Source organism: Salmo trutta, chromosome 26 (assembly GCF_901001165.1).
Source record: "Salmo trutta chromosome 26, fSalTru1.1, whole genome shotgun sequence".
Lineage (NCBI taxonomy): Eukaryota > Metazoa > Chordata > Actinopteri > Salmoniformes > Salmonidae > Salmo > Salmo trutta.
The window spans coordinates 31,743,674-31,815,279 of NC_042982.1; the positions used below are offsets into that span (position 1 = coordinate 31,743,674).

Below are 71,606 nucleotides of genomic sequence, written 5' to 3' on the forward strand. Positions count from 1 at the left end.
ATTGTGTTTTGTTTATTTCATCTCTGCTGTAGGCTACATATTTGCCTCTCGGCTAAGGTGGTCATTATAAATGATAAACCAGTTTGTCTTCCTTTATTTCTCTATCATCATCCCCTCAGTCTGTCCACTGTGGAGGTCAGCCTGCTTTTAGGGTATGTTTCTGACACCTTCCACAGCTGCCACACTCTGGTACTGCAGCGCGTGCCTGACCTGGCCCCCAGCCTGCCCACCACCACCTCTGTCCTCCGCACACAGCCCAAGAATCGCCGGGTGGACAAGGCTGGGGGGCTGCTCTGAGGGAGCTGGGCCTGGGGGAGAGCGACACCAAGGCCCTCTGTGCCATCTTTGTCACCCAGGGGTACCAGTGTGACTACCAGAGGACAGGGAAGAGGGACGTGTAGGCTGTGATACGGAGGTGTGTCCAGAACCAGGTGCTGAGGGTCATGGCAAGGCGGGACCCATCGAGACGAGAGGAGGAGCTTGACATACTGACCAGACCTCCCGTGTTGCGTGCGTGAGCGTTACAAAATAAATGTACACATACATGTTATTCAATCATTTCATCAAAACTGCTCGCCCGCGTCAATAGGCGTCTGCGTAGCCAGATGCTAAAATAGAACTTGGTTCTATTTTAGAAGCTTGATGTGCTGCAAGTCCTGCCTCTCCCATCTACTCATTGGTTTTTACAAGCATATACCCACGAAGGTGACGAGTTCCACACTCCAGTCTAGTTGGTGGCACTAATGAAGAAGAAAAATGAACGAGAGATTAATCAAAGAAAAATAAGTAAAAAACAGTGGTTTGTATTCATGGATGTAAGAGAAGCCAGGCTTCCCCAAAAAAACTATTTTACTTGTATTTTTCATTCGGTACATAGGAATTCAACCGCAAAAATATTTTTTATATGCACCACATCATCACACACAGCCTTGTATCTGCAACAAGCCAAATTGATGGAAACATATCTGGTGGGGAAATGCGCATATTGTTTTTATGCTGATTTTAGAATAGTCGCATGAAAATCTATTACCATTTGGATGAAAACCTAGTGTCCGTTCCTTATCTATTTGGATTATGGCTATATACTCTGCCTGGCAATCCTCCTTCACGGCCGGTTAGCTCAGTTGGTTAGAGCGTCGTGCTAATAACGCGAAGGTCGCGGGTTCGATACCCGTACTGGCCAATCCTTTTACAACAGATTATATTTCTACCATAGCCAGAGTGCATTTATTGAATTACCCATATATGCTTTTTGAAGACAACATAAAGAGGGATAGGCTAACTGCGTCTGTTTTAACCAAATCATAATATGATTTCACGATCTGTCATATCAATACATAATTCAGTGAGTGTACTAGACAGATATCCCAAATGGATATACTACTGCTGTAATTTTTGCCGACATGCACATTTTGTGACATGCAAAATATGTATCAAACGATCTTGACCTAAAAAGAGGGCTCGTCCGGGATTTGAACCCGGGACCTCTCGCACCCAAAGCGAGAATCATACCCCTAGACCAACGAGCCATCTCATTTCTATTAAAACAATCTAGGTTTTGAATTAATACCGTTTCATATTGAACAAAATGGCCACTACAACACAAAACGTAGCCAGGCATTGTATCGCTGCTAGATAGAAACAACAGAAATGCAACTATCGCCTGGTGGCACGTAGCGATCTGGCCGCAAGCTCAAGATGCATGATATTCAATGTAACCACACAATAGTTTCACAGTTCACCATCAGTTCACCCAAATAACAAAATGTTTGTGTCCTTACCTTGAAAGCAGTCTGTGGACAAGGAAATTGCAATCTATGATTTGGTTACCCTTTGCCATCAACCATTTACATTTAAAAAAAATCCCGTGCAGAACCTTGGTGTATTGGTAACTCCCTGTCATGTGCAGCATATAACTTTCTACCGAAGAACTGGGATCTATTCCTGTTCACCACTGTGTCTAGCGTTTACCTGTCTCATTTCATGACTGTCTAAATGAACTATCAAACCACCTAAAAAATATTAGCTTGCTTTAAATTTCACCCCCCAAAACTCTCAATATCAAGTCGTTGAATTTGCAGTGTTCATTTAGTGTTCACAGCATCCTGAATACACCTGACCTGTGGTTTTTATTTTCCACCGGGTCATAGGCATTTAAAATGTAAACTTCAATCTGGGGAAGGGACGTCCCAAGGACAATGGACATAGCTTTTCTTTTGCAAAATGCAAAAGGATGTTTTGCAACAATTGTCATATAATTTAGGTCTTGCCATGTCATATCAATTTACTAATCCTTTAGTATTACGATCAGTCACATGGCTGTATATAGTTAAGTAGAGATGTTGCGTTTAACTGTACTATGGACCTCGTGGCGCAACGGTAGCGCGTCTGACTCCAGATCAGAAGGTTGCGTGTTCAAATCACGTCGGGGTCACAACTTTTCTTAGTGTATTTAATGTTTTGTTTTTGCACAAGCTACGGCTGGACTCTCTAAACTGCTGTTATCACTAGGTTGTTGTTGGTTAACTCAAATATAAGAATACGCTAGGTGGCCATCCATTTTGTAAAATTAAAAACAAAAACACACAACAGCGGTAGACTGTGTTGCATCGTATTGGTCTTTCCTATTGGTTAAAATTGTAGTTGTAGATAGCCTGCCTTTAAACTACTAAATAAAATTTACTATTCTTTACAAAAGGAGGGCTCGTCCGGGATTTGAACCCGGGACCTCTCGCACCCTAAGCGAGAATCATACCCCTAGACCAACGAGCCACAAGTTAACGATGAAACAATTAGCTTTATACATCAAATCTAAATTTGCTGGTAGTCAACTGTCTACAATAAATTAACGACACGAGTAATGCATTGACCAATGTCGAGAGAGCATATTGTGGCATCGGTTCGTCTCTGCTCACTAATCCAGTCCAGACCAGTGAGTCCGCACCAGACCGTAAATCCGCACACTCTCTCGCACATTAATGTATCAATTTTCTAACAACGTTGCAGTTTACACTGTCTTGTTCCTGTCAAGCAACGGGCGTTCTATAAATGAGAAGGGTGCAACTGCAACCCGTAATGTGGGCATTGCTGCATTTGCAGCACAGAACATGGAAGCAGATGATGACCTTTCTTCATTTAGCTAGATTTAGCTAGATTAGAAGTCTTTATTGGCAGGCTGAGGTTTAACTTCAAGTTTAGCCGGTCCTCGCAGTTAATGTGGCTACTGTTTTGTTTGGCACGCCAGCCCACACTTGTTTGACTGACACTAAATCTCGGAAATGTCAGTAACGGGATCCGTGCTATTTGATTAATATAACATATAAACATTCAGCTCCAAAATCAGATCAGCTGACTGAAGTGCGCTTGTGAACTTGCCAAAGGTTCGTTATTTTATCGGCGAGCGTTGGTGGTATAGTGGTGAGCATAGCTGCCTTCCAAGCAGTTGACCCGGGTTCGATTCCCGGCCAACGCAGTTATTTTTGCCTCTGTAGTTTCTTTATGATTGAGCCTGCATTGTGGCACCTGCGTCACAGCTATACTAAATAGGGGTCGACAATAAGGATTACCAAGTAAACATACAAAGAATTTCCCTCAAATACTAGCTAAAATTAGAAACATTCTCAATCAAGCAATTAATTGAACAACAGCTTGTCTGCTCGTGTTGCACCTTTATTTGCCCCGTTTTATGCTCATTGTATGCTCCCATTTGCTTGGGCTCGCCTGTGGTTGGTTTTAGATGTAATATAGCTCAAATGATGTTTTGATGCTGATGCTCCGTTGTGCTCCGCCCCCTCGAAACTGTCCTGGGTGATGAAAGGAACTCTCTGAGCCAAGAGCTGACAGACACAGCTGACTTCCATCCTGAGTACCAGGCACACGCTTCCATTGCATCAAGTCAAAAAGTATCCTACGCACCATGGCATCGGACGAATTGGCGAGGAAACTGCAGCCCGGGCTGGCCGCGGAGCCGGCTCCCCTATTCAACCCGTTTACCCCAGAGGAGACCCCGGTGAAAGCGAGCGACCCTGTCCCTGGTCCGCAGAAAAAAGCGGGGGTGGTCATTGTCAATGATGACACATCGGAACTCACCGCGAAACTCACCCGGAGACTGTGCATCAACAATGGGAACGCGGCGCCCAAGCAGGCCAAGGTGTTCAATCCCTACACGGAATTCAAAGAGTTCTCCCGCAAACAGATCAAAGACATGGAGAACATTTTCAAACGGTAGGCTAAGACTTTATTTTTATTTGAATATCATTCAAATCTGAATAATGTGGCTATGGTTATTTGATGTGACTTGTCTTGATAAAGAGGGAATGTCCCTTAGTTATGTCTGTAGGGGAGACCGGGGAACAAAGTAACACCTGGTCAGTTGTAACAGCTTAGTAACTCAAATTAGAAACATGTTATAAAATGTCCTAATACTTGCTTAGTGTCTACATGCCTAATAAGTTTAGTTTAAATCCATCAATTATTTTTCGTTTTATTGACAAAAATGGGTAAATATACTCTTTTTTTGATAATAGGCTTGTGGAGCCATTCTCCCTGTGTCTAAACATATACACTTTTTATCAGTAAGATAGGGTCTTTTGATTGGTATAGTTGATGACAATAATTGTTGTATTTTGTGGGGGTTTCGTTGTAATGCAGTACCTAAAATCGTATATAATATTTAGACACTTCTTTACATCAAGTTTAGCAGTACAACTAAGATAATACTTTAGAAGAATTACAAAAAAAGTCAAATTTAGACTTAAATTCTAAAAATATCTTGTATAAAATATATTCATTTTGGCTACTCCGTTTTTGGTCAATATGATATGCCTAAAATATCAAATTGAAATATTTGGTCTCAATTTAGTGTATTTTCATCCAAATATCAGTTTCAAATCATAATCATCATTTTTTAAATCGCCCTTCATTTTTACCATTAAAGACAGTGTTATATTTACCTTCTCAGCCTGTTACATTTCATCCCGTCTGCTGAGTCAATTGTAACATTTTACTCCTGCCGCTTTCAGTATATCCTACAAATGTAGTTACAGTGTGTAAATAATGGTAGTTGATGTATGTTGTTTGTATAAACATAATATAACATAGATGGCCTTTTCATGATAAGCAAAAGCCTAAAAGTGTTATTTGGCTCCCTGGACTCCACTGTGCATAGTATAGGCTAGTCACAACCAGGTAAGGAATTGAGTGGGTATGAGGAATTGATTCAGATCACTGTGATAAAGAGATGAAGCCTATATATTATGAGGGAGACAACTACCTGACCACACAATTAACAAGGTGAATTGATATTGCTGAGTGACCTCTGTCTTCTGCTTTTGGAGTTAAATTGTTGTGGAACATCACAGACTGAATAGTCTTCATCTAGCCTACAACACTATCTGTTTTCTGCCACAATATATATTAATAATACATCTCCCTAAATAGCTTACATGACAATAGTATTATTATTGTGTAGGGAGAACCCCCCCTATTTTGTTCTCTACCTCTCAGTTAATCCTCTCATAGACTACGTAGTGTACTAACCTGGTGTGTGTGTGTGTGTGTGTGTGTGTGTGTGTGTGTGTGTGTGTGTGTGTGTGTGTGTGTGTGTGTGTGTGTGTGTGTGTGTGGCTAGAGCCTGCTTTGTCACTCCGGTCTCTGCCGCACCAACCTTTTAGGAAATTCATGGAGCCAGTGGGGTGGATGTGTGGCTATACTGGGCTTTATTGATATCCTCTGTACCAGGCCAGAATAATGTTTTCTCCTGGGCCAATGGAACTGTACAGTCATTTTGCTACTGTCATTTTTCACTGGAGGCACAAGGGCCACTCTTCTCAAACACTTTGTCCCCAGTGACACCCCCTCTCCTGTGTGACAATTGTGTGTGTGTGTGTGTGTGTGTGTGTGTGTGTGTGTGTGTGTGTGTGTGTGTGTGTGTGTGTGTGTGTGTGAGTGTGAGTGTGAGTGTGTGTGTGTGTGTGAGAGGAGGGACCACTGACGAGAGGAGACCCTACTGTATACAGAGACTGGACAGCCTCTGTGTGTGAGACTAGTAGTGTCCATGTATTTGCTCAGAGCTGTAGGGGAGACTACTTGCATTTCTGTTGACAACATGTAATACTGTTGTCCCAGTTCATCTGTTCATCTAAAGCTTTGTAGCTACAGGTGCATGTGAACACAGCGTAGAGAAGGATATTGATTCGTGGGTAGACGCAGTGACACTGCAGTTTTTCCAGGACTATGTATTTAAACTTGAGTTTTACATTTGAGTTTGGCCTAGTTTCGCTCTCAGCACAGTTGGAAAGGAAGAGCCAGTATGTAGAGGAGCAAATGGGTCACAGAGAGAGGGAGAAAGTAGGGGGGCCTGGTATCACCCTCTTTCCTGAGGATTTACTTGAACACGCCTCTCATTGACAAACTGCACTTAGATGCACTCATGAAGAAAGATTTAGTAAACATGCCTCTCTCTCTCTCTCTCTCTCACTCACTCACTCACTCACTCACTCACTCACTCACTCACTCACTCACTCACTCACTCACTCACTCACTCACTCACTCACTCACTCACTCACACTGCCCCAGATTCTCTATTCTGTTCGGGTGTTGGTTGAATGTGTCCTCTGTCTCCATAGTCCCATCTTCTCCCTCTATGACTCTGAAGCTGTTTTGCCCGGGGCAGGTTTTATCCATCTCCCCTATAGCCATCACTGGAGCACTTCCTAGACATACAATGCATTCTGAAAGTATTCAGACCCCTTGACTTTTTCCACATTTTGTTACGTTACAGCCATATTCTAAAATTGATTAAAATGTTTTTTTCCCTCATCAATCTACACACAATACCCCATAATGACAAAGCCAAAACAGGTTTGTAGACATTTTTGCTGATTTGTTTCAAATAAAAAACTAAAATATCAAATTTACATAAGTATTCAGACCCTTTCCCCAGTACTTTGTTGAAGCACCTTTGGCAGTGATTACATCCTCGAGTCTTCTTGGGTATGACGCTACAAGCTTGGCACACCTGTATATGGGGAGTCTCTCTCATTCTTCTCTGCAGATCCTCTCAAGCTCTGTCGTGTTGGATGGGGAGTGTTGCTGTACAGCTATTTTCAGGTCTCTCCAGAGATGTTCGATCGGGTTCAAGTTCGCGCTCTGGCTGGGCCAATCAAGGACATTTGGTGGATTGTCCCGAAGCCACTCCTGCGTTGTCTTGGCTATGTGCTTAGGGTTGTTGTCCTGTTGGAAGGTGAACCTTCGCCCAAGTCTGAGGTCCTGAGCGCTCTGGAGCAGGTTTTCATCAAGGATCTCTGTACTTTGCTCTGTTCTTCTTTGCCTTGATCCTGACTAGTCTCCCAGTCCCTGCCGCTGAAAGACATCCCCACAGCATGATGCTGCCACCACCATGCTTCATCGTAGGGAATGTTGCCATGTTTTCTCTCGACGTGACGCTTGGCATTCAGGCCAAAGAGTTCAATCTTTGTTTCATCAGACCAGAGAATATTGTTTCTCATGGTCTGAGAGTCCTTTCTGTGCTTTTTGGCAAACTCCAAGCGGTCTGTCATGTGCCTTTTACTGAGGAGTGGCTTCCGTCTAGCCACTCTACTATAAAGGCCTGATTGGTGGAGTGCTGTAGAGATGGTTGTCCTTCTGGAATGTTCTCCCATCTACACAGAGGAACTCTGGAGCTCTGTCAGAGTGAACATCGGGTTCTTGATCACCTCCCCAATTGTTCAGTTTGGCTGGGCGGCCAGCTCTAGGAAGAGTCTTGGTGGTTCCAAACTTCTTCCATTTGAGAATGATGGAGGCCACTGTGTTCTTGGGGACCTTCAATTCTGCAGACATTTTTTGGTAACCTTCCCCAGATCTGTGTCTTGACATGATCCTGTGTCTTGGACACGATCCAAATCATGTCCAATCAATTGAATTTACCACAGGTGGAGTCCAATGAAGTTGTAGAAACATATCAAGGATGATCAATGGAAACAGGATGCACCAGGAAGCTCATAGCAAAGGGTCTGAATACTTATTGTAGCTCTCTTCACGACAACAGACACAGGTTGGTTCCTTGAAACGGGCGTTTATTGCATTGCAGGTCTTTTTCTCCGATGCATCCACGTCACGCCGTGAGAACTATATGTTTGAATGAACACAGTAACGTTGATAAATTATACAGTACTGAAACAAAGAAATACAAATGGCGCTCGGCGCAACAATACAAATGGCGCTTGGCGCGACAATACAAATGGAACTTGGCGCGACTATGAACAAAGTTCTATAGGTAGAACAAAATACCTCGTTGGCTGCTTGTCCTGAAAAGAGGTTCTTGAATCCTTAAAGTCCCTTGAAAGTCCCTTTACTGTCTTTCTTAGCCTCTGCCATCAACAATTATGACTCAGACTAAGATCTGCTTAAGTTAGATTGCACACAGTCAATTAACAAATTCCGTAGCAGTAACACAACAGAGAACATTAGTTCCGGGATGGAACATAAAAACACAGACAATGGCCTAACGTTAATTTACATGTTACATCACATTTAAATTCTTATCTATACATCAATAAATCATTTATTTATTTACTACATCGAATAAACCTTGAATTATGTATTAATCATGCATCGTGAACACAGTATCTATGTAACAACACTTACACTTATGTAAATTAGGTATTTCTGTTTTTTATTTTTAATATATTTGAAAAAAATTCTAAACCTGTTTTAGCATTGTAATTATGTAGTATTGTGTGTACATTAATAACACTTTTTTTTTATTTAATCCATTTGAGAATAAGACTGTAACGTAACAAAATGTGGAAAAAGTCAAGGATCTGAATACTTTTAGAATGCACTGTATGTCCACCCTGTGATAGACACGTGTCACCCGTGATAAAACACGTGTTGCAGCATTACCCACCCGTGATAAAACACGTGTTGCAGCATTACCCACCCGTGATAAAACACGTGTTGCAGCATTACCCACCCGTGATAAGACACGTGTTGCAGCATTACCCACCCGTGATAAGACACGTGTTGCAGCATTACCCACCCATGATAAGACACGTGTTGCAGCATTACCCACCCGTGATAAAATACGTGTTGCAGCATTACCCACCCGTGATAAAACACGTGTTGCAGCATTACCCACCCGTGATAAGACACGTGTTGCAGCATTACCCACCCGTGATAAAACACGTGTTGCAGCATTACCCACCCGTGATAAAACACGTGTTGCAGCATTACCCACCCGTGATAAAACACGTGTTGCAGCATTACCCACCCGTGATAAGACACGTGTTGCAGCATTACCCACCCGTGATAAAACACGTGTTGCAGCATTACCCACCCGTGTCGTAAGTGTCATGAGTATAGACAGTCAAGGCTTTAGAGTTTGGTTTCAGTGCAAAGTTCACACCTTGATGATTAATTAGATCACAGTGAGTGAAGTGCTGTAAAACCTCCAGTGCTGTAAAACCTCCAGTGCTGTAAAACCTCCATGTCCTTAGTTTATCCTATCATCTCTCTGTAGGCTTTTCATTGGCTGAAGCGGAGAGGTCAGGTGTGCTGTCTTTGCCTTAATCAATATTTTCTGAGTTGAGACTCCTTTATCTACCCAACCCGTCTTTCATCTCCCCTGCTCTCCTTAGTTTTGCATGCAGGGTACTTGACCTCTGACCTAGCCACTGGCGGGTAACCTAGTTGTGGGTGAAGCACATGCTCAGCGGGGGCACACTGATTAGACAGTGGCCAGTCTGTCTGTGTCCTAAAGTTTGCTTGGATGCGGTCATGGTGACAGAGCCTAGCTTGGGTGAGGGCCAGGGAGGGGGCACTTTGGAATGTTCCAAGCGGGAGTAGACTAGATTGAGGGCAGGGCCGGGCCATTCCATCCTAAATTCTGCCCCTTCTCTCACCCCTTTACATTCTGCCTCATCCCATCATATATTGGTCTGCTCCTCCTCACCACCTTAATTCTCACCCCTTCTCACCCTCTCTCTCTTTCCTGATGCTGCACTTGCCCCACTCATTCACCCACTTTCTCTGCATTCCAGAGGCCTTAACCCTTCCCTGCCTTTTAACCCTGCATAACTCATACTCATCATCAACACCACATTCTTAGAAAAAAAGTTGCTATGTACTGTAGAACCTAAAAGGGTTCTTCGACTGTCCCCATAGGAGAATCCTTGAAGAACCATTTTTGGTTCCAGGTAGAACCCTTTTGAGTTTCATGTTGAACCCTTTACACAGAGGGTTCTACCAGGAACCCAAAATAGTTCTACTTGAAACCAAAAACAGTTATCCTATGGGGACAACAGAATAACCCTTTTGGAACCCTTTTTTCTAAGTGTAGTCACAATTCTGACTTTTGATTGAGTCAATGCTCTAAAATCAGCCTATGGTGGTAATGTGTTAGTCACTGTGATTTCTGAGGGATGGCTTTTTCACTAATTTCTCTGTTTTCTCCCCACAAATATTCCTGTCTCCGGGGTGAAAATGCACAGACACGTGCCTAGCCTGACGCTAGTCTAAAACAGGCTGCATTAGAGATGAGGATGTGGCCCTATCAGTCGGCCCTTACCTGCTCCATCTTCACTCTGACACTATACGCCTTATAGCAGCAGGAGTGACCTAAATACACTCCTGCTGAGAGAGAAAGAGAGGGGATAGAGAGCGGGGGGGGGGTAGAGAGAGAGAGAAAGGGGTGAGGGGGAGAGAGAGAGGGGGGAGAGGAAAGGAGGGGGAGAGGCAGGGAGAGAGAAAGGGGTGATGGATAGAAAGGGAGAGAGAGAGGGGTAGGGAAGGGAGGGAGGGAGAGAGAGAGAGAGAGAGAGAGAGATGAGGGAAAAAGGGGGAGAGACAGAGGGAGAGAGCGAGAGGGGGAGGGAAGGGAAGGATATATAGAGAAGGAAAGAGAGAGAGATACAGAGGAAGGAGAGGGAAAGAGAGAGAAGGGGAGAGACAGAGGGAGAGAGAGGGAATGAGAGAGAGAGGGGGAGAGAGAAAGAGAGAGGGGAGAGGAAAAGAGACAGGGAGGGAGAGGGAGAGGGAGGGAGTGAGAGGGAAATGGAGAGAGAATGAGATCCCAAAAATACAGTGTCCATGCCAAAAGCCTTGGTATCTATAATTACCATACTGCAGGAAGTTAGCTGTGGGACAGTAAGGCCTGACCATGGACAGTAGCTGTGGCTGTGGCAGTGTCACTAGTTACAATGGAAGACATTCCACAACAATGTTTTCTTGCAACGTTTCACTTTTGAGTTTTTGATAGCCAAACAGCCTTTCTATTTTTCTTAGGTCAAAGCTTTCAGCAGACTTTCAGTCTGTAGATTGTGGTAGAAAGCTGGGGCTGTAATAGTAGCCTAGAGTAGTATTTTAATGATCATAGTGATCAAGTGCTTCTGACTAGACAGCTTTTCTGTTCTTTCAGCATAACATGTTGTTATTGTGAGATACTGACTGACCCAGCTGAGGATCTGGACTAGGACCTGTCACTAAGCTGTGGAGTGAGTCCTGTATGTACAGGTGACAGTTGCTAAGCTGCTCTGGGGTCATCCATTGCTGTGAACAGTTGTCATGCTGGTCAGCTGTGGAGGGCCAAAATGAACCAGCTGTTTTAGAACACAGATGGCAGGAAATGTGTTGTGTGAGGGGAATGAGTAGTGTTACAGTATTGGGTGAGTTACAGTATTGGGTGAGTTACAGTATTGGGTGGGTTACAGTATTGGGTGAGTTACAGTATTGGGTGAGTTACAGTATTGGGTAAGTTAGAGTATTGGGTGAGTTACAGTATTGGGTAAGTTACAGTATTGGGTGGGTTACAGTATTGGGTGAGTTACAGTATTGGGTGAGTTACAGTATTGGGTGGGTTACAGTATTGGGTGAGTTACAGTATTGGGTGGGTTACAGTATTGGGTAAGTTAGAGTATTGGGTGAGTTACAGTATTGGGTGGGTTACAGTATTGGGTGGGTTACAATATTGGGTGAGTTACAGTATTGGGTGGGTTACAGTATTGGGTGAGTTACAGTATTGGGTGAGTTACAGTATTGGGTGGGTTACAGTATTGGGTAAGTTAGAGTATTGGGTGAGTTACAGTATTGGGTAAGTTACAGTATTGGGTGGGTTACAGTATTGGGTGGGTTACAGTATTGGGTGGATGTATTAGTAACAATGATTTATTTTGGGATGGGTGTTTAGCATTAGTAAAGGAAGGTTTGCCTTTAAAGTGATGGGGTGGGGTTCAAATCAATGGTCCTTTGTGCTACTGAGATGATATCTTTAGGCTGATTGTTAAGAAGTTAATAGTCCTAAACAGGTTGTTTTGAAGGGAGGGGGTTTAGTTCCTATGGCCTTTGAAGAGTTGGACTGAAATAACTCTTTGGTTTCTGGTCTGACCAGATTACACTCCTACCATTCAGGCGTCGGCAAGAAAGGAGCACACGTGTGTGTTTCTTTGTGTGTGTGAGAGAGAGTGTGTGTGTTTCCTCACTCACACCCAGATCCAGTGCCTCTCAAACAGCTGTGTGAACGGATCTGAAAACACTTGTTGTGTCAGATAGAGAGGGGGCCCTTGCAGGCCCCCTCTCAAACACACACACACACACACACACACACACGCATTTCACACACACACACGCATTTCACACACACACACACACACACACACACACACACACACACACACACACACACACACACACACACACACACACACACACACACACACACACGCGTGTGTGTGTGTGTGTGTGTGTGTGTGTGTGTTTAATGTAATTGGTAGGCTTAGGGCCTGTATCTGTATGTCTAGATGTGGCCGTCTGTTCAGACTCATGGTATAGATGCCTTTCACCACATTGTGCCTGTCAGCCAGTCTAGGCTGAACTTGGCACATATCTTACTAGAGCCATGAGGTTTTGCTGAGCATTTGAGCTGACCATGAGAAACACCTCTGGGCTGTAGTTGTTGACTATATAACTATCTATGACCCATAGTTTCTGTCCTTTATGACAAACAGACATTACATGTTTTCTCTCCTGGTAATTTAATGTGAGGTAGTGTAATGTCTGTGTACCTTCCTCTCTCCCTGGCTGTATGTAGACACACCTGTACACTACATGACCAAGTATGTGGACACCTGCTCATCGAACATTTCATACCAGAATCATGGGCACTCTTCTGGGAAGGCTTTCCAGTAGATGTTGGAACATTGCTGCGGGGACTTGCTTCCATTCAGCCACAAGAGCAATAGTGAGATCGGGCACTGATGTTGGGCGATTAGGCCTGGTTCGCAGTCTGTGTTCCAATTCATCCCAAAGGTATTCAATGGGGTTGAGGTCAGGGCACTGTGCATGCCAGACAAGTTCTTCCACACCAATCTTGACAAACCATTTCTGTATGGACCTCGCTTTGTACACGGGGCCTTGTCATGCTGAAACAGGAAAGGGCCTTCCCCAAACTGTTGCCACAAAGTTGGAAGCACAGAATCGTCTAAATCAAATCAAATCAAATTGTATTGGTCACATACACGTGTCTAGCAGATGTTATTGCAGGTGTAGCGAAATGCTTGTGTCTAGAATGTCAATAAATGCTTTAGCGATAGGATTTCCCTACACTGGAACTAAGGGGCCTAACCTGAACCATAAAAAAACAGCCCCAGACCATAATTCCTCCTCCACCAAACTTCACAGTTGGCACTATGCATTTGGGCAGGCAGTATTCTCCTGGCATCTGCCAAACCCAGATTTGTCCGTCGGACTGCCAGATGGTGAAGCTGATTCATCAGCTTCTACTGCCAATGTTTCTCTATGGAGATTGCATGGCTGTGTGCTCTATTTTATACACCTGTCAGCAACGGGTGTGGCTTAAATAGCTGAATCCATTAATTTGAAGGGGTATCCACATAATTGTGTATATACAGTGAGGGAAAAAGTATTTGATCCCCTGCTGATTTTGTACGTTTGCCCACTGACAAAGAAATGATCAGTCTATAATTTTAATGGTAGGTTTATTTGAACAGTGAGAGACAGAATAACAACAAAGAAATCCAGAAAAACGCATGTCAAAAATGTTATATATTGATTTGCATTTTAATGAGGGAAATAAGTATTTGACCCCTCTGCAAAACATGACTTAGTACTTGGTGGCAAAACCCTTGTTGGCAATCACAGAGGTCAGACGTTTCTTGTAGTTGGCCACCAGGTTTGCACACATCTCAGGAGGGATTTTGTCCCACTCCTCTTTGCAGATCTTCTCCAAGTCATTAAGGTTTCGAGGCTGACGTTTGGCAACTCAAACCTTCAGCTCCCTCCACAGATTTTCTATGGGATTAAGATCTGGAGACTGGCTAGGCCACTCCAGGACCTTAATGTGCTTCTTCTTGAGCCACTCCTTTGTTGCCTTGGCCGTGAGTTTTGGGTCATTGTCATGCTGGAATACCCATCCACGATCCATTGTCAATGCCCTGGCTGAGGGAAGGAGGTTCTCACCCAAGATTTGACGGTACATGGCCCCGTCCATCGCCCCTTTGATGCGGTGAAGTTGTCCTGTCCCCTTAGCAGAAAAACACCCCCAAAGCATAATGTTTCCACCTCCATGTTTGATGGTGGGGATGGTGTTCTTGGGGTCATAGGCAGCATTCCTCCTCCTCCAAACACGGCGAGTTGAGTTGATGCCAAAGAGCTCCATTTTGGTCTCATCTGACCACAACACTTTCACCCAGACGGGCATGTATATGTGCTTTCTTGAGCAGGGGGACCTTGCGGGCGCTGCAGGATTTCAGTCCTTCACGGCGTAGTGTGTTACCAATTGTTTTCTCGGTGACTATGGTCCCAGCTGCCTTGAGATCATTGACAAGATCTTCCCGTGTAGTTCTGGGCTGATTCCTCACCGTTCTCATGATCATTGCAACTCCACGAGGTGAGATCTTGCATGGAGCCCCAGGCCGAGGGAGACTGACAGTTATTTTGTGTTTCTTCCATTTGCGAATAATCGCACCAACTGTTGTCACCTTCTCACCAAGCTGCTTGGCGATGGTCTTGTACCCCATTCCAGCCATGTGTAGGTCTACAATCTTGTCCCTGACATCCTTGGAGAGCTCTTTGGTCTTGGCCATGGTGGAGAGTTTGGAATCTGATTGATTGCTTCTGTGGACAGGTGTCTTTTATACAGGTAACAAACAGAGATTAGGAGCACTCCCTTTAAGAGTGTGCTCCTAATCTCAGCTCGTCACCTGTATAAAAGACACCTGGGAGCCAGAAATCTTTCTGATTGAGAGGGAGTCAAAAACGTATTTCCCTCATTAAAATGCAAATCAATATATAACATTTCTGCCTCTCACTGTTCAAATAAACCTACCATTAAAATGATAGACTGATCATTTCTTTATCAGTGGGCAAACGTACAAAATCAGCAGGGGATCAAATACTTTTTTCCCTCACTGTATAGTGTATGTAGGTTTGACAGTGGTAAGGAGGGCTTCATAGAGTTGTGCTGTTATAATGTAAGTTCATGGATCAACCCTCTTCTCTCTGGAGGTTTGACAGTGGTAAGGACGGCTTCATAGACCTGATGGAGCTGAAGCTGATGATGGAGAAGCTGGGAGCTCCTCAGACCCACCTGGGCCTCAAGAACATGATCAAAGAGGTGGATGAGGACTTCGACGGCAAGCTGAGCTACAGAGAGGTATGTGTACTGTATTGTCTTGTTCCATGTCAATTTCCCTGAGTGTGTGTGTGTGTGTGTGTGTGTGTGTGTGTGTGTGTGTGTGTGTGTGTGTGTGTGTGTGTGTGTGTGTGTGTGTATGCATCATAGAGGCCTGTTAATTACAGTGTGTATTTTTTACTGCAGTAAAACATACAGTGCCTTCAGAAAGTATTCACACTTGACCTTTTCCACATTTTGCTGTGTTACAACCGGAATCTAAAATGGATTCAATTGATATTTTTGTTGTCATTGGCCTACACACAATACCCCATAATGTCAAAGTGGAATTATGTTATTTTATTTTTACTAATTAATTAAAAAGGAAAAGCTGAAATGTCTTGAGTCAATAAGTATTCAACCCCTTTGTTATGGCTAGTCTAAATAAGATCAGGAGTAAAACTGTGCTTAACAAGTCACATAATAAGTTGCATGGACTCACTCTGTGTGCAATACTAATGTTAAACATTATTTTTTAATGTCTACCACATCTCTGTACCCCAAACATTATCTGTAAGGTCCCTCAGTCGAACAGTGAATTTCAAACTCACATTCAAACACTAAGACCAGGGAGGTTTTCTAATGCCTCACGAAGAAGTGCCCATATTGGTAGATGAGTAAAAATAAAAAAACAGACATTGAATATCCCTTTGAACATGGTGACATTTTTTATTACACTTTGGATGGTGTATCGAATACACCCAGTCACTACAAAAATACAGGTGTCCTTCCAAACTCAGTAGCCGGAAAGGAAGGAAACCTCTCAGAGGTTTCACCATGAGGCCAATGGGGACTTTAAAACAGTTACAGAGTTAATAGGAGAAAGGAGAAAACTGAGAATGGATCAACAACATTGTAGTTACTCCACAATACTAACCTAATTGACAGAATGAAAAGAAGGAAGCCTGTACAGAATACAAATATTCCAATACATGCATTCTCTTTGAAACAAGGTACTAAAGTAATACTGCAAAACATGTGGCAAAGCAATTCACATTTTGTCCTGAATATGAAGTGTTATGTTTATGGCAAATCCAATACAACACATTACTGAGTACCACTCTCCATATTTACAAGCATAGTGGTGGCTGGGTCATGTTATGGGTATGCTTGTAATCTTTAAGGACTGGGGAGTTTTTCAGGATAAAACATTTACGGAATGGAGCTAAGCACAGGCAAAATCCTAGAGGAAACCTGGTTGAGTCTGTTTTCCACCAGACACTGGGAGAGGAATTCACCTTTCAGCAGGACAATAACCTAAAACAAATCTACACTGGAGTTGCTTACCAAGAAGACCATGAATGTTCCTGTGTGGCCAAGTTACAGTTTTTACTTAAATCTATTGGGAATTCTATGGCAAGACAGTGGTGTGAATACTTATGTAAATGAGATATTTCAGAATTTCATTTTTAATAAATGTGCAAACATAAAAAAAATGTTTTAATTACTTTGTCATTATGGGGTATTGTGTGTAGATGAGTGACATATTTTTTTTTAAGCAATTTTGAATTCAGGCTGTAGCAACAAAATGTGTAATAAGTCAAGAGGTATGAATACTTTCTGAAGGCAATGCACTCCTCTCAGGACAGTCTACAGACTGTGCATTGAGTGCATTGCCTTCAGAAAGTATTCTGTGTCTCAATATCACTCTGTGAGTGTATGGGGGGGGGGTCTCTTAATAGCAAGGCTGTGCTCACTGAGTGTGTACATAGTCAAAACCTTCCTTAATTGTGGGTTTGAGTTTTGAGTTTATTTTATTTTTACAGGGACAGTGCACATGAATCAACGTTTCAGTAAAAGTGCCGGTTTTAGCCAGCCGGCTAATTTTCAACCGCAGTCCCTGGGCAGGTTATTAAAAACAATTACAATACAGACAATCAATGAGCAGTGAGCACACGCAGAGCAACATAGGACAAGCAAGACATAGCATACAGACAGAGCAACATAGGACAAGCAAGATATAGCATACAGACAGAGAAACATAGAACAAAAAGCAACAAGACAAAATCCATAAAAGCAACAAAGTGTTTCCACACCTCACAAGCTACAGACAACAGACAACATGGAAAGCGGCAATACACAGCTAGGGATTATGTTCACAAATCTGATTGACCTTTAGCCATGTCTTCATGCATTTTGTGAAAGTGGGATATGTGGTGCAGTTATGTGTGTCTGATGGCAGTGTATTCCAGACATGGGAAGGTCTCACAGAGAAAGCGGATTTACTAAAGGTGCCTTTCCTTAATTAAGGGAACTATACAGTCACCTCTCATGGCAGACCTTGTGGATCTGCTGCCATATGTTTGAATTACCTTTTTCACATGCTTTTTAAAAGAGAGGTTGGAATCAAGTATGATGCCAAAGTACTTAAAATTAGATACCACCTGGAGCTTCTCCCCTGACACATAGACATCTGGCTCAGTAGCATCTGTTGCCCTCTTTGTGAAGAACATGCAAACTGTCACGCCCTGACCTGAGAGAGACGTTTTGTTTCTCTATTTTGGTTAGGTCAGGGTGTGATTTGGGTGGGCATTCGAGATTTGTGGTTCTTTGTTGTATTCTATGTTTTCTATTTCTATGTTGTTAGGTTCTAGTTTTGTATTTCTATGTTGGTTTGTTTGGGATGATCTCCAATTAGAGGCAGCTGGTCCTCGTTGTCTCTAATTGGAGATCATACTTAAGTAGGGTTTTTTTTCACCTGGGTTGGTGGGAGATTATCTTTGAGTCAGTGTATGTTTCACCTCTGCGTCATGGTTTGTTGTTTTTTTGTTATTCAAGTCTATTTATATGTATTGCATATTTTCACAGTGTAAATAAAATGTGGAACGGCACACACGCTGCACTTTGGTCCGCTCCTCCTTACGACAGCCGTGACAGAATCTCCCACCACCAAAGGACCAAGCAGCGTGGTATGGACCAGTGGACTATTGAGGAGATAAGGAGGAGTATATCCAGGGCTTTGGAGGATTTAGGGGCAGGAGAAAAGCGCCTCCCATGGGAACAGGTGGAGGCAGCGAGAGCACGGCAACAAGGGAAGCACGAGAGGCAGCCCCCAATTTTTCTTGGGGGGGGCACACGGAGAGATTGGCAGAGTCAGGTTGGAGACCTGAGCCAACTCCTCGTGCTTACCGTGAGGTGCGTGTCTCCAGTCTGGCGCCACCTGTGCCAGCCCCACGCATCAGGTCTCTAGTGCGCCTGCCCAGTCCGGTGTGTCCTGTTCCTGCTCCTCGCACTCGCCCTGAGGTGCGTGTTACCAGTCTGGCGCCACCTGTGCCAGCCCCACGCATTAGGCCTCCAGTGTGTCTTCCCAGTCCAGAGCTTCCGGCGACGTCCCCCAGTACGGAGCCTCCAGCAACATTCCCCAGTCCGTTGAGACCTGTTCCGGCTTCACGTAAGAAGCCTCCAGTGATGATCCATGGTCCGAAGCCTCCAGTGATGATCCATGGCACGAAGCCTGTAGGGATGATCCATGGCCCGGAGCCTGTAGGGATAATCCATGGCAAGAAGCCTGTAGGGATGATCCATGGCGCGAAGCCTGTAGGGATGATCCATTGCCCGGAGCCTGTAGGGATGATCCATGGCACAAAGCCTCCAGTGGTGATCCATGGCGCGGAGCCTGCAGTGATGATCCATGGCATGGAGCCTGCAGCGATGGTCCCCAGTCCGGAACCTCCTGAGACGGTCCCCAGTCCGGAACCTCCTGAGACGGTCCCCAGCCCGGAGCCTCCAGCAGCGGCCCGCAGCCCGGAGCCTCCGGCGATGATCTACGGTTCAGAGCTTCCGGCGACGATCCACGGTCTGGTTCCTCCGGCGACACAAAAGCAGAGGGATCAGCGGGCAGAGCAGGGGCTACGCCCCGAACCAGAGCTGCCACCATAGGTAGATACCCACCCGGACCCTCCCCTATAGGTTCAGGTTTGCGGCCGGGAGTCCGCACCTTTGGGGGGGGGGGGGGTACTGTCATACCCTGACCTGAGAGAGACGTTTTGTTTCTCTATTTTGGTTAGGTCAGGGTGTGATTTGGGTGGGCATTCGAGATTTGTAGTTCTTTGTTGTGTTCTAGGTTTTCTATATCTATGTTGTTAGGTGCTAGTTTTGTGTTTCTATGTTGGTTTGTTTGGGATGATCTCCAATTAGAGGCAGCTGGTCCTTGTTGTCTCTAATTGGAGATCATACTTAAGTAGGGTTTTTTCCACCTGGGTTAGTGGGAGATTATCTTTGAGTCAGTGTATGTTTCACCTCTGCGTCACGGTTTGTTGTTTTTTGTTATCAAAGTTTATTTATATGTATTGCATAGTTTCACAGTGTAAATAAAATGTGGAACGACACACACGCTGCACTTTGGTCCGCTCCTCCTTACGACAGCAGTTTTTTTCACATTGAGATGCAATGTCATTGAGCCACTTTGTAACCTGGACCATTACAGTAGGTAGTTCTTGTGCAGCTTGTTGTTTGCTCTTTGCATGCACATATATCACTGTATCATCTGCATACATTTGAACTCCAGACCCAGTACAGACAGAGGGCAGATCATTAATGTACAGGCTGAACAGAAGGGGCCCCAGTATTGACCCTTGGGGCACGCCCACATCATAGCGAAGAGTGGGCGACAGCTCATTGCTCACTCTGACACACTGAGTTCTGCCTACAAGGTATGATTTCATCCATCTCAAGGCATCGGGGGAAAAGTTGAGCTTGGACAATTTTGTGATGAGAATCTCATGGTTAACAGTATCAAAAGCCTTCCTTAGGTCCAGAAACACAGCCCCAACAACGCCCCCTTTGTCCATCTTGGACTTCACATTTTCCAGAAGAAAGCAGTTGGCCGTTTCTGTGGAGTGTTTTGCTCTGAAGCCAAACTGCATGGAGTGTAATGTGAAGGGGCTGTTGTTGAGGTGGGCAATCAGTTGTTCTGCTACACACTTTTCAACAACCGTCGACACCACAGTGTTACAGTACTCACGTCAGCAGGGTCGCCCGATTTAAAGATGTCCGTTATTATGGCTGACTTCCATACCCTTGGAAACACCCCAAGACCAATAGATGTGTTGGTGACCTTAGTAATGGGGCGAATGAATGACTCTTTCTAGTTTTTAAGAAAGGTAGAGTCCAGTCCAAACACATCTTTGGATTTAGAGTTCTTTAGTGAGCTAATCACCTTGTTCACCTTTGACTCAGAAATCTCCCTTATGATGAAGACAGGTTGAGCGTCGTTCACTAGCACTGAGCCCAAGAAACCAGTGGAGGGGTTCTGTGTCAGTACCCTGACAGGGGTCAATAAAGTAGGAATTGAAGGCTATTGCTATTTCGACTGTATCCTGTGTTAGATTGTTATTCACCGTGATGTCTAGTCTTTTTGCAGTGTTACTATGGTCTTTCCCTGTTTTTTAGATTCTCCCAGATCAATTTAGAATTTCCCTTTGCCTCACCAATTATGTTAATAAAAAAGTTTGCCTTGGCCTGTCTGATTTTTTTCATCACCTTATTTCTCAACATGGTAAACCTACGTCTGTCATGCTCTAATTTTGATTTTAGGGCTGTTTTTAGAGCATAATCTCGTTCTTTCATCAATTTCCAGATTTCTCTATTTAGCCAAGGAAGAGTACTCTTTTGGCCAGGTTTGGATTTGATTTCCTTTAGGAAACCATTTATTGTAGTCTGGATTGTGGATAGAAAAACCTGACTATCAGCTTCCACGTCTGTATAGGACAAGAGATCATTCCAGTTAATTCCATTAATTGCGTTTTCAAAATAGTTTAATTCACTCTTAGGTATTCTTAGTTGATCCGGCTTTCTAACAGTAGAGAGGGTAAACGTGCTCTTAGAAAGCTTTCTGGCTCTTAGTGTCAGATTATGATCAGACAGCCCAGTAACCATATTGAATGATTTAGTCACTCTCTCTGGTTTATTACTGAACACCAAATCAATCTGTGTTTTAGAGCAACAAGTCATCCTGGTTGGCCCTTTAACTAGCTGTGTAAGGTCAAAGGTATTAGTGATCTGTTTGAGGGTTTTCCTACAAGACTAGTCTTCATAATTAATATTAAAATCTCCCATTAAGATGACCTCCTTCCCAAAATCACATTCCTTAAGCATGTTATTAAACTGGTCAAAAAACACACTTTTGGTGGAAGGTGGTCTATACATTCCAATAAGGGTAAAAGACATTTGGGGAGACAGTGTAACGTTCAGGCCAATACATTCTAGTTCATTATCACATGACCACTCCATTTGTTTACATTGGAATACCTGACCAGTCACAGTGGTCAGGTATTCTGCCACTGTGTACCCTCTGTTTAGGGCCTATAGCATTCCAGTTTGCTCTGTTGTTTGGTAAATTCTTTCCAATGTTTCAAGTAATTATCTTTTTGTTTTCTCATGATTTTGTTGGATCTAATTGTGTTGCTTTTGCTATCCTTGGGCTCTCCTTCTCTTTTGTACCCCATCCCACTCCCTTCTCCCTTCTCCCACCCACTCCCCCGTCACCCTCCTTCTCTTTCATACCCCCTCCCTCTCCCTTCTCCCACCCACTCCCCCGTCACCCTCCTTCTCTTTCATACCCCCTCCTTCTCCCTTCTCCCACCCACTCCCCCGTCACCCTCCTTCTCTTTCATACCCCCTCCCTCTCACTTCTCCCTCCCTCTCTCTCCTTATCTTTCCTACCCCCTTTATATCCCCTTCTCCCCCCTCTCTCTCCCTCTCTCTCACACACTCATTTACATTTTAGTCATTTAGCAGACACTATTATCCAGAGCAACTTACAGTTAGTGTGTTCACTCACAGGGTTAAACAGGTGATAGGGGCAGCTGAACAGAGATATACAAAGACTCTGTTGTGTTTCAGCTCTGGGGCATTGACTCTCTCTGCCTCTCATTCTCCTGATTGGAGTAGCAGAGTTCCACACAGACATATCCCATAACACAGCACAGTTCCCCTAGGACCACTGGTGGTCAGGCTAGATGGAGAATTCTATCACCCCTCAGAGCCTGGTTCATCTCTAGAGTTTTTCCTAGCCACTCTGCTTCTGCACCAGCATTGCTTGCTCTTTGTGGTTTTAGGCTTGGTATCAGTATGGCACTTTGTGACAACTGCTGATGTAAAAACGACTTTAGAAAATACATTTGATTGATTGATTGATTGATTGATTGATTGATTGTTATCAGGTTGCTACACCAAGGTCACACACAGAAAGCACTTTTCATAGGAGGACAGTTCGGACACTAAACCCACAGACATGAACAGTTGTTATAATGTCTATATGATTTTATGACACAGATATTAGAAGGAACAGTTATCACTCCTACATGATGCTATGATATTAGAAGGAACAGTTATCACTTCTAAATTATGTTATGATATTAGAAGGAACAGTTATCACTTCTAAATTATGTTATGATATTAGAAGGAACAGTTATCACTTCTAAATGATGTTATGATATTAGAAGGAACAGTTATCACTTCTAAATTATGTTATGATATTAGAAGGAACAGTTATCACTTCTAAATGATGTTAGGATATTAGAAGGAACAGTTATCACTCCTACATGATGTTATGATATTAGAAGGAACAGTTATCACTCTTACATGATGTTATGATATTAGAAGGAACAGTTGTCACTCCTACATGATGTTATGATATTAGAAGGAACAGTTATCACTTCTAAATGATGTTATGATATTAGAAGGAACAGTTATCACTTCTAAATGATGTTATGATATTAGAAGTAACAGTTATCACTTCTAAATGATGTTATGATATTAGAAGGAACAGTTATCACTCCTACATGATGTTATGATATTAGAAGGAACAGTTATCACTCCTACATGATGTTATGATATTAGAAGGAACAGTTATCACTTCTAAATGATGTTATGATATTAGAAGGAACAGTTATCACTTCTATCTTATGTTATGATATTAGAAGGAACAGTTATCACTCCTACATGATGTTATGATATTAGAAGGAACAGTTATCACTTCTATATGATGTTATGATATTAGATATTAGATACTTATTGATGTTTCATACAACGGGTGGGTCTAATCCTGAATGCTGATTGGTTAACCGCATTCCAGCCGGTGTCTATTTAAGCACTTGGATCATCGCGCTCTAGCGACTCCTTGTGGCGAGCCGGACACCTGCAGGCTGACCTCCTCGTCAGTTGAACGTGTTTCCTCTGACACATTGGTGCGGCTGGCTTCCGGATTAAGCGGGCGGGTGTTAAGAAGCGCGGTTACGTGGGTCATGTTTCGGAGGACGCATGACTCGACCTTCGCTTCCCAAGCCCATTGGGGAGTTGCAGAAATGAGACAAGATCGAAATTGGGGAGAAAATAAATAATAATAAAAGGTAAAACGAAACGAAGTGCAGCTAGTTTGCAGTCTTTCCAGCTTCAGTTTGAAGTGATTGTGTTAGCTGTGTTGTTGGCTAGCTCTCGAACAACAGTGTACTGACGAGTGAGCACATTTTCTATGCCAGGCGAAATCGTGCCTCATCTCATTGTTACGGATATTTCCAAATAAATGTCTCTAGAAAGTAGCTTAAACAAATGCAAATGCAGCTACTTTGCTGTTATTCTGGCTGCACATTTTGAAGTGACTGTAAGTTATCCGTAGTTGGCTAGCTAGCAAGTAAGGGATAAGAACATTGCCAGCCAGTATTGCAATGTTACATTTAGAACAAACGACTGGGTCGCTCGCATCCATGGATACAGAACAAAAAGACTGAACGTCTGGGTCGCGTCTCTAGCAACCGGACCAATAGAACGAACGACCACCCGGCTTGGGTAGCAACCCTAGATTTGTCTCGGGACTATATCTTGTGGAAGGATGAAATAGTATGAATAAATTCATAAAAATAACTTTTTAATGAAAATATGTCAATCATTATTTGAATATGTTGGTTACCCGTTGTACAAAAGTGATAATGCCCTTAATGGCTGGTGTTTGGAGGATATTTTGGCACGGTTTACCGGACGAACACCCGTGCCAATATATCTTCCAAACACGGGCTTCTTGGACATGAGCACTTAAGTGAAGCTTTGTAGGGATGGCAAGTTATGAAACACAATTGTTGTGGCAGTACATTAAATGTAGGATCCTATATTTGACAAAAAGTCATTTCATAGCCATTTTAGAGGAAAAAAAATCAACTATGACCTACAATAACATATTCTGTTTATTTCACAATGTGCAGTGCACTGTAATAAAACTCTATCTATGTATATATTCTAAAATCTACTGACCTAAAATGTATAGATATGTATAGTTCTGTCTGAGCCTCTCTCACCCACCTTGATGTTTTCCTTTCTCCTCCAGTTCCTGCTGATCTTCAGGCGAGCAGCTGCAGGCGAGCTGCAGGAGGAGAGTGGTCTGATGGCTCTGGCCAGACTGTCTGAGATAGACGTCTCCACAGAGGGAGTCATGGGGGCACGGGACTATTTTGAGGCTAAGGTAGGACTAGGACGGAGGAAGAGGAGAGAAAGTGTGTGTGTGTGTGTGTGTGTGTGTGTGTGTGTGTGTGTGTGTGTGTGTGTGTGTGAGTGAGTGAGTGAGTGAGTGAGTGAGTGAGTGAGTGAGTGAGTGAGTGAGTGAGTATATACACTGCTCAAAAAAATAAAGGGAACACTTAAACAACACAATGTAACTCCAAGTCAATCACACTTCTGTGAAATCAAACTGTCCCCTTAGGAAGCAACACTGATTGACAATAAATTTCACATGCTGTTGTGCAAATGGAATAAACAACAGGTGGAAATTATAGGCAATTAGCAAGACACCGCCAATAAAGGAGTGGTTCTGCAGGTGGGGACCACAGACCACTTCTCAGTTCCTATGCTTCCTGGCTGATGTTTTGGTCACTTTTGAATGCTGGCGGTGCTTTCACTCTAGTGGTAGCATGAGACGGAGTCTACAACCCACACAAGTGGCTCAGGTAGTGCAGCTCATCCAGGATGGCACATCAATGCGAGCTGTGGCAAGAAGGTTTGCTGTGTCTGTCAGCGTAGTGTCCAGAGCAAGGAGGCGCTACCAGGAGACAGGCCAGTACATCAGGAGACGTGGAGGAGGCCGTAGGAGGGCAACAACCCAGCAGCAGGACCGCTACCTCCGCCTTTGTGCAAGGAGGAGCAGGAGAAGCACTGCCAGAGCCCTGCAAAATGACCTCCAGCATGCCACAAATGTGCATGTGTCTGCTCAAACGGTCAGAAACAGACTCCATGAGGGTGGTATGAGGGCTCGACGTCCACAGGTGGGGGTTGTGCTTACAGCCCAACACCGTGCAGGATGTTTGGCATTTGCCAGAGAACACCAAGATTGGCAAATTCGCCACTGGCGCCCTGTGCTCTTCACAGATGAAAGCAGGTTCACACTGAGCACGTGACAGACGTGACAGAGTCTGGAGACGCCGTGGAGAACCTTCTGCTGCCTGCAACATCCTCCAGCTTGAACGGTTTGGCGGTGGCTCAGTCATGGTGTGGGGTGGCATTTCTTTGGGGGGCCGCACAGCCCTCCATGTGCTCGCCAGAGGTAGCCTGACTGCCATTAAGTACCGAGATGAGATCCTCAGACCCCTTGTGAGACCATATGCTGGTGCGGTTGGCCCTGGGTTCCTCCTAATGCAAGACAATGCTAGACCTCATGTGGCTGGAGTGTGTCAGCAGTTCCTGCAAGAGGAAGGCATTGATGCTATGGACTGGCCCGCCCGTTCCCCAGACCTGAATCCAATTGAGCACATCTGGGACATCATGTCTCGCTCCATCCACCAACGCCACGTTGCACCACAGACTGTCCAGGAGTTGGCGGATGCTTTAGTCCAGGTCTGGGAGGAGATCCCTCAGGAGACCATCCGCCACCTCATCAGGAGCATGCCCAGGCGTTGTAGGGAGGTCATACAGGCACGTGGAGGCCACACACACTACTGAGCCTCATTTTGACTTGTTTTAAGGACATTACATCAAAGTTGGATCAGCCTGTAGTGTGGTTTTCCACTTTCATTTTGAGTGTGACTCCAAATCCAGACCTCAATGGGTTGATAAATTGGATTTCCATTGATTATTTTTGTGTGATTTTGTTGTCAGCACATTCAACTATGTCAAGAAAAAAGTATTTGATAAGATTATTTATTTCATTCAGATCTAGGATGTGTTGTTTAAGTGTTCCCTTTATTTTTTTGAGCAGTATATATATATATATATGCATGTATATACAGTACCAGTCAAAAGTTTGGACACCTACTCATTTAAGAGTTTTTCTTTATTTGTACTATTAGTGAAGACTAATAGTGAAGACTTCAAAACTATGAAATAACACATATGGAATAATTTAGTAACCAAAAAAGTCTTAAACCAAAAAATATATTTTTTATATTTGAGATTCTTCAATGTAGCCACCCGTTGCCTTGATGACAGTTTTGCACACTCTTAGCATTCTCTCAACCAGCTTCATGAGGAATGCTTTTCCAACACTCTTGAAGGAGTTCCCACATATGCAGAGGATTTGTTGGCTGCTTTTCCTTCATTCTGCGGTCCAACTCATCCCAAACAATCTCAATTGGGTTGAGGTAAGGTGATTGTGGAGGCCAGGTCATCTGATACAGCAGTCCATCACTCTTCTTCTTGGTCAAATAACCCTTACACAGCCTGGAGGTGTGTTGGGTCATTGTCTTGTTGAAAAACAAATGATAGCGCAAACCAGATGGGATGGTGTATCGCTGCAGAATGCTGTGGTAGCCATGCTGGTTAAGTGTGCCTTGAATTCTAAATACATCACAGACAGTGTCACCAGCAAAGCACCCCCACACCGTCACACCTCTTCCATGCTTCATGGTGGGAATCACACATGCAGAGATCATCTGTTCATCTACTCTGCGTCTCACAAAGACAAGGTGGTTGGAAGCAGAAATCTCAAATTTGGACTCATCAGGCCAAAGGACAGATTTCCAAGCAAGTCTCTTCTTCTTATTTGTGTCCTTTAGTAGTGGCTTCTTTTCAGCAATTTGACCATGAAGGCCTGATTCTCCACTGAACAGTTGATGTTGAGATGTGTCTGTTACTTGAACTCTGTGAAGCATTTATTTGGGCTGCAATTTCTGAGGCTGGTAACTCTAATGAACTTTTCCTCTGCAGCAGAGGTACAGTGGGGGAAAAAAGTATTTGGTCCCCTGCTGATTTTGTACATTTGCCCATTGACAAAGAAAGGATCAGTCTATAATTTTAATGGTAGGTTTATTTGAACAGTGAGAGACTGAAGAACAACAAAAATATCCAGAAAAACGCATGTTATAAATGTTATAAATTGATTTGCATTTTAATGAGGGAAATAAGTATTTGACCCCCTCTCAATCAGAAAGATTTCTGGCTACCAGGTGTCTTTTATACAGGTAACGAGCTGAGATTAGGAGCACACTCTTAAAGGGAGTGCTCCTAACCGCAGCTTGTTACCTGTAAAACACGGTGGAGATGGTGTTCCTGGGGTCATAGACAGCATTCCTCCTCCTCCAAACACGGCGAGTTGAGTTGATGTCAAAGAGCTCCATTTTGGTCTCATCTGACCACAAATGGAGCTCTTTGACATCAACTCAACTCGCCGTGCTTGGAGGAGGAGGAATGCTGTCTATGACCCCAGGAACACCATCTCCACCGTGAAACATGGAGGTGGAAACATTATGCTTTGGGGGTGTTTTTCTGCTAAGGGGACAGGACAACTTCACCGCATCAAAGGGATGATGGACGAGGCCATGTACCGTCAAATCTTGGGTGAGAACCTCCTTCCCTCAGCCAGGGCATTGAAAATGGGTCGTGGATGGGTATTCCAGCATGACAATGACCCAAAATACATGGCCAAGACAACAAAGGAGTGGCTCAAGAAGAAGCACATTAAGGTCCTGGAGTGGCCTAGCCAGTCTCCAGACCTTAATCTCATAGAAAATCTGTGGCGGGAGCTGAAGGTTCGAGTTGCCAAACGTCAGCCTCGAAACCTTAATGACTTGGAGAAGATCTGCAAAGAGGAGTGGGACAAAATCCCTCCTGAGATGTGCGCAAACCTGGTGGCCAACTACAAGAAACGTCTGACCTCTGTGATTGCCAACAAGGGTTTTGCCACCAAGTTCTAAGTCATGTTTTTCAGAAGGGTCAAATACTTATTTCCCTCATTAAAATGCAAATCATTTTATAACATTTTTGACATGCGTTTTTCTGGATTTCTTTGTTGTTATTCTGTCTCTCACTGTTCAAATAAACCTACTATTAAAATTATAGACTGATCATTTCTTTGTAAGTGGGAAAACATACAAAATCAGCAGGGGATCAAATACTTTTTTCCCCCACTGTAACTCTTGGTCTTCCTTTCATGTGGCGGTCCTCATGAGAGCAAGTTTCATCATAGCGCTTGATGGTATTTGCAACTGCACTTGAAGAAACTTTCAAAGTACTTGACATTTTCAGATTTGACTGACCTTCATGTCTTAAAGTAATGATGGACAGTCATTTCTCTTTGCTTTTTTGAGCTGTTCTTGCCAAAATATGGACTTGGTCTTTTACCAAATAGGGTTATCTTCTGTATACTACACATACCTTGTCACAACACAACTGATTGGCTCAAATGCATTAGAAGGAAATATTCCACAAATTAACTTTTAACAAGGCACACCTTTTAATTGAAATGCGTTCCAGGTGACTACCTCATTAATCTGGTTGAGAGAATTCCAAGAGTTTGCAAAGCTGTCATCAAGGCAAAGGGTGGCTACTTTGAAGAATCTCAAATATAAAATATATTTTGTTGAACACTTTTTTGGTTACTACATGATTCCATATGTGTTATTTCACAGTTTTGATGTCTTCACTATTTTTCTACAATGTAGAAAATAGCAAAAATAAAGAAAACCCTTAAATGAGTAGGTGTGTCCAACCTTTTGACTGGTACTGAATATGTATATATGTACGTTCCAGGTGACTACCTCATTAATCTGGTTGAGAGAATTCCAAGAGTTTATATGTACACTACCGTTCAAATGTTCAAAAGTTTGGGGTCACTTAGAAATGTCCTTGTTTTTGAAAGAAAAGCTATTTTTTTTGTCCATTAAAATAACATAAAATTGATCAGAAATACAGTGTAGACATTGTTAATGTTGTACATGACTTTTGTAGCTGGATACGCCTGATTTTTAATGGGTTATTTACATAGGCGCACAGAGACCAATTATCAGTAACTACCACTCCTGTGTTCCAATGGCACGTTGTGTTAGCTAATCCAAGTTCATCATTTTAAAAGGATAATTGATCATTAGAAAACCCTTTTGCGATTATGTTAGCACAGCTGAAAACTGTTGTCCTGATTAAAGAAGCAATACAACTGGCCTTCTTTAGACTAGTTGAGTATCTGGAGCATCAGCATTTGTGGGTTTGATTGCAGGCTCAAAATGGCCAGAAACTAAGACCTGTCTTCTGAAACTAATCAGTCTATTCTTGTTCTGAGAAATGAAGGCTATTCAATGCGAGAATTTGCCAAGAAACTGAAGATCTGGTACTACGCTGTGTACTACTCCCTTCACAGAACAGCGCAAACTGGCTCTAGCCAGAATAGAAGAGGAGTGGGAGGCCCCAGTGTACAACTGAGCAAGGACATTAGAGTGTCTAGTTTGAGAAACAGACACATCACAAGTCCTCAACTGGCAGCTTCATTAAATCGTACCCGCAAACACCAACTCTGGCCTTCTAGGCAGAGTTGCAAAGAGCCATATCTCAGACTGGCCAATAAAAATAAAGATTAAGATTGGCAAAAGAACACAGACACTGGACAGAGGAAGATTGGAAAAAACAGTTATGGACAGACTAATCTAAATTTGAGGTGTTCTGCTCACAAAGAAGAACATTCGTTAGATGCAGAAAAAATTTAAAGATGCTGGAGGAGTGCTTGACGTCATCTGTCAAGCATGGTGGAGGCAATGTGATGGTCTGGGGGTGCTTTGGTGGTGATACATTTTGAGATTTGTACAGGGTAAAAGGGATCTTGAAGAAGGAAGGCTGTCACTCCATTTTGCAATGCCATGCCATACCCTGTGGATGGCGCTTAATTGGAGCCAATATCCTCCTACAACAGGACAATGACCCAAAGCACAGCTCCAAACTATGCAAGAACTATTTAGGGAAGAAGCAGTCAGCTGGTATTCTGTCTATAATGGAGTGGCCAGCACAGTCACCGGACCTCAACCCTATTGAGCTGTTGTGGGAGCAGCTTGACTGTATGGGACATAAGAAGTGCCCATCAAGCCAATCCAACTTGTGGGAGGTGCTTCAGGAAGCATGGGGTGAAATCTCTTCAGATTACCTCAACAAATTGACAACTGGAATACCAAAGATCTGCAAGGCTGTAATTACTGCAAATGGAGGATTCTTTGAGGGAAGCAAGGTTTGAAGGACGCAATTATTATTTCAATTAAAAATCATAATTTATAACCTTGTCAACGTCTTGACTATTCATTTTGCAACTCATTTCATGTATGTTTTCATGGAAAACAAGGACATTTAAGTATCCCAAACTTTTAAACGATAGTGTATGTATGTGTGAGAAAATGTTGGTTATGTGTCAATGTTATAGAATCAATGCCCATGATGAACCAAGTTGATTGGACAAGGGGAGGTTGTGGGACATGTGTCCCAGATGTATAGTTGTGAAGACTTGAGGAAATGCAGGTCACAGTATACGGGTCACAAGCACTCAGCTATTTTAAGAACTGACGTGCATTAGCTGGCCTGATTTATTCCTCATCTTTCCCATCATAACAGGATTCTACTCCAGCATGTCTTACGCCACATCCAGCCTCTAGTGGATAGAAAGAGAAATACAGTGACAGTGTGTGTGTTCTGGGCTGTTTTTGAGTCTGTTACATCATCCAATGTTTCAGGTACAGATTTAGAGTGGTGTTATATAATCCTTGCTGGATTGTAGATCTAATTGTGTTGTATGGTGCAGGTGCAGGCTCTGAAGGTGGGCAGTAAGTTTGAGGCTGAGATCCGAGAGGAGCAGGAGGAACGGAAGAGACAGGAGCTAGATAGGAAACAGAGACAGGCTGCTTTCAAAGAGCTGCAGTCTGCCTTCTGCTCTTAACACAGTAGACACACTAAAACACACACACACACACACACACACACACACACACACAAACACTAAAACATCCATGATCACACGCAGACTTACATGCACAGAAAGGGAGGTTTTAAAGTAGTTCCACAGCTTCCCTGGATACACAAGTAAGAATATTTTATTGAATAATGCAAGAGATTGCTAATACTGTTATTGTTATGATATGGCTATTATGATTAGTTGATATTATTGTTCTAATTAACATGATTATATTAGCTATTATACACAATATTCTCACATATTTTAAAACAGTGAGGTCATGCCTATTTTAAGGAAATAGATTTTTCTATTTTCCATCAATAATTTAATTGTTTGATGTACATTACTGAAAAGGTTTTGTGGAGCAATGTAATGACCAATTTATGCGTAGAAGGTAAAGGAATGTTACAATACCTGTGTCAAAAACAGTTTCTCGACATTTTGTTCTGTTGAAACATTTTCAAAATCACTCTGTGAATCAACATTTTTACTTTTGGCAGATTGTACTATTATATTGAATATTGACCTGTAGTCCATTTTTGTTTAATTTCTAGAAACATGCCATCATGTAACACTGTAGCAATATGTTGTCTTATGTGTTCTGAAATTAAAAGGAAATGTATGTATTGTATTTTTCCATAAATAAAACAATGGTAATCACATTCTGTGTGCTTTCTCAATAATGTGTGTATTCTAATGATGTCATATAGTTTGCTGGTCTGATAAGTTTCAAACGGCTGTTGCACAGTACCGGTGAGGAAAGACAGGGGGCAGCATGGTAGCGAGGCTGACTTGATATAGTAACGTACACACCCAGCTGTAATACCCTCATTGCCATACAAGATTACATTTTTTCGCCAATTGTCATCCACATTCAACATGTATAGAATATTATGTTATTTAGTAAAACATTGGGTATTGTGAGAGATTCTGTGAAATGAAGTATAGAGAAAGTATAAACAAGTATTGTTTCTCCATTTGAATTGTTCAGAAAATATTATTTTATTACATGTAATGTACACTGTACAAGCCATTGGAACATGTATTATGATACAATAAGATTTCATCTCTCTTTCTTTCCATAACATTATTTCCATTTACTCTTTAATCTTTGTGTTTTGCTGTTGACTCAAAATGCATACATGCATGATGTGATAGTGATTTTTGTCTTTACATAAATTCAAAGGGAAAATATAAAGATGATCTACTTATATCTTTCTCCAAATGTTTAGCCTATCACTAAAGTGCTCAATCTTAAGCCATAGCATTTTACATATTGAACATGTGTAATCAATGTATAACATAGTATTACATTTCATCTTTGGCTAATATTTGGCGTAAATAGACACACGGATTTCAGTGAAGATTTCTCAAACATTTAAGGCAGTAATGTAATAAATTTGCAGTTAAATGTACTGATATCTTCTAACGCATGATACCTCAGCTTAAAATTATTGAAGACATTGAGTTGTCACCTTTCAAAGTGGGATCATCTACATTACAGAGACTGCGTTTACACAGACAGCCGAATTCAATTATTTTTAAAATATTACCACGAAAATCTCTTTTGCAAATAATTGGACAGAAGATCAGATTTTAGCTGCCTGTGTAAATGTAGCCAGAGTGTATTCCATAGCAGCGTAGTGTTATTGATTGTGGAATATCATCCTTCATGGCAGTGAATGTAACTGTTGGTTCTAGAGTTCTCAGGTAGCTAGAACATGTTCTACAATCTAGTGTTCTTTATTCCACTAGACCAGGTATTCCCAAACTGGGGTACGTGCAATGCCGTCGGGGGTACGCCAAATAAAAATGTGATTCCCAGTACATTTATATTTTCCAACGGGGCTATACATTTGGGTGAATTCTTTTTCTCGCCTGAGTAGCCTCGTTTCACTGCCAAACATCTAATTAAACCATCTAATGTTCAGCGAAATAACAACACAACGTCAAATACAGGTAGCCTAGTAAAATAATTAACATCCAATCACATTAACCGTTACTCTCTCACGAGAAACCTTCACTCTTGCACAGGCATTTAGAAACGGAACATGACCATTTGAAAAATAAGCCACGGGAGTTTTTGGAGCGAGAATAAAGACGACTTTCGAGTAGTAAGACGTATAAAAGCAACAGATACCATTAATAAGAAGGGGCTAGAAGCGTCTTATATGGTGAGCTACTGAATGGCTAGGACAGGCAAGCCCCATACTATTGTGGAAGACTTAATTCTTCCTGCTGCCGCGGATATGGCTGGGACAATGCTGGGGAAAAGGCCAACAAAAACTATACAGACAATGCCTTCATCAACCAACACTGTTTCACGACGTATCAGTGACATTGCAGGAGATGGTTTGAAACAATTACTGCTTCGCATACAAGCCACTGAATTATATGCGTTACAGCTGGATGAGTCAACAGATGTGGCAGGCCTGGCACAGCTCCTGGTATATGTCCGTTACGTTTATGGGGAGTCAATTAAGGAAGACATCCTCTTCTGCAAACCACTGGAAACCAGGACAACATGAGAGGATATTTTTAAAGTACTGGACAGCTTTGTGACATCAAATGGACTTTGGTGGTCAAGATCTGTTGGTATCTGTACTGACGGCACAAAAGCCATGACAGGGAGACATACAGTGAGGGAAAAAAGTATTTGATCCCCTGCTGATTTTGTACGTTTGCCCACTGACAAAGAAATGATCAGTCTATAATTTTAATTGTAGGTTTATTTGAACAGTGAGAGACAGAAAAACAACAAAAAAATCCAGAAAAACGCATGTCAAAAATGTTATAAATTGATTTGCATTTTAATTAGGGAAATAAGTATTTGCCCCTTCTCAATCAGAAAGATTTCTGGCTCCCAGGTGTCTTTTATACAGGTAACGAGCTGAGATTAGGAGCACACTCTTAAAGGGAGTGCTCCTAATCTCAGCTCATTACCTGTATAAAAAAGACACCTGTCCACAGAAGCAATCAATCAATCAGATTCCAAACTCTCCACCATGGCCAAGACCAAAGAGCTCTCCAAGGATGTCAGGGACAAGATTGTAGACCTACACACGGCTGGAATGGGCTACAAGACCATCGCCAAGCAGCTTGGTGAGAAGGTGACAACAGTTGGTGCGATTATTCGCAAATGGAAGAAACATAAAAGAACTGTCAATCTCCCTCGGCCTGGGGCTTCATGCAAGATCTCACCTCGTGAGGTTGCAATGATCATGAGAACGGTGAGGAATCAGCCCAGAACTACACGGGAGGATCTTGTCAATGATCTCAAGGCAGCTGGGACCATAGTCACCAAGAAAACAATTGGTAACACACTACGCCGTGAAGGACTGAAATCCTGCAGCGCCCGCAAGGTCCCCCTGCTCAAGAAAGCACATATACATGCCCGTCTGGGTGAAAGTGTTGTGGTCAGATGAGACCAAAATGGAGCTCTTTGGCATCAACTCAACTCGCCGTGTTTGGAGGAGGAGGAATGCTGCCTATGACCCCAAGAACACCATCCCCACCATCAAACATGGAGGTGGAAACATTATGCTTTGGGGGTGTTTTTCTGCTAAGGGGACAGGACAACTTCACCGCATCAAAGGGACGATGGACGGGGCCATGTACCGTCAAATCTTGGGTGAGAACCTCCTTCCCTCAGCCAGGGCATTGAAAATGGGTCGTGGATGGGTATTCCTGCATGACAATGACCCAAAACACACGGCCAAGGCAACAAAGGAGTGGCTCAAGAAGAAGCACATTAAGGTCCTGGAGTGGCCTAGCCAGTCTCCAGACCTTAATCCCATAGAAAATCTGTTGAGGGAGCTGAAAGTTCGAATTGCCAAACGTCAGCCTCGAAACCTTAATGACTTGGAGAAGACCTGCACGGAGGAGTGGGACAAAATCCCTCCTGAGATGTGTGCAAACCTGGTGGCCAACTACAAGAAACGTCTGACCTCTGTGATTGCCAACAAGGGTTTTACCACCAAGTACTAAGTCATGGTTTGCAGAAGGGTCAAATACTTATTTCCCTAATTAAAATGCAAATCAATTTATAACATTTTTGACATGCGTTTTTCTGGATTTTTTGTTGTTATTCTGTCTCTCACTGTTCAAATAAACCTACTATTACAATTATAGACTGATCATTTCTTTGTCAGTGGGCAAACGTACAAAATCAGCAGGGGATCAAATACTTTTTTCCCTCACTGTAGTTGAGTGATAACGCGTGTGCAAGTAGTTACTCCCGACGCCACTTGGGTACACTGCAAAGACCGAATATAAACAATAAAATTAAATAAGAGAGGCTTTTGCTGCCAAGGGAATGCCTGATAGCTTGAAAGACGTTAAAGACACTACAGTGAAAACTTTGTTAAAGCAAGGCCTCTGAACTCTCGTGTATTTTCTGCATTATGCAATGATATGGGCAGCGACCATGTAACGCTTTTACAACATACAGAAGTGTGCTGGTTATCAAGGGGCAAAGTATTGAGAAATTTTTTAAATTGAGAGACAAGCTTAAAGTTTTCTTTACTGACCATAATTTTCACTTGTCTGACCGCTTGCATGATGATGAGTTTCTCACACATCTGGCCTATCTGGGTGATGTTTTTTCTTGCCTGAATGATCTGAATCTAGGATTACAGGGACTCTCCACAACTATATTCAATGTGCGGGACAAAATTAAGAAGTTGGAGCTGTTTTCTGTCTGCATTAACAAGGACAACACACAGGTCTTTCCATCATTGTATGATTTTTTTGTGTGCAAATTAACTCAAGCTTACGGACAATGTCAAAAGTGATATAGCGAAGCACCTGAGTGCGCTGGGTGCGCAATTACGCAGGTACTTTCCCAAAACGGATGACACAAACAACTGGATTCGTTATCCCTTTCATGCCCTGCCTCCAGTCCACTTACCGATATCTGAACAAGAGAGCCTCATCGAAATTGCAACAAGCGGTTCTGTGAAAATTGAATTTAATCAGAAGCCACTGCCAGATTTCTGGATTGGGCTGCGCTCAGAGTTTCTTGCCTTGGCAAATCGCGCTGTTAAGACACTGATGCCCTTTGCAACCACGTACCTATGTGAGACTGGATTCTCAGCCCTCACTAGCATGAAAACTAAATACAGGCACAGACTGTGTGCAGGAAATTATTTAAAACTGAGACTCTCTCCAAAACAACCCAACATTGAAGAGTTATGTGCATCCTTTCAAGCACACCCTTCTCATTAACCTGTGGTGAGTTATTCACAATTTTTTATGAACAAATAAGGTTTTATATGTAAGCAAAAGCTAAATTATTGATTATTATTATATTATTATTTGTGCCCTGGTCCTATAAGAGCTCTTTGTCAATTCCCATGAGCCGGATTGTGACAAAAACACACTCATTCTTATGTTTAATACATGTATCGTATGTGGCAGGCTTACAATGATGGCAAAAAACAACATTTGAGAGTGCGATGACCTTGGTGCTAGAGGGGGTACGCAGCTGGAGGTTGAATGTTTGAAGGGGTACGGGACTATAAAAAGTAGGTAGCCGATACCAGGTAGCAGAGCCATAGAAACCTGTCCCTCCCATAATGCCCCTAACTCTCCCTTTCTGCCCCTATCTCTATCCCTATGTTGCTACCCTCCCTCACACACGCACGCACACACACACACACACACACACACGCACACACACACACACACACACACACACACACACACACACACACACACACACACACACACACACACACACACACACACACACACACACATTGTAAACCCTGGAACCCATCCATCCCACGTTGTCTCTGTCCTTTACTCCTCTCAGCTATTACCCTCTTCCCCTTCTTTCCCTTCCCACACTTTCTTCTCCCCATCCTCTGCCTCCTCCCATGCTTCTTTCTCTCCCTTCTCCTGCCCCTCTTTCCCTTCTACCCTCCTCCTTTCCCTCCCTTACTCCATCCTGTCACTCCCGTCCCCGTTGATCTGCACCACACACTCCTTGTCCAGCGACTCCTTGCAGTGGGCCATGCCAAAGTGCTGACTGCTCACCTGGTACCTGCCATGCTTGTCCAGCCCCATGGCGGGCACGAAGCGCCGCTCAAACTGGATCTCCTGGCGCAGGTAGGACGTTCTTTTCTGGCAGGCGTCGCCCGTGCCCTCCTGTGAGGCGGAGAGAAACACCACTAGCTCAAAGTGGCTGGCGCTGCCCTCACGCAGGGCTGGGTAAAGGGGGCTGTGGCGGTCCAGGATGTGGTAGAAGGTGAGGGGGAAGATGAAGAATGGACAGGGGCGGGGGCCCAGCCGGTCCAGCTGGAAGTCCAGGTTGGTCTGGTGCAGGACCTGGTCGTCTCTCTCTTCATACAGGACGGCACTGACTTCCACGTCCACCAGGGGGCGGCGCAGAAGGTTGGTGGCCCGGAACATGAGGCAGGGCTGGCCCTGGTGCTGACCCACCACCGCCTGGGGGCTGAATTGGATGGCCCCGGCACGCTTCTGGGGACGGGCGATCTTAGCCACAAACGCACCTGAAGGGCGGGGATGTGTGAGAGAGAGAGTTAAGATGTACATATCAGTCGTTTTCCTTAGAATTATGTAAGTTTTATTTTTTTTTATCTCAAGAGACCCGGTGAAACAAAGACCGAATATAAACAATAAAATAAAATAATGAAGATGAAGACCAAACAGCTGTGCCCTCAGCATTGAAAGGTACAACAACAAACTGAGAAAGTGAGAAAGAGAAGTGATCCTCTCCATTAGAAAGTACCTGTGATGAAGGCTTCCAGCATGAGCCCCAGCAGCATCTGAACCGCCAGCAGGGCTATAGCGCTGGGACAGTCCCCACTGGGGAACATAGTGCCGTACCCAATGGTCAGCTGGGTCTCCAGGGAGAAGGAGAAGGCTGCGGTGAAGCTGGTGATGTGTTTGACACACACCACGTGTCCCTCTGGAGGAGCGTTGTGGTCCTCCACCGCCAGGTCTCCATTGAGGTGGGCCAGTAGGTACCACAGGCAGGCGAACAGCAGCCAATGGGCCACGAAGGAGGTGCAGAAGGCCAAGAGGACCCAGCGCCAGCGCAGGCACACCACTGCCCCCCACAGGTCCTGCATGGGATAGCCAGGGTGTATATACCCATTCAATTATTGCTGGTTTCCCAGACAGAGATAAAGCCTGATCCTGGTCTAATAATCAAGTTCAATGGATATTATCAATTGAGAGTTTAAATCCAGGACTAGTCTTAATCTATGTCTGCGAATCCGGCGCATAAAGTGTCTGTGTGTAACTTTTGATTTTAAGTTTACTTTTCCATTTAGTCAGCAGCCCCTCTTCAACTATTTAGGGTGTGTGTCAACTCATTTATTTTACCTGTAGGGCTAGCACCCAGGCAGTGGCTGAGGCCCAGGAGGGCCACAGGCCAGGAGAGGGAGGGGCGGAGCGCAGGGCGCAGTGACCGTCCTTGGTCACCAGACGTTGGCAAGACAGGTAGGACGGGGATGATGTGGACAACAGGAGAGGGGAGGAGGAGACCTTGTTCCCGTCTAGGTCGTTGGTCGTTTTGGTTGTCATGGTTACAGGGAGGTGAGGGGTCGAGGGGAGGCAAGTGGGCAGGTCAGGATGAAGGTATCTGGAAACAAACATAATTATGCCAAGAATCATAGAAGACCGTTTATAATAACTTTATAAACATGGACAACTTTGACTTTACAATTCCACTTTAACATTGTTATGCAGTTAGTTATGTACATAGGGGGACAGACAGAGAGAGACAGAAACTTCCAGAAACGTCTAGAATGTTGTTGCAGGTGATTAGAGAAGTACTCAGTGGGGTATCTATCAGTGGAACACAGCGACATGCAGAGCAGGAATGTGGTGAGTTTAATCTTGGAGGAACAGACTCAGTAATAATCACTACAGTACCAGACTGGGACTTCTCTCTCCCATCTGTTCTCTAGTCTTGTTCAGCAACATGTTAGAATGCTTTATGGATGATCACTTGGACAAATAATATACACCCTCCTCATGTACTGACTGTAGACTATATGATGGGATGTTTTTAGAATATTTCCCTCAGAACTCGGACATGGTTCACCAAGAATAGAGTATGATGATGTTTGAGGTTTATCTGAGATTAAATATGCTTTTTAGGAAGTCTCTTTTTTGCATTGTGTATGTATAGCTAGCTGTAAGAGATGAGCTGAGAAAACATTGCACATACATTTTACAAAATAGTTTTTTAAGTGCTGTATCTAACTCACATCATGGACCAGAGGGACTTAAAGGGATGATTGGCGAAGAAATTGTTCTGTTTATAACTTTAGCCTGTAAACTGTGCACCCTGCACTGTCTGTAAGTATAGATGGAATATACAGCTAACAAAGCTGTTCCTTTGATACAAAAACACTTAAATAATGTAAATGTCAAAAGCTGTACAATGTCTGTACAGTTCACACAGTAAAATCGTGTTATCGTTTTTCTGTGTATCAAAGGGATAAAATTACACTTGGTAGTAAAAACTAGCCCTGAGCCTTGACAACACACCAAGACACTTACAAAATATTAAATCGTTGCTAAATGTCGTGGGAGCCTCGCTGGAGTAACTCTATCTTTCTAAGGGATTTTATTCATCAACATTATAATTGTGCAGTGGTGTAAAGTACTTAAGTAAAAATACTTTAAAGTGCTACTTAAGTAGTTTTTTGGGGTATCTGTACTATACATTACTATATATATTTTTGACTACTTTTACTTTTACTTCACTACATTCCTGAAGACAATATTGCACTTTATACTTCATACATTTTCCCTGACTACCAAAAGTACTTTGAATGCTTAACGGGACAGGAAAATTGTCAAATTCATGCACTTATCAAGAGAACACGTGGTCATCCCTACTGCCTCCGGCCTGGTGGACTCACTAAACACAAATGCATCTTTTGTAAATAATGTCTGAGTGTGGGAGTGTGCCGCTGGCTGTCCATACATTTTAAAAACAACAAAATGGGTCCCGTCTGCTTTGCTTAAATATAAGGAATTTTAAACGATTTATACTTTTACTTTTACTTTGATAGTCAAGTATATTTTAGCAACTACATTTACTTTTGATACTTCATTATATTTAAAACCAAATACTTTTAGACTTTTACTCAAGTAGTATTTTACCGGCTGACTTTCACTTTTACTTGAGTAACTTTCTATTAAGGTATCTTTACTTTTACTCAAGTATGACAATTGTGTACTTTTTCCACCTCTATAATTGTGTGTCATTAAATGGGGAATTTTGATGCACTTATGTTGGCTAATTCAATGACAGATTCTTTACAGTCGGAACTAATCTCTGGCACAGGCTACAAGTCAGGCTGCGGAGGCTAGCTGCTAGCTACCGCTTCTGTTCTCTAGGCCAAGCATGGGACTGTTATTACAGAAATTCTATAGGGTAATAGTAAGTATGGCTATGTGTTGGCGCAGTAAGAAGTGCTTCATTTTCCTGAGGTGGCGGGATGCCAGCTTGAGAGAGGCCATCAGAGAGGCCTTCACATGAGGGGCATACGGCGTGCAGGGGAGGCAAACACACACACACAATCACATAGACACACAATCACATAGACACACAATCACATAGACACACAATCACATAGACACACAATCACATAGACACACAATCACATAGATACACAATCACATAGACACACAATCACATAGACACACAATCACATAGATACACAATCACACACAAACAGTGGTTAACAATCTCCCATATCCCCCTATGTCTGTTGGGCCTGGCCCTTTTCTCCCCAGTGTGTGTGTGGGATAGCGGCAGCTATCAGATGATGCTAACAAACAGCACTCTGTCTGTGTGCTCTCAGTGTGGATGGATGTCGGGGCTCAGAGGCTGCTGAGATAGTTTGGGGTTGTTGGTTGGAAATACTGTAGCTGGGCGACAGCTCCCTAGGCTATAGCTTAGTTTAGCCAACGATGATACTGCAAAGTGGGGTGCAGGGAAGTTTTGCCATTTTCCCACAGATAAGCTAATTGTAGATAACACATTACTAGCATGTTATTGAGTGTTTGTCTTAAGTGTCAAAGTTTAAGGGGTATATGTATATGTAGGAGGAGGCTGTTTTACTTGTCCTCCGATTTCACCCTCCACTAGCCTCCTCTGGTATTGATTACCGCATCTGACGAGTGTTGTTTAATAGCATATGGATGGAAATTCCACTCCCCACTCTATTGTCCAGCTTTACCCCCATCCCCATAGAGATCCATTGAGAACAAGAGGGGAGAACCTGTTAACCACCCAGAGCTAAACAGTTATAGACGCTCAGTTATCTATAGATAAATCCTGTAAATGCTTTCTCTGTGGTTATAAAACAGAGTTTGGACAGGTTGTGCAAGTTGACCTGCCTTTGTCCTACTTAGGCCTATATCTAACGTGTTAAAAATTAAAAGAAACACCCATTTTGTTACTTCTAGCTGGAAAAAGTTGACCTGTTATTTGACTTCTTCAGTCTAGGGTCTCTAAGGGTACAAGCTGTGTTTATGTATTCATTTACATGTACATTATTGACAGTAGACACAGTCTTGGTTAAGTTTAGCTGAAATCGGTAATTCCGCAGGTCAAGTTCTTGCACAAAATCAAACTTACAATTTAAAGTTGAAAGTCAAAACATTTTGGGAAGGATTTTACAGTTTTTTCTGTAGTGATGCACCACAGTCTCACTTCTCTCTCTCTCTCTGTGTCTCCTCTCTGACTCTCTCTCTATCTCTGTCTCTCCCTGTCGCTCTCTCTCTCTGTCTCTCTGTCTCTCTCTGTCTCTCTATCTCTGTCTCTCTCTCTCTGTCTCTCTATCTCTGTCTCTCTATCTCTGTTTATCTCTCTCTGTCTCTGTCTCTCACTCTGTCTCTCTATCTGTCTCTCTCACACAGTCTAGTATCACTCTCTCTCTCTCCCTCTCAGTGGCCGGGATCGTCTTACTCCCTGTCCGTCCGTAAGGTTACTCACCGTAGTGTAGCACCAGGGCCAGCGATCACCCCTCTGATGGTGCCCTTTTCACCCGAGCGCTGATCCGAGGGCGGGCAGGAGGCGAGGCCAGGGGTGGGAAAACTACCAAATCCTTGGGATGAGAAGATGGGGGGTAAATCCCGAGGTATTCCCGAGGTAAAGGGAGGAAAAAGAAAGTGTCACCCCAGGAACTCTTCGGCGTGGGAGCCGGACTGAGCCCAACGCTCTGCTCTTCCGATCTGCAGCTCCGGCTCTCTGCCGAGGATGATTCGATTGGTCACATTACTCTGCATGTGGCCAATTAGTGTTCCCGGAAGGCGAGAGAGGGAGGAGAAAAACCCAAAGAACAACACCTTGTCACTGTTCATTGACAGAGCCAGTTGTAGCTCCTCTGAGTCCTGTGGTTGGTAGGAGTAAATGAGTATAGGAATGATGATGAGAGTGAGGCTCTGGAGGGGGAGTGTGACAACAGGGTGTCTTTGCATATGTGTGTGTGTGTGTGTGTGTGTGTGTGTGTGTGAGAGAGAGAGAGAGAGGGGGGAAAAGAGTCTGTTGTTGCTGTCCATCTGTCTTTCTACCAAGACATAAGGGTTCTGTGTTTATCAGACCTTTTGCACTTAGACAGGTGAATAGCTTTCACCTGTGCAGTCATGTCTAATTGGTGCTTACTTAATGACGCATTATGAAAGTATTTGAACAGGGACATGGAAGACATGCCATGTTGCAAGTGTTGACTAATAAGACATCCAATTTATCCAACCATAATGTAACCTTTAACCTTAACCTAACCCCTAACCTTACCTCAGATAGTAAGGAATTTGTTTAATCACCACATTGCCCTTTCCTTGAGAGTCATCATGATATAGTGTTGCTATTGCATGTGATTTCAAATGTGGCAGCCCCTTTTTAGCCCTACTTCACAGTGCTTCTTTGTTACTGATTAGGCTGTAGTAAGCCATATTACAGGAGTTCAAAGGTCACAGCAGGCCGGGACTATGAGTGTGGTGCTCCCTAACTTCTTTGCTTGTACCCTATCAACTGCCCAGGAGAGCTCTGAAATGTTGCAAAAGTTCAAAGTTCGAAGAAAGATGCCTGGGTAAGAGGAGTTGGAAGAGAGAGGGAGGAGAAGAAGGAGAGAGGGATTGATTGTTCCATTGCAAAATCAACCTTCGCATTACTATCTACAGCACTCACACTTTCATTAAGTCTTTCTGTTGGTAAAGTTTGAAATGTTGCAAAAGTTCAAAGTTCAAAGAAAGATGACTTGGTAAGAGGAGTTGGAAGAGAGAGGGAGGAGAAGGAGAAAAGAGCGATTCATTCCTAGCTAACAATTCTATTGAGAGATAACATTTTTGTAATTTTACCCGTATGTTTCCTCTAATGTTTGAGTGTCCAGTTTTCCGTTAGTTAGGGGAACATGGTATCTCAATCTGGTCTCAGAGCATTTCGTATTTTTCTGTACTCATATCCGAGACACTCCATTTAATATGATATGTTAAGTTTTGTATGGTATGGTATGTATTAATTTGTGGTTGTCCATCGTCCATTTCGTATGATATGTTACAAATTACAGTTATTATGATAAGTTACGAATTGAAATTCGTACAATATGTTATGAATTAGCAAAACGTACAATATGTTAGTAAGTTGGTGGTCTGTTGTTATCCCTCTAGCGATGTGGGGGCTGTGCTTTGGCAAAGTGGGTGGGGTTATATTCTGCCTGGTTGGCCCTGTCCGGGGATTTCATCAGACGGGGTCACAGTGTCCCCCGACCCCCCTTGTTTCTGCCTCCAGTATCTATGCTGGAATAAGATATGTGCCGGGGGGCTAGGGTCAGTCTGTCCTACCTGGTGTAATTTTCCTGTCCTATCTGGTGTAATCCTCCTGTCCTATCTGGTGTAATTCTCCTGTCCTATCTGGTGTAAATATCCTGTCCTATCTGGTGTAATTTTCCTGTCCTATCTGATCTGGTGTAATTCTCCTGTCCTATCTGGTGTAATTCTCCTGTCCTATCTGGTGTAATTCTCCTGTCCTATCTGGTGTAATTTTCCTGTCCTATCTGGTGTAATTGTCCTGTCCTATCTGGTGTAAATCTCCTGTCCTATCTGGTGTAAATCTCCTGTCCTATCTGGTGTAAATCTCCTGTCCTATCTGGTGTAAATCTCCTGTCCTATCTGGTGTAAATCTCCTGTCCTATCTGGTGTAAATCTCCTGTCCTATCTTGTGTAATTGTCCTGTCCTATCTGGTGTAATTGTCCTGTCCTATCTGGTGTAATTATCCTGTCCTATCTGGTGTAATTGTCCTGTCCTATCTGGTGTCCTGTGAGAACTTAAGTATGCTCCCTCTAATTCTCACCTCTCTCTCTCTCAACCTCTGAATGCTCGGCTGTGAAAAGCCAACTGACATTTACTCCTGAGGCAATGACCTGTTGCACCCTCTATAACCACTGGCATTATTATTTGACCCTGCTGGTCATCTATGAACATTTGAACATCTTGAAGAACAATCTGGCCTTAATGGCCATGCACTCTTAGAATCTACACCCGGCACAGCCAGAAAAGGACTGGCCATCCCTGAGAGCCTTGCTCCTTTCTAGGTTTCTTCCTAGGTTCCAGCCTCTCTAAGGAGTTTTTCATAGCCACCGTGCTTCTACATCTGCATTGGTTACTGTTAAGGGCTTTAGGCTGGGGTTGTGTATATCACTTTGTGACATCTGCTGATGTAAAAAGGGTTTTATAAATACATTTGATTGATTGATTGATTGATCTACATAAGTGCCTAGGGAGGAGGGGTTAGGGTATATTCTGGACAGGGATTAACTATACTGGCCTAATAAGCACATGTCCTAGATATATCCTTTATTGGGACAATGGTAAGGTCATTCGTCAATGCTACTGGTGGCCTGTATTCGAAACCAGCTACGGAAATCACCCTAGTCTCACATTCTTAGCAATATATGATAGTCATTTAAAACACACCTATCTGATCGAATTAAAATGAGTCTCTCATTGAAAGATGGGAATCTGTAGGATTTCCCGTTGAGCATGAATTATGAACACATTTTCACTACCTAAAAAATGATTAGTATTTATTAGTTATATATTGGTGAGCATCGCAAAGAGAACTGTCATCTTTTTAAAATCTACACCAAATATACAAGGTAGAACAAACATGTGTCATTGACAAACTCATTTGAATTAGATCAGATAAGTGTGTTGTAACCTTTTCCAAATAATGACATTAACATATATTGCTGAGAATGTGAGCAGAGGGTGCCTGCCCTAGTGGGTCTCAAACCCAGGCCACCAGCACCAATATCAAACAACCTAACTACGGTCCCAGTAAGGGATATCTCCATGACATGTGCTTATTGGGCCAGTATAGTTAGGCCCTGTCCAGAATAAACCCTAACCCCTCCTCCCTAGGCACTTATGTAGATGAAACAACTGGATAGCTGTAAGCAGTAGGGTGAATGCACTTTGAAGTAAATCTCAACTCTGTTAAAAGTACACAAAATATTTTTTTTATTGATCATAGGACTATCATTAAAACAAATCAAATCAAAATGTATTTGTCACGTGCTTCGTAAAGAACAGGTGTAGACTAACAGTGAAACGCTTACTTACGGGTCCTTTTCCAACACTGCAGAGTTAAAGACTTAAAATGTAATAAAAAATAGAAATAGTGACACAAGGAATGAATACTTTTATTTTATTTATTGAACCTTTATTTAACTACATAATAATGAATAACAACTACATAATAAAAATAACATGGCTATATAAAGGGAGTACCAGTACCGAGTTGATGTGCAGGTGTATGAGATAACTGAGCTAGCTATGTACATATAGGTAGGGGTAAAGTGACAAGGCAACAGGATAGATAATAGACAGTAGCAGCAGCGTATGTGGTGAGTGTGGAAGTGTGTGTGTGTGTGTGTGTGTGTGTGTGTGTGTGTGTGTGTGTGTGTGTGTATGTGTGTGTGTGTGTGTGTGTGTGTGTGTGTGTGTGTGTGTGTGTGTGTGGTGTCAGTGTGCATTTGTGCACATGTTATGTGTGTGTGGACGTATCAAATCAAATTTATTTATATAGCCCTTCGTACACCAGCTGATATCTCAAAGTGCTGTACAGAAACCCAGCCTAAAACCCCAAACAGCAAGCAATGCATGTGAAAGAAGCACGGTGGCTAGGAAAAACTCCCTACGAAAGGCCAAAACCTAGGAAGAAACCTAGAGAGAAACCAGGCTATGAGGGGTGGCCAGTCCTCTTCTGGCTGTACCGGGTGGATATTATAACAGAACATGGTCAAGATGTTAAAATGTTCATAAATGACCAGCATGGTCAAATAATAATAATCATAGTAGTTGTCGAGGGTGCAACAACCACGTCCGGTGAACAGGGTCAGGGTTCCATAGCCGCAGGCAGAACAGTTGAAACTGGAGCAGCAGCACGGCTAGGTGGACTGGGGACAGCAAGGAGTCATCATGCCAGGTAGTCCTGAGGCATGGTCCTAGGGCTCAGGTCCTCCGAGAGAAAGAAAGAAAGAAAGAGAGAAAGAAAGAGAGAATTAGAGAGAGCATATTTAAATTCACACAGGACACCGGATAAGACAAGAGAAATACTCCAGATGTAACAGACTGACCCTAGCCCCCCGACACATAAACTACTGCAGCATAAATACTGGAGGCTGAGACAGGAGGGATCAGAAGACACTTTGGCCCCATCCGTATGTAGTGTGTGTGTGTGTGTGTGTGTGTGTGTGTGTGTGTGTGTGTGTGTGTGTGTGTGTGTGTGTGTGTGTGTGTGTTGGAGTGTCAGTGTTAGTGTGAGTATGTGGGTAGTGTGTGGAGTCCATGGTGTGTGCATTGTCAAAAAATGGGTCAATGCAGATAGTCGGGGTAGCCATTTGATTAGCTATTCAGCAGTATTATTTAGCAATCTTATGGCTTGGGGTAGAAACTGTTCAGGGTCTTGTTGGTTCCAGACTTGGTGCACTGGTACCGGTTGCCATGTAGTAGCACAGATAACAGTCCATGGCTTGGGTGGCTGGAGTCTTTGACATGTTTTGGGCCTTCCTCTGACACTGCCTGGTATAAAGGTCCTAAATGGCAGGGAGCTGAAGACACCAGCTGGCCAGCGCATGCTCTGAGTACGCATCCTTGTATTCCGTCTGACTCCGCAGCCTTGCGAATGTTAACCTGTTTAAAAGGCCTTACTCACATCGGCTACGGAGAGCGAAATCACACAGTCATCCGGAGCAGCTGGTGCTCTCATGTATGGTTCAGTGTTGCTTGCCGCGAAGTGAGCATTAAAGGCATTTAGCTCATCTGGTAAACTCGCCTCACTGGGCAGCTTGCGGCTCTAGCCTTCAGTTCAGCCTGTAATCCATGGCTTCTGGTTGGGGTATGTATGTGTGGTCACTGTGGGCACGACGTCGTCAATGCTCTTATTAACAAAGCTGGAGTCTGATGTGGTAAACTCCTCAATGTTATTGGATGAATCCCGGAACATATTCCAGTCTGTGCTAGCGAAACAGTCCTGTAGTTTAGCACCTGCTTCATCGGACCACTTCAGTATTGAGCGCCTCACCGGTACTTCCTGTTTGAGTGTTTGCTTGTAAGCAGGAGGATAGAGTTTGATTTGCCAAAAGGAGGGCAAATGAGGGCCTTTTGTTCCCTCTAGTTGCACAGGTGACATGCTGGTCAAAATGAGGTAAAACAGATTTCAGTTTCCCTGCATTAAAATCACCGGCCACGGGAAACGCTGCATCTAAATGTGCATTTTTTGTTTGCTTGTGGCCCTATACAGCTTGTTGAGTGCCAGAATCAGTTAGTGGTTGGAAATAGACAGATATGAAAAATATCGATGAGGTAAATAATATGGGCTGCAGCTTGTCATGAGGTATTCTAACTCAGGTGAGCAAAAACTTGAGACTTCCTTAACATTAGAGATCGTGCACCAACTGTTGTTAGCAATGAGACACACCCCTCCTCCCTTCGTCTTACCAGAGTCTGCTGTCCGGGCATTACAAGTCATAGAAAAACCTGTGAGATATATATCCATGTCCTTGTTCAGCCACGACTCTGAGTAACATAGAATTTTACCATTTTCAGGTCCAATTGAAAAGATAGTCAAATGAAGCTCTTCAAGTTTGTTCTCCAGTGACTGCATGTTCGCCAACAGAACAGAGAGCAATGGCAGTTTGTTTGCTCGCCAGCGTAGTCTCATAAGGATAGCACCTCCTCTGCCTCTCTTTCGCTGCCACTTCGTCTTTTGATTCCTGTGGATTAGGGCCTTGGCTGGAGTAAACAGAACGTACAGAGGAGCTGACTCGTTGAAGTAAACATTTTCGTCCAAATCTAGGTTAGTCATCACTTTTCTGATGTCCAGAAGCTGTTTGCGGTCATAGGAAATGATAGCGGAGACATTATGTACAAAACAAGTTAAAATTAGCATTAAAAAAAACACAAAATAGCAAAATTGATCCGGATCCTGTAAGACGGCTGCTATCCACTGCATAAAGTAACATGCCCCACCAACATTAGACAACTATACAGAAAGCCTTTAAATCGCTGAAATTAGTCAATCAAATCAATGATGAGAATAGTCAGATTAACCAACACCTGAAATGGACATGGTAGTGTAGCAGGAAGATCAGAATATCATGTAGCAAGAAGTTGTTAGTTCAAATCCCAGGTGAAGACATGTTGAATAATAATTACTGTATAAATGAACATGCACAATGTAATCATCTATGTTAAATATTTAAGTTGAAAACAGTTTATGTTAAAAGTGTGTCTGAGTATCCCTAACCTTGTCAACAGAAGAAGAGCTAGGAATGGATCAGTGGTTCACAAATCAGAGCAACCATGTTCTGTGTAAGTTTGGTGGGACGTTGATGGAATATTCTCCTAACCCTCAGAAAACTGGACACATGAACGTTCCTGCAACGTTCCCATGAAACATGTGTAGAACATTAATACATTATGTTCTGCAAACATGGCAACCATGTTCTGTGTATATTTGGTGGGAATTTGATGGAACATTCTCCTAACCCACAGAAAACTGGGAACATTTGTTGTTAGCTGGGTTGTTCCATTGCAAAATCTATCTTCACATTACTACTGTATCTACAGCACTCACTCTTTCATAAGGTCTTTATTGGCAGCTTTCAAAACTGCAAACGGAGTCGCGCAATAATGTGTGTTTTGGCTTGTTTCAGATCTCTTTAGAAGTAGAAGTCTTTAGGAAGAATGTCATGTAGGTGTTATGTTACGTTATACCTGCTGTTGGCTCTGACTGACACTCTAACCCTCATTCAATATCATTCGTCTGAAGACAGAGGTAAGGTAAAGAGACAGAGAGAGAGTTAGAGAGAAGGAGAGAAGGGCACAATTAGGTCATTCACCTGCTGCTGGGCAAAATGTTGCCCCCTCTACCTCCCCCTTTCTCCCTCCAACCTTTTTTCTTCTTCTCCTCTGTAGCAAAGTCTCTCTGTGTTCCTATCTTTATCCCCATTTTCTCTCACTCCCTATTCCACTCCCTTTCTCTCTCTGGTCTGGTTGGGCTGTGTTCAACTATGCTTGTACAACTCCTTTCCTCCACAGTCCCAATCTACAACACAACAGCGCTTCCCATTGGAGAAGCTCTGATATGAGAAGCTGCTTTTTCAGTTGTAAACCACTAGAGAGCAGTATACCCTTTTCCTTTACCGTGGCTTTGTCAGTGGTTTGTAGTGGTTTGGTATAGTGGTTTTGGCGTTATGGTGTGACAGAGCTGCTGCATAAAAGCCTGCCTGTGTTTCAGTGAAAATACTCACTGCTAAGAGAGTAACATGCTCTGTGTTCACACATACATAAATCACTCCCTCTCTCTTTCTCTCCCTCTTGCCTTCTCAGTTTTTCTCCTGGTTGGTGTTAGCTGACAGGGTGAATTAAATTCCTCATCCTGGCTCTAAAGAACATACGGCTACTGTAGGACCATAAAACCACCTATAGCTGTAGGCGACTCCCAGCTAACAACAACCGCTCCCACAACTTTAGAGATGAGTCTCATTAGGTCTCATTAGGTCATTACACAACTTTTTCATAGGAATGTTCCAGTGATGGGTAAGGACTGTTTCCAAGAGATCATTCTCTTAATGTCAAACAGAACTTACCCAGAACGTGGTGACCATGTTCTCAGAATATTGAATATTAATGTTCTAGACACGTTTCATTGGAACGTTGCAAGAACATTCCTGTGTCCAATGACATTTAAAACATAAGACGATCATGGTCCACTGGAGGTTTTTGTCAAGTTCCCATCTTTTTCTGGAGAAATTTTAAGGACGTCGCCTGGTTCACCAATCAAAGCCCTGATTGGTGAACCACTGATCCATTCAAAGCTTTTTGCCTGCAAGGTTAGGGACACCGATACACAATTTAACATCCATTACATTTTTTTACACACTCTGACATCCATGATTAGATTGTGCATATTTATTTATACCGTAATTATTATTCAACATGTCCTCACCTGGGATTTGAATTCACAGACTATTGGTTCTTGGCATTACAAACTTCCTGCTACACAACCATATAATTTATCACTTAATCTCACTATTCGCACATCATTGATTTGATTGACTTATTTTAAAAATTGTTAGGGTTTTCTGCAGAGTTGTCTAATCTTCGTGTTTTAATGTTACTCTAATCACAGTCCCCAAGTCCAGAACAGACCCTGGAAACACGCAGTACTACATAGAGCCATGACTACATGGAATTCTATTTCACATCAAGTCGCTCAAGCAAGCAGTAAAATCTGATTTAAAAAACAGATAAAACTACACCTCATGGTTTAATGTTGATGAGACACAGGTTTTTTCTAACATACATAGAATGTTCCCATAACTAACAGAAAATTGGACACTCAAACATCATGGGAACACTACGGGTTACATAACAAAAACTCTCTCTATCCTCTCTCTAACTCTCTCTAAACTCTCTCTAATTGTTAGCTCGGCTGCCGTTTTCACACAGAGAAACAGGCACAGTAATAAATCAATCTAACTTACTATTTGAACAAATCTCTGATTTCACGAGTTGCTGTGAAATGTCAATGTTTAATGTGCAGTAGTGGCCGTCGGATCCAACACTTTTGGAAAAGGATAGTCATAAGATATTTACCTTAATCCTAACTCAATTGGTTTGAACAAAATGTATTTAAAAAATCCCTCCCCCTCCCCCTTCCCAGGATGTCTGTTGCTCCTGTTATCCATTTCAGCCTTAGAGATGGGTACGATACTCTCAAAAGATCCACTGGGATGCATTATACTGTCCTGTGTCGGACAGGTCACACACAGAAAGAAAGACTGAAAAATCAAATAAAATCAAAATGTACATCAAAACGGAGGGAGACAAGAGGGCGGAAAATATCAAAAAGAGATAGAGGGAGCTGCTAGAAAGGGAGAAGAAAACTGCCAGACAGTTAGACAGGCTGACAGCTTCCTCCTGCTATAACAGCCATGCATAGGCCCCAGGGAAAACCCTTGTGATCATCTTCTGCTCTTGTCTGACAAGGTTATGAGAACAGTGATGCACTCAGGGGGGCTCAAAGTAGGCTACTTATTTCCAGTAATAATGGGGATATGGGGCACCTGGTAAGAACTAAGCCCTGTCTGCAGCAGCTACAGACATGAAGACACTGCGGGCACATCCATGGTCCACATCCACACTGACTGCTTCACAAATAAGAGGGCCCTGTCCAGGACCCTCCCAACGGGAATAGTCATCAAGTGTAGAAATAGAATTCAGAACTAGGACACAAAGAAAATCAAATCATTAAGGAACATCGGGGTGGATGGGGGCGGAGGGTGGATTGGAGGGAGGGTTTATGGGGAAGGAGAGTGGATGGGAGGGATTTGTAAACATGGTGGAAAAAGATCCCTATCTACAGTGCCTTCAGCCCCCTTGGCATTTTTACTATTTTCCTCCCCCTTGGCATTTTTACTATTACCACCTGTAATTTAAATAGATTTTTATTTGGATTTCATGTAATGGACATAGACAAAATAGTCCAAATTGGTGAAGTGAAATGAAAAAATTACTAAAAAAAGTACTAAAAAACGGAAAACTGGTGCGTGCATATGTATTCACCCCCTTTACTATGAAGCTCCTAAATAAGATCTGGTGCAACCAATTACCTTCAGAAGTCACATAATTAGTTAAACAAAGTCCACCTGTGTGCAATCTAAGTGTCACATGATCTGTCACATGATCTCAGTATATACACACCTGTTCTGAAAGGCCCCAGAGTCTGCAACACCACAAAGCAAGGGGCAACACCAAGCAAGCGGCACCATGAAGACCAAGGAGCTCTCCAAACAGGTCAGGGACAAAGTTGTGGAGAAGTACAGATCAGGGTTGGGTTATAGAAAAATATCAGAAACTTTGAACATCCCACAGAGCACCATTAAATCCATTATTAAAAAATGAAAAGAATATGGCATCACAACAAACGTGCCAAGAGAGGGCCGCCCACCAAAACTCACGGACCAGGCAAGGAGGGCATTAATCAGAGAGGCAACAAAGAGACCAAAGATAACCCTGAAGGAGCTGCAAAGCTCCACAGCTGAGATTGGAGTATCTGTCCATAGGACCACTTTAAGCCATACACTCCACAGAGCTGGGCTTTACAGAAGAGTGGCCAGATAAAAAGCCATTGCTTAAAGAAAAAAATAAGCAAACACGTTTGGTGTTTGCCAAAAGGAGTGTGGGAGACTCCCCAAACATACGGAAGAAGGTACTCTGGTCAGATGAGACAAAAATGTAGCTTTTTGGCAATCAAGGAAAATGCTATGTCTGGCGCAAACCCAACACCTCTTATCACCCCGAGAACACCATCCCCGCAGTGAAGCATGATGGTGGCAGCATCATACATACAGGGAAATACAGGGAAATTCTTGAGGGAAATCTGTTTCAGTCTTCCAGAGACTTGAGACTGGGACGGAGGTTCACTTTCCAGCAGGACAATGGCCCTAAGCATACTGCTAAAGCAACACTCGAGTGGTTTAAGGGGAAACATTTAAATGTCTTGGAATGGCCTAGTCAAAGCCCAGACCTCAGTCCCATTGAAAATCTGTGGTATGACTTTTAAGGATCGGCCCCTTTTTTCAATTTCTGCCTAAAATAACATACCCAAATCTAACTGCCTGTAGCTCAGGCCCTGTAGCAAGGATATGCATATTCTTGGTACCATTTGAAAGGAAACACTTTGAAGTTTGTGGAAATGTGACAGGAATGTAGGAGAATATAACACATTAGAGCTGGTAAAAGATAATACAAAGGAAAAAATGTTTTGTATCTTTTTGAATTGTTTTGTATCTTTTTGTACGATCATCTTTGAAATGCAAGAGAAAGGCCATGGTGTATTATTCCAGCTCAGGTGCAATTTAGATGTTGGCCACTAGATGGTCGCAGTGTATGTGCAAAGTGTCAGACTGATCCAATGAACCATTGCATTTCTGTTCAAAGTTTTGTATCAAGATTGCCCAAATGTGCCTAATTTGTTTATTAATATCTTTTTATGTTCAAGGCTACCCTAGGCAGGTAGCTTAGTGATTAGAGCATTGGGCCAATAACCAAAAGTTTGCTAGATCGAATCCTTGAGCTGACATGGTAACAAAATCTGTCGCTCTTCCCCTGAACAAGGCAGTTGTTCCTAGGCCATCATTGTAAATAAGAATTTGTTCTTAACTGACTTGCCTAGTTAAATAAATATAAAAAACATGCAAAGTTTTGTCATCGATACCTTGTAGAGACGCTATACTGCTGTTTTTGTCACTTTGAAGAATCTAAAATCATTTTAGATTTGTATAACACTTTTTTGGTTACTACATGAACTACAAAAACCTAAAGTCTTCGAAAGCTAAGTTAACAAACAGATCACCGACCATTTCGAATCCCACTGTACCTTCTCCGCTATGCAATCTAATTTAGGTCAATTTAGGTCACCGAAATCTGATGATAGATGAGGGGCAATCAATTCACATATGGTGTCCAAGGCACAGCTGGGAGCTGAGTGGGGTCTATAGCAAGCGGCAACAGTTGAGTTGAGTTTATTTTATTTTTACAGGGACAGTGCACATTAATCAACGTTTCAGTAAAAGTGCCGGTTTTAGCCAGGCGGCTAATTTTCAACCGCAGTCCCTGGGCAGGTTAAAGTCCCAGTGAGGGACTTATTTCTGGAGAGATGGATTGTCACGTCCTGACCAGTAAAGGGGTCATTTGTCATTGTAGTATGGTCAGGGTGTGGCAGGGGGTGTTATTTTTTTGTGTTTTGGGGTTGGTTTGTTTCATGGGGATTTGTTCTAGTTTTCATTTTCTATGTTCATTTTCTATGTGTGGCCGAGCATGGTTTCCAATCAGAGGCAGGTGTCTTTCGTTGTCTCTGATTGGAAGCCATACTTAGGCAGCCTGTTTTTTCCTTTGGGTTTGTGGGTGGATGTGTTTTCTGTATAGCCATGTGCCTTTCGGAACTGTTTTGGTCGTTTGTTTATTTTGTTTGAGTGTTCTCTCTTAATAAAAAGAAAGAAGATGAGCACTATACCCGCTGCGCCTTGGTCTGTCCCTTACGACGCATATGACAGAACAGCCCACCCGAGAAGGACCAAGCAGCGTGGTAAGGAGCAGCAGGAGAAATGGACATGGGAGCAGATATAGGACGGCAAGGGATCCTGGACATGGGAGGAGATCCAGGCGGGATGGAATCGCAGTCCATGGGAAGAAGTGGAGGCAGCAAGAGCAGAGCGGTGACGAGAGGAGGCTCGATATGCACCGAAAGGCAAGGCAGCGAGGCAGCCCCCAATTTATTTTAGGAGGGGGCACAAGGGGAGTTGGGCAGAGTCAGGAGGGAGTCCTGAGACAACTTCCCGTGCAAACTGTGGGGAGCAAGTGATGGAGCAAACACCGTATTTTGCGGTGTAGCGCACTGTGTCGTCAGGGCGCATTCAAAGGCCGGTGCGAACTGTGCCCGCACCCCGCAGTTATCGAGCGGAGTTGAGCATCCAGCCAGGGCGGGTTGTGCAGGCCGTGCGCTCCAGACCTCCAGTGCGCCGCCAAGACCCAGTGTACCCTGTGCCTGCTCCGCGCACTCTCCCTCCAGTGCGCCACCATAGCCCAGTACATCCTGTTCCTACTCCCCGCACTAGCCCGAAGGTGCGTGTTACAAGCCTGGCGCCTCCTATGCCAGTCCCACGTAGCAGACCTCCAGTGTGCCTCCAAGGCCCAGTGTTCCCTGTGCCTGCTCCGCGCTCTCTTCCTCCAGTATGCCTCCATAGCCCAGTACGGCCGGTGCCTGCTTTGAGCACGCGGTCCGCAGTGCGTCTCCCCAGTCTGGTGAGACCAGTTCCAGCGTCCCGTAGGAAGCCTCTAGTGATGGTCAATGGTCCGACATCTCCAGCGATAATCCATGGCATGAAGCCTCCAGTGATGATCCATGGCCCGGAACCTGTAGGGATGATCCAAGGCACGAAGCCTCCAGTGATGATCCATGGCCCGGAGCTTGTAGGGATGATCCATGGCACAAAGCCTCCAGTGATTATCCATGACGCGGAACCAGTGGTGATGGTCCATGGCACGGAGCCTGCAGCGAAGGTCCCCAGTCCGGAACCTACAGAGACGCTCCTCAGTCCGGAGCCTCCAGCGACGCTCCTCAGCCCGGGGCCTCCAGCGACGCCTCTCAGCCCCGGGCCTCCAGCGACGTCTCCCAGTCCGGAGCCTCCAGCGACGCCTCCCAGTCCGGAGCCTCCAGCGACGCCTCCCAGTCCGGAACCTCCAGCGACGCCTCCCAGTCCGGAGCCTCCAGCGGTGGTCTGCAACCTAGAGCCTCCAGCGGTGGTCTGCAACCCAGAGCCTCCAGCGGTGGTCTGCAACCCAGAGCCTTCAGCGGTGGTCTGCAGCCCAGAGTCTTCAGAACGGGAGCTACGCCCAGAGCCAGAGCCACCTCCGTAGTGGGAGGATTGGCGAAGGTGGGGTGTAGCACTGGAACCGTTGTTGACGGTGGCCACCCTCCCTTCCCTCCCTTTAGGTTTGGGGTTGTTTTTGTGTTTTTTGTTTTTGTTTTGAGGTGCAGTCGGGGTCTGCAGGGTCTGCAGGGGTAAACATCACATTTCCAGGGTTAAGTTTATGTCACGTATCACTTCAATAGCAGGAGGGGTGAAGTCAGGCGCAGGAGACTGAGGTCCGTGAAACATGTTTAATAAATCCTTGAAAAATGCTGCAACAAGGCAGGGCGCACAATATACACAATAGGAGAACAGCTCCAAAAAATACTGTGGGACGGGACGTAGCCCAGCATCCTTAATGCCTAAAACACGCAGCGTAATAAGGACACACAATTCCCCTTCTTGCCCAAAAGGCATGACAATAAACAATCCTGCACAATTCCCCAAACAAAACAGACAAACTAAATACCCCACTAATTACCTGACACAGAACAGGTGCAGACCTAAACAGACACAGAAACATAGATCGGTGGCAGCTAGTAGGCCGGCGACGACGACCGCCGAGCACCGCCCGACTGGGGAGAGGCGCCACCTTCTGTGGACGTTGTGACAGTTTAGACATGTATTCAGAATGGTTAAGTTAAGGGTTAAGGTTTGGGATAGGGCTAAAACAGAAACAACTTCACGGTTAAGTTTATGCATAAATTCCGAATGGTTAAGGGTTAATGTTTAAGATGGGGTTAAAAATAAAAAATCTAAAACGAGTGCCTTGCACTGGGATTGAAAATACGACCCTCGGAGCTCACGGCATACACCCATAGACCTATAGTGGCTATAGACCTTGAGATGAATATAGATCCTGAATAGGTCTGTAGCTATTGTGAAAGTGAAAGCATGCTCTATACATATAGCTGTGTTGTCTAGGTGATGAGAGAGAGCCTTGAGCTGAAAGTTTACTTTCACATCCTGTACTCCCATTTTAAATAGACTTACCTCAGTGATCAACCTTGTCACACCTGCCTACCTAATATGTGGAAACATTACACGTGTGATCATGATAGAGATAGATAGAAAGGGTGGGGTGTTGTGTGTGTGTGTGTGTGTGTGGTGGGGTGGGGGTTCGTAATGTCCGGGTGGTCTACCTTCATCTCATTCCTTTCAGAGAGACTGCATTGAAAATGTTTTGAACATAGAATTAGAAACAGATTTTGAGGGTTAACCTTTGAGCGGGCATAAAAGGATGTCCATCTCCTTAGAAAGGACAGAGGTGGTGAAAGCAAGAGAGAAAGCAAGAGAGAGAGAGATAACGAATAAGACACCCACAGAATATGACACCATTCCTGTCATAGAGCATTGGGAAAGGGGATGTCAGTTGTACAACTGAATGTATTCAACTGAAATGATTCTTCCGCTTTTAACCCAACCTCTCTGAATCGGAGAGGGGCGGGGGGCTGTCTTAATCCACATCTACGTCATCAGAGCCCAGTTGTTGGGGGTTAACTGCCTTGCTCAGGGGCAGAACGACAGATTTTTACCTTGTCGGCTCTGGGATTCGGTCCAGCAACCTTTCGGTTACTGGCCCAACACTCCTACCTGCCAGTCTGCCTTGATCCATGAGGAAGCAGACTTCTACATACTGACGTTAGCAATCTGCAGCCTCAGATTTCAAAACAGCCCAGTGGTCTATAAGAGGGGAAGGCTAAAGGTCATGATGCCAATATGTTTACCCAGACAGACCTACCCTCCCACTGGCACAGGAATGCTGTGCATGTGGTGGCTGTGTAGGGAGAAAGAGGGGAGGAATGGGGAATGAGGGAGCCTTGTGTGGGTGTTGGTGTGTGGGGGTAGCAGGGTGTGGAGAGTGTGTGCCAGACCTGGGTCAAATACATGTCATACTTCAGCTGCGCTTCATTTTCGTTTGGTCAGAACCACTACTCCCAGAAGTGCAAACTCTCGCTAAGCCAACTTTAGCTCAAATACTTTCAAGGTGTATATGAGGTAATACTATATCACCTTCTGAGGCTGCTTACGACTGTTGAAACATTTTGATGTATTCTTTCAGGCGGTGTGTGTGTGTGGACACAGGCAGGGCATTGTATTAGCCCTGGCTCAAATGAAACGCTGCTGATGAGGAGTTTGGTGCCAGACACCAGTGACTCATCACTGAATCAGCACTAGACACTGAAATAAATAAACACAGTCTCCCTGTCAGTGTGTGTGTGTGCCCGCATGAGTGTTGTGTGTGTTATGTGTTGTGTGTTGGGTGTGCCGGCGTGCGTGTTGTAGGTGTGTATGCTTGTATGTGACAGTATGTGACAGACAGCGTGTCTGTGTTCACAGCTGGTCAGGTTTCCTCCTGCTTCAGTGAATATGAATACAGTGCTGAAGAAGTCATTTGTTGAGGGTCATTGCCAAAACACAGTGCTGTCAGTATTGTTTGTGTGTGTTCACTAAAGTGTCTGCATGTGACTGTTTAACTTGCCTATTTATTTGTTCATCGCTAAACCAATGAACAGTAATTTGTTAAATCAAAGTACTGAATTGAGGACAGTTCAACCCATTTGAGAAGGACAACATTGGTAATACACTTCTCCATTTTATTCTGCTTTCTCCATTCTCTTTTCTCTTAATTTTAGCCTGTGTATCTCCATCTCTCCATCTCCCTCTCTCACCTTTTGTCTTTCTCAGCCTCTCTCCATCTCTCTCCCCTTTTTTCTTTGTCAGTCTCTCTCCCTCTTTCTCTCTCTCTCTCTCTCTCCTTTTGTCTTTGTTAGTCTCTCTCTCGTTCTCTGTCTCATGGCACAGTGAAAGTAGATCTGTGCTGCTGATGCTGATGAGTTCTTGGTAATTTGAATCTGTTGACTTCCCCTGCTTTAACACTTAATTTTTCTCCTGTATTCTCCTGACTCAGTATTGAGGTCTGTTGGTTCTGTTCTGACAAACATCCTGTTCCTCTTACCTATTGTACTTATTATTAAACTTTTAAACCAGCAGTCCCTCAACATTTTTATAGCGTGACTCACCTAGCTCCTGTCATATTTCTCTGCGACCCACCACCACATAAAATCAATATTTCAACTGCCAGACATATTTTTTCCTTAAACCTGCAAGTATGTCCTCGACCCAACCATCTGGAAAACACTTTTGATCATCAATTCTCATAGCTGTCTTCATCCCATTTGTTTACTCTCGTCTGCATCATTGTGGTTTGGCATGGTCTTGACTCATGTGTAGGAGCCTGTAGAACTGCTGGGATTCTTAAGAAACAATTATAATCATACATTTCTATAATGGAGGCTAAACAAACACGCGCAGACACAGACAATCGTGTGTACGGCTGGGCTGGAAGGAGAAAGAAGCAGACATTCCGGGGGGAATAATGGAGCAATCCATCAGATGGAGGGAAGGCATCTGTTTCTGATCCACATAATGAAGGAATGGAAAGCTTGTTGGGGCATGGAAGATGTGTTGTTTGTTGAGAGGGTGTTCCTTCCTGTTTGACAAATAACAAGTTGTCCAGGTGACTTCTGGGTAATGTAGCTTTGGAGTATGTAATGAAAATATGTGCGTAGACTGACTAAAACTGAGCCTGTTGTGAGAGAACTGAAATAAACTGTATTGTGCCATGCCAGCTGGATCAGCAAAGGTACACTTTTTAGTAGCCTAGCAACCTTAAACTTGGCCTTTAAATATATTTCATGCAATTCTACGTTTACATTTTAGTCATTTAGTGTCTTACAAGTTAGTACAATCATCTTAAGATAGCTAGGTGGGACAACCACATCACAGGCATGGAAAGTAAAACAAATTCTCAATAAAGTAGGTATCAGTAGAGTCAGAGCTAGAAAGGGGGGGTGGGTCAAGTGCATGTACATTTTGTGGGGGGGGGGGGGTCAAGGTGAGGAGGAGGATTATTTAAGATACTGTTTGAAGAGGTAGGGTTTCAGATGATTTCCGAAGATGGGCAGGGATTCTGCTGTCATAGTTTCAGGGGGAAGCTGGTTCCACCATTGGAGTGCCAGGACAGAGAAGAGCTGGACCGGGCTGAGCGGGAGGGCCAAGGGGCTTGAGGTGGCAGCTCGGATTGGGGTGTAGGGTTTGAGCATAGCCTGAAGGTAGGGAAGGGCTGTATAAGTTGCAGGGGTTTGATGGCACAAGTGGTGAGCCCAGACAACAGTGAGTTGCAGTAGTCCAGACGGGAGAGGACAAGTGCCTGGATTAGGATCTGCGCCGCTTCCTGTGTGAGGTAGGGTCATTGTGGCATAGAAGGCGCAGGAAAGAGAGGGCCAGGAAGCAGGCTTCCTTTTCAGCAAATCCCTTTCGATTCACCAAACAGTTACTAGGGCAGAAGCACAGTGGCCAAAATACGTGATCCAAAGACGAGGTTGACAACCATCGCCGCATCACGTACAGCTGTAGATATGTTTTAATGACTGAAGGATCTTTGTGCCTCCTGAGTCAGCCCTCATTCCCTAAACCTGCTGTAGAGCCTCATCCATGGTCTTCTGGCTGTTCTATCTGGCCGGTACCATCTGGCCAGCCAACCGGTCCCATCTGGTAGGCCAGCCTACCAGTAAGTCAGCCTGCCAGATAGGACCAGTCGGCAGGCCAGATAGGACCAGTCGGCAGGCCAGATAGGAAAAGCCATCTGACCAGATAGGACCAGTCGTCCGGCCAGATAGGACCAGTCGGCAGGCCAGATAGGACCAGTCGGCAGGCCAGATAGGACCAGTCGGCAGGCCAGATAGGAAAAGTCATCCAGCCAGATAGGACCAGTCGACCAGTCAGATAGGTCCAGTCGGCCGGCCAGACAGGTTCAGTCAGCCGACAGATAGGACCAGTTTGCCAGCCAGATAGGACCAGTTGGCAGGCCAGATAGGAAAAGTCATCCAACCAGATAGGACCAGTCATCTGGTTAGATGGGACCAGTCGTCCGGCCATATAGGACCAGTCGTCCGGCCAGAGAGTACCAGTCGCTGGTCAGATAGGTCCAGTTGGCCGGCCAGATAGGACCAGTCCGCCGCCCAGATAAGACAAGTCGGAAGGCCATATAGGACCAGTCTGCTGGTCAGATAGAACCAGTCGGCCACCAAGATAGTTTCACTCAACCGACCAGAAAGGACCAGTCAGTCGGCTAGAAAGGACCAGTCGACCGACCTACCAGATAGGTCCAGACAGTCGACCAGATACTACAAGTCGGCCGGTCCAGTCGGCTGGCCAGATAGTAACACTCGGGCTGCCAGATAGGTCCAGTCGGCCAGCCAGACAGGTTCAGTCAGCCGACAGATGGGACCAGTCGGCCAGCCAGATTGGACCGGTTGGCTGGCCAGATAGTACCAGTCGGCCGGCCAGAAAGGACCAGTCGGCGGGCCAGATAGTACCAGTCAACGGGCCAGATAGTACCAGTTAACGGGCCAGATAGGACCAGTCGGCCTGCCAGATATGTCCAGTTGGCAGACCAGATAGTACCAGTCGTCCGGCCAGATAGGACCAGTCGGCAGACCAGTCGGCAGACCAGTTGGACCAGTCGGCCGGCCAGATAGGACCAGTCAGCAGACCAGATAGGAGCAGTTGGCCGGCCAGATTGGATAGGACAAGTCGGCCGCCGGCCAAATAAGACCAGTCGGCCTGCCAGTTGGTACCAGTCGGCAGGCCAGATAGTACCAGTCGGTTGGCCAGATAGGACAAGTCGGACCGATGGGATCAGTTTCAACTTCCTGTTTATAAGTCTGCTCATAGTTAACCACAAACTCTGGCATTTATAGCGTATGCGGATACCACCCCGCTATGGAGATGGGGCGTGACCACATGTTTGGGTTTATGGCGTTGTTTACTTCGAACAACCAACACACAGTAATCTCAGAACTTCTACAGGCAATGTTTTTTTTATGTTCGTTTTATAATAACATTTGGTGTTCTTCTGCCTGGCTGTGATAATTCCAAAAAGAACAAAAAAAAGTGAACTATCACCGTTCTACCTACCAGAGATTTACCCAGATGCTGTCAGTTGCTTCCAGTTATCAAGAGCGATGCTTACTGTACCTTTTGGCTGTTGCTTCAAGGACTTTATCAGCATCTTCATCAAACTGGAGCCACTCTTTCTTCTGTTTGGTTAGAGGCCACTTAACCCGCCGCTGTTCTCGTGCTCTGCATTTGGTTGAAGCTTGCAGCACTTGGAGGTTCCAGAAAGTGTGGGGTGACTCCGGGCCATGTCTCCGCCTGCATCTCACCAGGAGTGGTTCCTGTGCACTGTGTCGCATGAACCCTCTGCAAGCATTACATTCTGGCCTGGTGGATCTTGAGGCCAAGCGGGTTCTTGCAGACTTTGCCGCAAAAACATTCTGTACTCGTAGTTATTCTATTGCCAAGTGTCGTGTCCTTTGGTCTGTTCAGCTGGGGTGCTCATCCTACCCCCTCTCGGGCACCCCTGGGGGTATATCTCCATAAGTCGATCTGTAGCTTGGTGTGGGGTCTTTCCTCTCCGAAAATGCAGATTGGGCTGCCAACCGTTGCTGCCCAGGTTGTCGTCTTTCCGTGCTGTCTACTGTCTCCCCAGCCGTCACCACTCTATTCTTGGTCGTCAACCAGTCTGTTCCTGGTCATCACTGGTTGGGCTCGCTCAAAGATTTGAAAAATACATCTACCCTGTGTATTCTTCAAACATGTTAGGGATCTGTCTTATATGGGACACCATACGAAGGGATGACGACTAACATGTACCACCAGACAAAATGCGGATAGGTACAGTATATGTATCGGCTGTGAATAGAAGATATGTGCACCTTGTTAAAGTAGCAGAACACTGCTTCTACAGTATTATGTGAAGGATGGTTCATTCTACATGGAACTGTTACACTTGAAAGTTATCAAAACAATTTGTTTAGAATATCTACCGAAGTTCATCGATTGCACACTTCTCATATTACTCTGTAGGCTACTGGCCAATTCAAAGCTTCCTCCTGGATGAAGCTTGGTCAGTAGCTACAGAGTGGTAGGAAAAGCCATCTTCTTGCATCTCACATCTGCCTGTATTTATTGAACTCTGCCTGCTGGACCCATGGGTTGAGGCAAACTCTGTCATATCCAGGATGGAGTGAACTCCACCCCTCCTGCCACCTGACTGCACCTGTCCATAACCTGTGATACATTACATAGATGGAAGGGACTTTATCACCCACTAGATACTTGAAGACATAACCTCACCCATAGAGCTGTGAATGTCAGTCTGGCAATTCTACACGTCGAGCACCAAAGGTCACCTCTCAACCTATCCCAGTGACAGATCCCTTCCACGACCTTTTGGACTGACATTGACATAGCAGGAAAGTGAAATGACATTGGATTGAGATTTAGTGTGTTTTAGACATATTCAGTTAGTGACAGCTATTGTGGTTATTCACATTTTTAAATGTAAGCTTTGTTTAACTAGGCAAGTCAGTTAAGAACAAATTATTATTTACAATGATGGCCTACAGTGGGTTAACTGCCTTGTTCAAGGGCAGAACAACAGAGTACCTTGTCAGCTCAGGGATTCGATCTAGCAACCGTTTGGTTACTGGCCCAACTCTCTAACCACCTGCTATACATTTTGCTTTACAAGTTATTCACACAAACCAACAGAGAAACTCTTATCCCTGCACAAAAGGTATACACCATATACTGTACAATGCCCCTCACAATATAACAGCATATCAATGTTCACATGCTATTCAAGGCCCAGTCATTGACAGACTCTCTCTTTTTGAACAGAAGAGGTGTTTTTTTTTGCATAAGAGACGTTTGTTGTTAATAAGCCCATATAATCCTGTGTCTATGCACCTCTTGTACTACTCTGTTTGGGGCTGTTTTTGGGCCATAAAGACTTTCTTTGTCTATTGAACGGAGAGGTAAACTGACACTGAGCAAGCCCCCCAGTCAGGGGAGAAGGTGGCATTGTACTCTTGCAGGGTCTGTGTGTGTGTGTGTGTGTGTGTGTGTGTGTGTGTGTGTGTGTGTGTGTGTGTGTGTGTGTGTGTGTGTGTGTGTGTGTGTGTGTGTGTGTGTGTGTGTGTGGCGGGTATAGGGGTAGTATGGCTGAAGGCTAAACTAAGTCGGCCTGGTGTGCAGGGTGGCTGGTGGGGATTGGAAGGGAGGACACAGGGTATTAGTGTGTTGGTTCAGACAAACACATACTCACCTACTTGTCCTCTGCCATTTGCATATATGTACAGTACTGCCTTTCTTTTCTCTCTCCATCTCTCATTTTGTCTCTATTTCTCTGTCTCACTCTTTCTCTCTCTTACACACACGAAAAGACTGTATTGAACTGTACAATCTCATCCCCATTCTCTCCTCTATACCACCTCACCACTTATGATAGCCTATTTATAACTATGTTCAGCAAATCACTCACCCTCTAAATTTAGACAGCCACCCGTTAGTAGATTGGCCTATTACATTATAGATTTCTCCTAATATTTACAGAGCATACATTTCCAGACCTTGTGCTTCTCAGCAACTTTGTAGCTGTCACTCAGACAGCCTGTCAGTCAGGATTCCGCACTAGCAACAGACAACCTGGCACTAAGGATCCCTCGCTTGGCAACAGACAACCTGTCACTAAGGATCCCTCGCTTGGCAACAGACAACCTGTCACTAAGGATCCCTCGCTTGGCAACAGACAACCTGTCACTCAGGATCCCTCGCTTGGCAACAGACAACCTGGCACTAAGGATCCCTCGCTTGGCAACAGACAACCTGGCACTAAGGATCCCTCGCTTGGCAACAGACAACCTGTCACTAAGGATCCCTCGATAGGCAACAGACAACCTGGCACTAAGGATCCCTCGATAGGCAACAGACAACCTGGCACTAAGGATCCCTCGATAGGCAACAGACAACCTGGCACTAAGGATCCCTCGATAGGCAACAGACAACCTGGCACTAAGGATCCCTCGATAGGCAACAGACAACCTGGCACTAAGGATCCCTCGCTTGGCAACAGACAACCTGGCACTAAGGATCCCTCGCTTGGCAACAGACAACCTGGCACTAAGGATCCCTCGCTTGGCAACAGACAACCTGTCACTAAGGATCCCTCGATAGGCAACAGACAACCTGGCACTAAGGATCCCTCGCTTGGCAACAGACAACCTGGCACTAAGGATCCCTCGCTTGGCAACAGACAACCTGGCACTAAGGATCCCTCGCTTGGCAACAGACAACCTGGCACTAAGGATCCCTCGCTTGGCAACAGACAACCTGGCACCCAGTCTCATTCTCAGCACCACCAGAGCATCTCAGAGGACTATGGGAGGAAGGGGCGGCCAAATTGACCCATCAATCAATTTAGCAACGGCAAGACATCTCACTTTACTCTCTGCTCAACTGGACATGTATAGTGTCTCCAACCATTTCAACTCTAACTCCCCAAATCCACACACACCCTGCCTTGTGTTGGTGCCTGAACAATGGCTGTCTGTCTGGAAATGCTGCTTTGTTTGACGCTTCTATCTCTCTCTCTCTCTCTCTCTGGCTCTACCTGAGTTCTCTCTCTCTCTCTCTAGCTCTACCTGATTTATCTCTCTCTCTCTCTCACTCTCTCTGATCTCTCTCTCTCTCTCTGGCTCTACCTGGTTTATCTCTCTCTCTCTCTCACTCTCTCTGATCTCTCTCTCTCTCTCTCTCTGGCTCTACCTGATTTATCTCTCTCTCTCTCTCTCTCTCTGATCTCTCTCTCTCTCTCTCTCTGGCTCTACCTGAGTTCTCTCTCTCTCTCTCGCTAGCGCTACCTGATTTATCTCTATCTCTCCTCTCTCCTCCTCTCTCTCTCTGATCTCTCTCACGCTCTCTCTCTCTCTCACTCTGATCTATCCTCTCTCTCTCTCTCTGGCTCTAAAACCTGATCTCTCTCTCTCTCGCTCTCTGCTGGCTCTGACCTGGTGTTCTCTCTCTCTCCTCTCACCTCTCTATCTGAACTCTCATCTCTCGCTCTCTCTAGCTCTACCTGATTTATCTCGCTCATCACGCTCTCTGATCTCTCTCTGATCTCGTCGCTCTCTCCTCCATCCTCGTCTCCTAGTCTCCTCTCTCTACCTAGCTCCTAACCTTGGGTTTCCTCTCTCTCGCTCTCACTCTCATCTGATCTCTCTCTCTCGCTCTCTCATCTCTGGCTCTACCTGAGTTCTCCTCTCTCTCTCTAGCTATACCTGATTTATCTCTCTCTCTCTCTAACTCTCTCGGATTCTCTCTCTCTCTCTCTCGGCTCTACTGGTTTCTCTCTCTCTATCTCTCTCTTAGCTCTACCTGATGATCTCTCTCTCTCTCTCTCTCTGGCTCTACCTGGTTTCTCTCTATCTCTCACTCTTCTGATCTCTCTCTCTCTCTCTCTAGCTCTACTGATTTATCTCTCTCTCTCTCCACTCTCTGATCTCTCTCTCTCTCTCTCTCTAGCTTACCTGGTTTTTCTCTCTCTCTCACTCTCTCTGATCTCTCTCTCTCTCTCTCTCTCTGGCTCTACCTGAGTTCTCTCTCTATCTCTAGCTCTACCTGAGTTTATCCTCTCTCTCACTCTCCTCTGATCTCTCTCTCTCTCTCTGGCTCTAACTGGTTTATCTCTCTTCTTCTCACTCTCTCTGATCAGCTCTCTCTCTCTCTCTCTCTGGCTCTATGAGTTCTCTCTCTCTCTCTCTAGCTCTACCTTGATTTATCTCTCTCTCTCTCTCACTCTCTGATCTCTCTCTCTCTCTCTCTCTCTGGCTCTACCTTGTGTTTCTCCTCTCTCTCATCTCTCTCTCTCTCTAGCTCTACCTTGATCTCTCTCTCTCTCTCTCTCTCTGGCTCTACCTGGTTTTCTCTATCTCTCTCTCACTCTCTCTGATCTCTCTCTCTCTCTCTCTAGCTCTACCTGATTTATCTCTCTCTCTCTCTCACTCTCTCTGATCTCTCTCTCTCTCTCTCTCTAGCTCTACCTGGTTTCTCTCTCTCTCTCTCACTCTCTCTGATCTCTCTCTCTCTCTCTCTCTCTGGCTCTACCTGAGTTCTCTCTCTCTCTCTCTAGCTCTACCTGATTTATCTCTCTCTCTCTCTCACTCTCTCTGATCTCTCTCTCTCTCTCTCTGGCTCTACCTGGTTTATCTCTCTCTCTCTCTCACTCTCTCTGATCTCTCTCTCTCTCTCTCTCTCTCTGGCTCTACCTGAGTTCTCTCTCTCTCTCTCTAGCTCTACCTGATTTATCTCTCTCTCTCTCTCACTCTCTCTGATCTCTCTCTCTCTCACTCTCTCTGATCTCTCTCTCTCTCTCTCTCTGGCTCTACCTGGTTTCTCTCTCTCTCTCTCTCTCTCTCTCTAGCTCTACCTGATCTCTCTCTCTCTCTCTCTCTGGCTCTACCTGGTTTCTCTCTCTCTCTCTCTCACTCTCTCTGATCTCTCTCTCTCTCTCTCTAGCTCTACCTGATTTATCTCTCTCTCTCTCTCACTCTCTCTGATCTCTCTCTCTCTCTCTCTCTAGCTCTACCTGGTTTCTCTCTCTCTCACTCTCTCTGATCTCTCTCTCTCTCTCTCTCTCTCTGGCTCTACCTGAGTTCTCTCTCTCTCTCTCTAGCTCTACCTGATTTATCTCTCTCTCTCTCTCACTCTCTCTGATCTCTCTCTCTCTCTCTCTGGCTCTACCTGGTTTATCTCTCTCTCTCTCTCACTCTCTCTGATCTCTCTCTCTCTCTCTCTCTCTCTGGCTCTACCTGAGTTCTCTCTCTCTCTCTCTAGCTCTACCTGATTTATCTCTCTCTCTCTCTCACTCTCTCTGATCTCTCTCTCTCTCACTCTCTCTGATCTCTCTCTCTCTCTCTCTCTAGCTCTACCTGATTTATCTCTCTCTCTCTCTCACTCTCTCTGATCTCTCTCTCTCTCTCTCTCTAGCTCTACCTGATTTATCTCTCTCTCTCTCTCACTCTCTCTGATCTCTCTCTCTCTCTCTCTCTCACTCTCTCTGATCTCTCTCTCTCTCTCTCTCTGGCTCTACCTGATCTCTCTCTCTCTCTCTCTGGCTCTACCTGGTTTCTCTCTCTTGGGATACTTTTTTTCTTCCTTTTTCTCTCTATCTCACATTCTCCCTCTTTGTTTCTCTCTTGGTCTGTTTCTTTCCTGAAACCCATTTCTTCAATCTTTCTCATGTAGGAAGGACCTACTTTCCCTAAATCTCTTTCTGCCACTTTATATCTCTCTTTCCCTCTCTCTCTGGGACTGGGGCTAGTCATCTCTGAAAAGGTCAGGCTCTTACTCTGTCAGAGACAGGCCTGCTCTAATTTCATTCCTCCACTCTCTCTCAGGAATGCATATTCATTAAGCCGTCTCGTCCCCTCGCTACTCACCATGCTTCAGAGACTCAACACGCAGGAAAATATCCCTTTCCTTCCATCTGGGTTCACTGCCAAGCAGAGTTTGGCCTTCTCCCTCGTACACACATGCGCACATACACGTCTGCGGTGATGACAGGAATAGCTACTCGGCGCACTCACAGAAATGGTAGCTTTAATCTCAAGGACGACGTGCAATGGTAAGAGGGAAGAGGAGACGCACTACATCCTATATACATTTGCTGCTGTGGTCCTCTTAATGTATAGGCTATCCTCTAGACTAGTCTATGTGATTGAAGTCATGTTTCGTGGCGATTTGGTATTTAAAGGTATTTTATTAGGATCCCCGTTAGCTGTTGCGAATGGAGCAGCTACTCTTCCTGGGGTCCACACAAAACATGAAACATGACATAATACAGAACATTAATAGACAAGAACAGCTCAAGGACAGAACTACATACATTTAAAAAAGGCACACGTAGCTTACATATCAATACATACACAAACTATCTAGGTGAAATAGGGGAGAGGCGTTGTGCTACACTATATATACAAGAGTATGTGGACACCCCTTCAAATTAGTGGATTCGGCTATTTCAGCCACACCCGTTGCTGACAAGTGTGTAAAACCGAGCACAAAGCTATGCAATCTCCATAGACAAACATTGTCAGTAGAAAGGCCTTACTGAAGAGCTCAGTGACTTTCAACGTGGCAGCGTCATAGGATGCCACCTTTCCAACAAGTCAGTTCATCAAATTTCTGCCCTGCTAGAGCTGCCCGGTCAACTGTAAGTGCTGCATCTTATTCGCAGTTGTTTTGAACGCATTGAAGTCAGGAGTCGGAGATTTCCGAGTTCCCAGTTGTTTTGAATGCACTGAAGTCAGGAGTCGGAGATTTCCGAGTTCCCAGTTGTTTTGAATGCACTGAAGTCAGGAGTCGGAGATTTCCGAGTTCCCAGTTGTTTTGAACGCACTGAAGTCAGGAGTCGGAGATTTCCGAGTCCCCAGTTGTTTTGAACGCATCAACTAACTTGTAATTCCCACTTGCAATCACTCACCGCTGTCATCGAATGGACTCAAGCTAACAAGTTCTGACTGAGCTCAATTACACACAAATACAGCAATGAGTTTCTCTCTCTTGGTGTAATACAAACTTTGAGAAATACTAAACATCCACAGCATAACGGTAAACCCAGGCAGTTCTTTCAGAACAGGGCAGAAGGCTTCAGGAAACAGTGCTTCGACAGTGGAAAAGTAACTGAACTAGCAAGGCATTGCTATCATTTTATAACAGGTGATGATAAGCAGAAACAAGGGAGTACTATCTCTCATAGTAGTCGATGTGAGTTTCTCTTTCAAACAATCTTCTTGTACACAGCTAATAGCTAGCTAGCTAGCTAACATTAAGTGAAGCAAGCTAGCTAGCTACTGATGTGCAACTCTAACTAGCAGTACAGATGAAGATGAAAAATGATCAGGCCTACTGTCTGTACATCCTACTGTAGAAATGATTGTTGAAAACAAGTCTAGGATGGAACTGTTGCTGTTAAAATACAAGTAATTACTTTTATTGATCTGGAATAAACTGATTGAAGCAAGATGCTTTTTGAGGCAAACCCACACACAGTTCTGGGTTGCTCATCTACAGCAGGAAGCGGTCTCCTGCCTGGCTGAGAAAGCAGTAATGTTCTTATCCAGTTTGGCACCACATACCTATGCGAGTCAAGGTTCTCAACTCTGGCGTACTTAAAAAACAAGTACAGAAACAGACTCAATGCTGAGCATGACCTCAAGGTTGCACTGTCAAAACTGAGCCCAGAATAGACCTGCTTGTTCAACCAGTCACAAACCTCTCATTAGGACAGTGAGGGTGCTTGTGTGTGTGTGTTTTTTGGTCTACATTTGTGTGATGTGATCAATCAGTTTATACCAGTTCAGAATAAAAATTATTTATTGTATTTTAACAGCAACAATTCCAACCTAGACAGATATGTAAGAGTGTTTTTAATGGGGAACAATAAACATGAATAGCTATTTAATTTATTTGTTATTTGTCTATATTGGATTTATTTTAGGCATAAGAGCAATGAAATGTACCAATATTTACATATAATTGCACATCCCAGGAAAACACAGAATTTCTAATTAGGGTACCAGGCTGAAAGAGTTTAAGAACCACTGTTCTAGACGATTCTGTGCTTCCAACTTTGTGGCAACAGTTTGGGGAAGGCCCTTTCCTGTTTCAGCATGACAATGCCCCTGTGCACAAAGCGAGATCCATACAAAAATGGTTTGTCGAGGTCGGTGTAGAAGAATTTGACTGGCCTGCACAGAGCGCTGACCTCAACCCCATCGAACACCTATGGAATAAATTGGAACGCCGACTGCGAGCCAGGCCTAATCGCCCAACATCAGTGCTCGACCTCACTAATGCTCTTGTGGCTGAATAAAAGCAAGTCCCCACAGCAATTTTCCAACATCTAGTGGAGGCTGTTAT

General features: G+C 44.1%; 2 protein-coding genes, 1 long non-coding RNA gene and 5 other non-coding genes across 8 annotated transcripts; 4 read left to right on the forward strand and 4 right to left on the reverse strand.

Annotated features, from left to right (window-relative positions):
- The first annotated feature begins 1,109 nt into the window (after nt 1-1,109).
- Nucleotides 1,110-1,183, forward strand: trnai-aau (transfer RNA isoleucine (anticodon AAU)). Its single transcript has one exon. It is a non-coding gene; the product is annotated as a tRNA-Ile (tRNA).
- A 274-nt stretch (nt 1,184-1,457) lies between these two features.
- On the reverse strand, nt 1,458-1,529 carry trnap-ugg (transfer RNA proline (anticodon UGG)). Its single transcript has one exon. It is a non-coding gene; the product is annotated as a tRNA-Pro (tRNA).
- Nucleotides 1,530-2,362: 833 nt separating this feature from the next.
- Nucleotides 2,363-2,434, forward strand: trnaw-cca (transfer RNA tryptophan (anticodon CCA)). The gene has a single exon. It is a non-coding gene; the product is annotated as a tRNA-Trp (tRNA).
- A 266-nt stretch (nt 2,435-2,700) lies between these two features.
- Nucleotides 2,701-2,772, reverse strand: trnap-agg (transfer RNA proline (anticodon AGG)). Its single transcript has one exon. It is a non-coding gene; the product is annotated as a tRNA-Pro (tRNA).
- A 628-nt stretch (nt 2,773-3,400) lies between these two features.
- On the forward strand, nt 3,401-3,472 carry trnag-ucc (transfer RNA glycine (anticodon UCC)). Its single transcript has one exon. It is a non-coding gene; the product is annotated as a tRNA-Gly (tRNA).
- Nucleotides 3,473-3,784: 312 nt separating this feature from the next.
- On the forward strand, nt 3,785-32,467 carry LOC115163660 (EF-hand domain-containing protein D1-like). Its single transcript, XM_029715712.1, has 4 exons — nt 3,785-4,224; nt 15,520-15,667; nt 25,005-25,139; nt 31,656-32,467. Exons 1-4 carry the CDS (start codon nt 3,917-3,919, stop codon nt 31,788-31,790), a joined length of 726 nt encoding a protein of 241 aa, XP_029571572.1. The 5' UTR covers nt 3,785-3,916; the 3' UTR covers nt 31,791-32,467.
- Nucleotides 8,059-8,631, reverse strand: LOC115163661 (uncharacterized). Its single transcript, XR_003869788.1, has 2 exons — nt 8,290-8,631; nt 8,059-8,127 (listed from the first exon to the last, which is right to left on the reverse strand). It is a non-coding gene; the product is annotated as an uncharacterized LOC115163661 (long non-coding RNA).
- Nucleotides 32,468-37,745: 5,278 nt separating the features above from the next.
- Nucleotides 37,746-43,287, reverse strand: LOC115163662 (inward rectifier potassium channel 13-like). Its single transcript, XM_029715713.1, has 4 exons — nt 42,793-43,287; nt 39,159-39,417; nt 38,560-38,896; nt 37,746-38,320 (listed from the first exon to the last, which is right to left on the reverse strand). Exons 2-4 carry the CDS (start codon nt 39,357-39,359, stop codon nt 37,746-37,748), a joined length of 1,113 nt encoding a protein of 370 aa, XP_029571573.1. The 5' UTR covers nt 39,360-39,417; nt 42,793-43,287.
- Between the last annotated feature and the right edge of the window lie 28,319 nt (nt 43,288-71,606).

Excerpts from the sequence above, each read along its gene's own strand:
- LOC115163662 (XM_029715713.1), bottom strand. The coding sequence starts at position 39,359 with ATGACAACCAAAACGACCAACGACCTAGACGGGAACAAGGTCTCCTCC. Across the intron at positions 38,897-39,158 it reads CCTGGGTGCTAGCCCTACAG|GACCTGTGGGGGGCAGTGGT; the intron begins GTAAAATAAATG and ends TATCCCATGCAG. Across the intron at positions 38,321-38,559 it reads GCTGGAAGCCTTCATCACAG|GTGCGTTTGTGGCTAAGATC; the intron begins GTACTTTCTAAT and ends CCCGCCCTTCAG.
- LOC115163660 (XM_029715712.1), top strand. The coding sequence starts at position 3,917 with ATGGCATCGGACGAATTGGCGAGGAAACTGCAGCCCGGGCTGGCCGCG. Across the intron at positions 4,225-15,519 it reads ATGGAGAACATTTTCAAACG|GTTTGACAGTGGTAAGGACG; the intron begins GTAGGCTAAGAC and ends TTCTCTCTGGAG. Across the intron at positions 25,140-31,655 it reads GGGACTATTTTGAGGCTAAG|GTGCAGGCTCTGAAGGTGGG; the intron begins GTAGGACTAGGA and ends TGTATGGTGCAG.